Below are 72,089 nucleotides of genomic sequence, written 5' to 3' on the forward strand. Positions count from 1 at the left end.
GCACATTCAACATAAAAAACTAAACAATAGTAAACTAGATGAGGTAGTGTAATATAGGACAATTGTAAACTAATATGGAATGAGTATAATCTACTATGAGATGAGTTCAAACTACATGATTACATTGATAGATCTTTAACTAATTTATGAGTGAACGATAATAAACATGAAAATACTATATACAAATATGATAAAAGAGCTCGACAAAGGCGAGATGATTTAAACTTTTGTTAACCACCCTAGATATTTAATTTCTATGAAAACTTTGGATGAATTGACCTGTGATGGATAAAACATAATCAGTCGTAAAGTATGGATAAGTTGAGGTCAACCACTATGAATAATCCATCATTGCAAGGATTTCCTTGTTTCCTTAGAAGTTCTTCTCTAAGAGTTGTAAACTCAAACACTCAAATATTCTTCCATTTAGGAGTGAAAAACACAAGAAGAGTAGAAAACTTAAAAAGCAGCTCTTAATTCAATAATCAACTTATCGTACAAGATACTTCATATTTATAAGGATAAATAGGAGAGACTAAAAGTCATAAACATACCACAAAATTCAAATCTACCACCAAACATTTACCTGCAACCACTAGCATACCTACCATCAAGCCCCATAACTTAAAGACCCATCATGACCATTCCCATTAAATGAGAAATGACCCAACACATATAGACCCAAATAATAACAAGACTCAAAAGTCCTAGAAAACTACAACAACATGTCTTAAGTATATGAAACTACACAAACGGATGGTGATGACACCCGTAGAATGAAATTCCAAGTGCTTTTGTAGCCATTGTAGACTCATCTAGTGCAACTCATCAAAAATACTCCACGAATCCTCACGTGATAAAAGAAGCTGAACCAAAAACTTCTAAATGCCTCCATCATATGCGGTGAAAATCTAGTCCTCTGAAAGTTTATATGGATGATAGACCCTAAGCAAAGATATGACTAAGTGGTGAGTAGCCCTTAGATGGTGGCAATCTAAGGTTAGAATTGCCTTGTTAAATGATATGTTAATATAATGATTTGAAATAACAAAAAAAAAATTCTAGATGAGGTTTTCCCAAAATTAGGTCCAAGGAGCTAAGGGGTGGCCGATAGCTAGCTATCCATGGGATTTTTACTGCAACAGTATGAGGGGTTATAAATAACGGAAAAATCTTTCGGGGAATGAGATGAGGTGGTAAACAGTGGATCTAAAGTTGTTGATGAGGAGATAAGGTCTGTGAGATGAATTAAAGGTTGAGAGGTTGGATTATGTCTTAACTAATGGAGTGGAGAGGTTGATCAGTGGTTTGATGGTGTGGGTTTATAAAGGGAGGTTGGAGGATTGGAGGATGATTATGTTAGGCCGGCCCATGAGGGACCAGCTGAACCGGTACATCCTGGACCTGCTCTCTTCTACAGCCGGCGGCCCAAGCATGGGGGCGGAACTAGGGGGGGGCAGATGTCCTAGTGGGGCCAAATTACTTAATTAAATTGTTGTTTATGAGGGAAAATTTGAATTAAGAGCTGTTTAGGGATTTTGTAAGATTCCTTTGACTTTAATTAGTCCTTTTGGCTAGGGTTTGTTTTTCATCTTGAATTGGAGAAGAGATTTGAGTTCTAGGGTTTGTTCTTTTGGGCTCTAGGCTTTGCTAGAGATTTGAAGAGTTGTTTCTTCCTCTCGAATTGAACAAACTTTTATCTTGTTTTTTTCTTGTTCGTGGATTGAATAGAAAAAGTTTCCTTGTGTTTTCTCTCCAATTTTCTGAAATTTCTGCATCGTATTGCTGATTTCTCCTTGTTTTCATCAATTATTGTTAGGTTGCTTGCGATAATTTGAAAGCAAAGATTCAGGAAACAAGATTTACCAAGATGGATATTAGGCACATAGTACAAAGATTTATAATGCTAAAATTATCATACTTAAGACTTTCTAGGGTCAGGATGCAGCCTTGGGTTGGTACTACAAGTTTCATTCTGCATTTAGAACAACTGAGCTACTTCATAGCAAACTCAAATAACCATCTTTAGCTCATGTCAAGCCAAACAAGACACAAAGTCTAGTTCAGTCACTTCAAAGCCTTTGTTACTTGAAGTAGTTGACCTTGTGACATTCCAATACAAATTTTATTTAATACCAGACATAATCAAAATCCACAAAAACGTAAAGTTTAATATCAAGGGTGCACTTAGCAGACCAGTCACCTCACCTTTCCCGACCTGTATGCTTTTGTTCCAGCAATTTGAATATGCGATGGGATGAAAAAGAAGCCCGGTAGCCAATCTACTGCCTCAAGCTTGCAATCTAGCTCAGTTTCAATCTCTGTGAGCTGCCATTCATAACCAGGTTTTAATCTTGCAAAGAAAAAATTTAGATTATAACAGGTTTTAAATATGGTTTTGCAGGAGAAACATGGGAAAAAAATTAGAAAAACAAGAAAAGACTCCAAATAATAACAGTTGGCATCATAGTTTTTCATTAACATAAGGCATTCTTGAGTGAAACAAACTATTTTCTCCAATGTTGTAAGATGATAAAATGCTTATCTGGACAGTGTTTGACAGAATCATGGTGATCGCTTCTAGCCTATAAAGGAGAACAAAGCGACCAAAAACTCACCTTATATAACGCGGAATGGTATCCAGACCAACATATATCGATGAATCCAGACCATTCTCCTCCAGAAATTCAAGAAAAGCATCAGGCAAGGGTAATACAGATGTGCTATTATCCTTGATAAGAATACAAGCCTCGCTTAAGTCCATTCCAAGAGATGCCTACAATTTTAGTAAGATCGGATGTTACTGGAGTAATATGCCAACGAGTTCTTCACTCTTTCCACTCTATATTTCAACAAATGCTAAAACGGAAAACTTATATAATGTGAATTGGAAAGAACACAATAGTACAGGAACATAAATCGAACATATTCCCAAGAAACCATAATAATCAGAAGAAGTTCGAAGCCTACGTGCACCATCTACAAGTAGAAGTAGAAGAACGGTCGTATATACAAGGGCATGCACTGGTTCAGGGGAGAGAAACCAATGTCGAGAAAAAAAAACTAGAACAGGCACTTGGGAAATCTAGTCAGCGTTTTCTAGGTTAAATAGATTGGTAACAAATCGATGAACCTGCGCGATTTGTGATTAATTTGTTCAGTAAATTTAAGAAGTATGGGCGATCATTCCAAACGGGTCGTAAAAGACTGATTACTAAACCCTCGAAGACGAAGGCGCGAGCTCCCGCATGACCTCCTTTGCTTCTTTGTCCGTGGGCAAATTATTAGGTCCGGTCCGCAGATTTATTTCTACGTGGGTTTTAACTGTGCGTTTAACTGTGATTTGAATGTATTTTGAGTGTGCTCTATGTGCGTTTTGACTGTATTGTTTTTACTGTGCTTTACCTGCAGTTTACCTATGTTTTTTACTGCGCTTTTTTGACTCAAAGCATAATCCACGTGGCAAATTTTTAGTTGATATCCGAACCTAGAAATAGGATCGGTGACCGGACCTAATAATTTGCCCACCGACAAAGGAGTTGAGGGTTTGGAAAATTTGGCTGTGAACTATGGCAAATTATTAGGTCCGGTCATCGGACCTATTTCTAGGTCCGGACATCCAATAAAAACTTGCCACGTGGACTACACTTTGACTGTGCTTTATGTACGCTTTGACTGCGCTTTACCAGCACTTTACCTGTGCTTTTTTTACTCAAAGCGCAATCCACGTGACCGGACCTAATCATTTGCCGTACTGTATGATATCCTTATTTGTATAATATGATCGATTAGCTCCTGAGATAATGTTTCACTAACAGCAATCAGACGAGACAAAAATCATATTCGATTAAACTAATCGTATTGTATGACCCTTGATATCATAATGTACAATCAATTCAAAATTTTGAATTAATCGTATAGACCCTTATTTATTGTATAGTACTAACATGATATATTGAAAAATCACATTGTATGATCCTATTTCTTATTATACGTTCATAAATGACTAACTTGAAATTTTAGATTTTTTTTTGGAAGTCTTGTATTTAAACTTTCTCAAGAGACTCTAGAAGAGTCTTTTGACTATTGAAAGAATTTTTTGTGAGAGCTTTATCTTCTTGAGAGATCATAGAGTTTTGAGAGGAAGAGGGGGAGAACATGTGTGTGAGGGAGTAGTGTGAGGGAATTTCACGTGGTTGCTTCAAGCAAGCTTCTGTCTAAGTTCCTCCATGTTTTCATTGATCTTGCCTGAGGGGGGAAAGCCTTTAAGGCCAAAGATTGTAGGTTCTCTACATCACCAGAAGGGTGAAATGGTTCCAAGTTCTCTATCGCACCATAAGGGTGAAAAGGATCCTAGTTCTTAGCTTCACCGTGAAAGAATAAAAGTGATTTTATAAGGGCTTCTTTGCCTTGAAGTGAGGCTAAAGGAGACTCACTAAAGATTTAATGCAATACCTGAAGAAAAGGACTCTGAAAAGTGAATGTAGGTCAAGGCTAATTTAACTACTATAAAATTTTCGGTGTGCCCGTTTCTTTTCATTAACACTTTTAGTTTTCGCATTTTAATTTTTATAATATTATCTTCTTGCAAATATGTGATTATCATATTGTGATTATTTTGGATGGTTTTACGTGAGCAAGGAAAAATACAAATAAAAATTTGAAAAGAAAAATAAAAAATAAAAATATTTTTTATTAATTTTTATAAGATAAAAAAATATAAATTTTATTTGGTTCATTGATATTTGCTTTCACTTGTGTTTTTGTTTTAACATTGTTCACAAAAAAAAGGTTTTGAAAAAAAAATTAAAATAATATATTCACCTTCTTCTTTTAATAAGGTTTAACAACCTTGAACTTTTAATTGGTATCGAAGCAGGTCTCTGAACTAGTTATTTAAAAATCCTTGAGAAAAAGATCCTTAACATAACTATGGAATAGAAACACTATAGAGGGTTATTCAATAACCCAACCTCCATTGTTTGATAATATTCAAGCTAGTTTTTGAAAATATTATATGTCATTATTTCTACAATCAATTAACTATCACATGTGGTATATTATACAAGAAGGATATTTTGTACCCTATAGAATTATAAATGGTGTTAAAATTGAAATATCTTTTAATGAATAGAGTAATGATGATAGAGACTATGCACAACTTAATGCAAAATATTTAAAGTTTTTTTGTGCACTTAAATCAAGAGACTATATGAGAATCTTTAACTGTACAACTGGCAAGGAAATCTGGGATAGACAATGCATTACTCTTGAGAGTATAAACAAGGGCAAACAATTATGTTTAAATTGATTATTAAATTATTATGAATATTTTCACATGAAACCAAATAAGACTATCTAAAACATGTACATAAGATTTATTAAGACAGTGACACCCATGCATGCTCTATGTAGAGAACTATCAAATTCTAAAAAAATAAACAAAATACTTCATTATCTGCCTAATAATTTTGATGCAAAGGTCACTAATTTTTGTGAATTGAAAGACTTAAATGCTTACTAATTTGATAATCTACTTGGGTATCTTATTTCCTATGAGAAAAATGTAAGCCAAATATTACATGATGATGGAGAGAAAAGGAGATTACCATGGAATTGAAGGTTGGTGACTCAGGCATAGATAGCTTAAATCATATGACAATGATGATATATCCCTTTTGAAGAAGAAATTCAAATGCTTCTTAAAGAACAAATAGAAGCACCATTTTGAAAAGGGCAAAGGAAAGGGAGGTAAATTCAATAAAAGCTTATCAGATGTAATTTGCTTTGAATTTTGGAAGCTAGAGGATTTAAGGTCAAATTTTCCTAAACTAAAAACTTACCCTTCCTAGGAGAGCGAATAAAAAAAGACTAATTAAAAAAAAAATGAAGCATAGGATATAGAAGGATTTCTGGGAAGAATTTGCCTCTAACTCTTTAGAATAAGAATCAAAGGAGGAGGTAACAAACTAATATTTAATGGTTGATAACGCCATGATTGAATATGATCAAGAAGATGTATGGGAGCTTACTTACAATGATTTACTTAAAATTTTAGAGAAAATTCATGAATCATATAGAGAGTTAAAGAAAGAGTATGCTAATTTGAAACCTAATTTTTTAGTACTAGAAAAAGACCATAATAGTCTTAAATTTGAACACATTGCATTAAAAATGGAGAATGCTTCTCTAGTTCATGAATTTGATGAATTAAACAAGAAATATATTGAACTAGAAGTAGAATTCAAGGAAATAGAGTCATTTGGAATAAAATTAGATAGTGAGAAGCTTGAAATTTTATTAGAACTAGCTGATGAGAAAACTACATCTAATTGTTTATTGATGAAACTTAATGCATCTCAATAGAACCCTCAAGGGCCTATGAATTCACAACCACTACATAAGATACAACATGGATCTCATATCTCTAGAAAAATGTACTATCACCCACATAGGTTAGTAAAACCATTCTCAAGTGTTAGATGACATACTTATGGCATGGTATAATATATAGCCTGCACTTGCATTGTACACCGTATAACACATCTTGTATGGATACCCAAATTATTTTCATCACAACATAGAATGCTTTTCACTTACTCATTAAGGCATAAAGTGGAACACAAACTCGCTTAGGTTCCCAAATCTAATTATTCATTGTGTTTGTATGGGTGAGCTCATAAAAGGTTTAGTTAGAGTATGTGGTACTTATATAATGGGTGTTCAATATATATAACAAGAGATTTGAAGAAATTCATTATACTGAACATTAGGGCAGGAGGCAACATAACACTGTATGATAACACCACTTGGAAAGTGGTGGGATCAGGTATGATTTGAATTTCAAAAAGGTTTATTATTGAAAATATTCTTTTTGTATATTTGTAAAGTCTGTAAAGGTTGTTAAACCTATGCTAATGTCTCAAGGCTAACTAAGAGGGTGAGGGGGGTGAATTGGTATTTTAAAAATTCTCTTGGTAATTAATGAAAATCTGATTTTTTTTTTGTAAAATTAAAATTTTAACCACAAACACTAAAATGCTTAAAAATAAACATACAGAAATAAAATAAACACAAGAATTTATAGTGGTTCGGTCCAACAGGACCTACGTCCACTCCCTGAAGACTCCCTCTTCAGGTATTGTACTATTACCAAAGTGATTCTCCTTTTACCCCCATAGCAACGTGGAGAAGCCTTTATAATTTTTCTCTCTTCCACCAAACCCTAGTGAGATAGAGAACCATTATCCTTTCAGACCCTCCAAGTGTCGACAAAGAACCATCATCCTTTCATACCCTCCAAGTGTCGGTATAGAATCGGTGTCATTTCACACTCTCCAAATGTTGGTAGAGAACCAACATCCTTTCTCACCCTTTAAGTGTCGGTAGAGAACCACTGCCCTTTCACACCCTCTAAGTGTCGGCAAAGAACTGGATCTTCTTCCATGATCTTCTCTTGAGCAACTAGAAAGAACAAAGGAAGAGTAGTAACCAAAAACTAAAAGAGATTCTTACCTTTGAGTAACCTTGTGATCCCTTCACACTCTACTTGCAAGAACTCTCTCTCAAACACTTTACCACAAACACTCTTTAAATGTAAATAAAATGAAAAAGCAAAAAAGGCATTTTAAATATATCATATTAATGATATTAGATATTTATGATTTAAATAATAATATAATTATAAAATTTAATTAATTTTTATTATAAAATTTATTAAAATTCTTTTGAGATTTCAAAATTTTAAAAATTCCTTAAAATAAATATTTTATTTAGAAAATATTAGTTAAATTGTTTTGTAAAACGAATACCTAATGATCCTAAAATCCCAACTTGTATAGACATGTGACAATTTCTTTAGAATTTTCACTGGCCCCCAAAAATTATAAAATAATATTGGTAGTTAAAACACTATAATAAAAATGTTATGGTAAAGACTAATTTTAATTTTAACTTATATTGACTGCAGAAAAAAATATATTTATCTGGGTCAAAGTATGAGTTAATTATTATATGATTCAAGTAGGATATACACCTCAATCTCGTATTATTAATGATATCAAGGATTTTTTTTAATGAATGGAGCTTGATGTATAGAGACTAGTGCAATTTAATGCAAAATATTTAAACTATTTTTTCTATGCACTTAAATCAAAAAACTATATAAGAGTCTCTACCAGTACAACGGGCAAGGAAATTTGGGATATACTATACATTGCTTACGAAGGTGCAACTAAGATAAAAAAAATATTCTTTAAACTTGCTACTGCATGATTATATACTATTTTTCATAAATCCAAATGAGACTATCTCTAACATGTACATAAGATTTATTAAGATAATGATATCCCTACATACCTTAGGTAGAGAACTATCAAATTCTTAAAATGTTAACAAAATACTTCGTTGTCTTCTTAATAATTTTGATGTGAAGGTCACTATTATATATGAATTAAAAGACTTAAATATTTACTCAATTTATAACTTACTTAGCTCTCTTATAGCCATTGAGCAAAATGTAAGCCAAAGATTGGAGGATGCAGGAGAGAAAAAGGAAGGAGAATATTGTGGCACTGAAGGCTGGTGACTCAAACAACGACAGCTCATAATCAAATGGAAATGATGATATAGACCTTATAATGAGGCAATTCAAAAGCTTCTTGAAGTAAAAACAAAAGCATCATTTTGAAAAGGGCAAAGATAAGGGAGGTAAATTCAATAAAAATTCATCTGATGTAATTTGTTTAAATGCAGAAAGCTGGGACATTTAAGTCCTGAGTGTCCCAACCTAAAAAACTCACCCTACTAAGGAGAAGGGTGAAAAAATATGAATTTCAAAAAGGGGAAGCAAAGGATACATAAAGTTTTCTAGGCTAAGATTCGTCATAATAAGAATTGGTGGAGGAGGTAGCAAATCTATGCCTTATGGTAAATAATAATCTTAAAATTTTTTATCAAGATGAGGTATGTCAATTATTCTATGATGAGCTATTTATTTTTTCTAAAAAGATTCATGACTCATATAGGAAGATTAAAAAATTTTATGCAAGTTTAAAAGTTGAATTTTCTGTTTTAAAAAGTAAGCATGAAATTATAGCTAGGGAGCATGAAAATCTTAAAGTTGAATATCCTACTTTAGATAAGGAGCATGATTCTCAACTTCATAAATTTGATAAATTAAACATCAAGCATATTGAATTAAATAAGTCACATGAATCTTTGAAATTTGAGAATCTTGAGTTTGAAAAAATATATGAAGAATTAGAGACAATGTGAATGGAACTGTACTCTAATGAGCATGCATTGTTATTTGAAATTGAGAGTTATAGGAGTTAAATGAAAATTTGAAAAAGAAAGTGAATGCACTTCTAAATAATATACCACTGCCTGTTTTAACACAAAAGCCTCAACCTATACTAGCACAACATGCACCCCTTAGGAAGATACACAATACCCTGCATTGATTAGTGAATCCATTCTTTGGGGTTAGGTGTTACTCATGTGATAAGGTAGGACACATAGCCTTTACACTATACACCATATAACACATCTTGTGTGGAGGCCCAAATCATTTACATCACAACATATCATGTATTTCAATCATTCATAAAAGCATAAGGTGGAACCTAAACTCATTCGAGTTCCCAAATCTAACTAATGATTGATCTTCTAGGGATCCTCTCATAAAAGACCTAGCAAAACCATGTGATACCTGGACAGTGGTGTTCAAGACATATAATGGGAGACATGAAGATGTTCATCACATTGGAGGTTAGAGGAAGAGGCAAGGTAACACTGGGTGATAACACCACTAAAAAAGTGGTAGGCATATGTATGATTGGAAATTCAAAAAGTTTTATTATTAAAAATATTCTCTTAGTACATGGATTGAAGCACAGCTTTTTTAGTATTAGTCAACTTTGTGATAAGGGTTTTTATATTAAATTTTTGTCTACTAAACACATGATTAGTTTAAATAGAAAGTTAATTTTATAAGGAATAAGGATAAATAATGTTTATATTCTGAACCTATCTTATATTGATAATTCAAATACTCTCTGTTTTGAAATAGTTATTGATGAATCATGGCTATGGCATAGGTGACTATGTCATTCAAGCATGAACACCCTTAAGAAGATCACTCAAAATGACCTAGTCATATGCATACCTAAGTTAAACTTTTTCAAGGACCATGTGTTCCTATCAAATATAAAAATAAATTAAATCATTTTTTTATTATATTAAGGACATCACCACCAGTAGACTACTAGAAATCTTGCATATGGATTTGTTTGGTCCCGTTAGCACAACCAACTTAGGTGGGAAGACTTTTGGATATATGATTGTTGATGGTTATTCAAGATTCATCTGGGTTAGATTCTTATCTCATAAAAGTGAGTAATTTAAAGAATTTAGAGTATTCTATACTTAGATATATATGAATCTAGGACTTATGTTTTTAACAATCTAAAGTGATTATGATACAAAAATTGAAAATAAAAAATTTGAATATTTGTATAAGGAGTTTGGAATATAACATAATTTCTCTGCCATTAGAACCCTTAGTAGAATGGAATAGCTGAAAGAAAAAATAGAATATTAATGGAAGCTATTAGGGCTATGTTAGTTGTATATTCTCTCCCTAGATATTTTTAGGAAGAAGCTCTAAATATTGCTAGTTATATTTTGAATAGGGTGAATATTAGATCAAAATTAACTAAAACATCTTATGAGTTGCTTAAGGGTAGGACACCCAATCTATCACATTTTCATGTTTTTGGGTGTGAATTATTTGTCATTATCAATGAAAAATAACCTCTAGGAAAGTATAATCTTAAGTCTAATGAATGAGTCTTCTTATCATATTCCTTTGTAGGTAAAGCATATAGGATCTTTAATAAGAGGACCTTACTTATAGAGGAGTCAACCAATATAGTATTTGATGAATCTGATAAATCTGGTGAGTCTATGTTAGAAGAAGATGGAGATGTAGAGATTACCCAAGGAGTATAGTATATTGACCTAGGAGATAGAGAAGAACCTCATGAGCCATTATCTAGAGAATGGGGATACTTATCTAGTCATCCTAAGGAACTCATCCTAAGAGATCCTTCTATAGGAGTGAGAACTAGGTATAGAATTAGGAAGGAGGTTAGTCATTCTACTTTTATCTCCATGGTAAAACCCACGAATATAAATCAGGCCTTATCTTATGAATTCTAGATTCTAGCTATACAAGAAGAGTTAAACTAATTTGTTAAGAATAATGTGTGGGAGTTGGTTAGGAGGCCTAAGGACCATAGTGTAGTAGGTACCAAGTGGACATTCAAGATACCGCCGGTAAGCGGTGTTTTTCCTGTAGTGAGAATAAGATGAATGATTATGGAAAATAATTACAAATAAGGCTAGGTTAGTGACTAATAGATACAATAAAATTGAAGGTATTGATTTGAGAGACATTTTTCCTTTATAGCTAGATTAGAAGCTATTAGAGTAATATTAGCTTTTGCATGCTTTAGATGCTTTAGGTTGTATCAGATGGATATTCAAAGTGCCTTTATAAATGTAGACCACAATGATTTTTTTTTTGAAACTATGAGTAGAGAGTTTAAAATGAGTATGATGGAATAGTTAATATTTTTTCTTGGATTTAGTGTGAAAAAACTTTTAACGGGCACAATGGCGAAAAAGGATTCATGTAGCCGACCCCACGTAATGGGACAAAGGCTTGATGTTGTTGTTGTTGTTGTTATTGTTGTTGATGTTGTTGTAGTGTGAAACAAAGGGAAGATTGTACCATTCTTAGTTAGAGTAATTGTGTTAAGGAAATTCTAAAGAAATATGATATGGAATGTGCTAAAGCAATAAATACACCAATGAGATCTACCATTCAATTAGACAATGATGTGGATGAAAAATCAGTAGATCAGAAAAAGTATAGGTAATCATAAGAATGCTATAACCAATAAGGATAATAAACAAGGAAATGACATAGATTGTGGGGCTTGGATTCATGTCAATTTTTCTAAAAATAGAAGAAGATCACATAGGAACGCATTAGTTAGTGACGTGTTGAATTATAAATTCAAAGTGAAGTCAAATGTTGCTGAAGTTAACAATAAGGTTGTTTAAAAAAATATTTGTGATGAGGAAAGCATAAAAAGTATTGCTAATTTTGTTCAGAATGGAATCTCCAATCTTATTGATGGAAAAATCATGGATGGAAAAACTACTGAAGATGATAGAAATATCAAGTTTGCCAAAATTCAGAAAATCTGCTAGTGACATATGTAAATGAAAATGTTAAATCTTTGGAGCTGAATTCCAAAGATGGTTCACCAATATCTATATTACATTCTAATAAATTTGATTCTTTATTATAATTCAATGAGGATGCTTATGCGAAGATAGGTGAAGAACCAATATTTGTCAACAATAACGTATAAGTGGAGGAGCATATTGATGTTGTTGTTTGTATTAATAAACCATTAGCTGATAACAATTTTGGAAGGAATGATTTTGTTAATGAGGATAATTCTTTTAACATAAAGGAATAAAATGTTAAGGATAGGTCTTTATTGATTAAACAAAAGCTTAGTAATAAATTCAAAGCTATGGGCTCTAATGAATATTTATCCAAGGAATATAAGAGGTTATGGTGTTGTGACATTGTTTGGGAGGGGGGGGGAACAACCTAATTACTGGACTCAACAGGGGGGGGGGGGTCTGCTCACCATCTATATCTTAATGCAATCTTTTGGTTCTTGTGGTTTCATATGGCATTAGAATTAGATTTTGAATGTGGAATCTCGTTGTTCAGAATGTTGACATTGATGATGAGATTTATAAGGTTTGGTTTAAAAATTGAATAGGTGGGTTTATGGATGCTTGGAATTGGTGTTATATGTAATGCTTTTTATTTGCATTATGATTAATAGAATTTAAGATTCTTCATTTTTTTTCATTTTTTATCTAATTGGGAACTCTAGGATACTAACCAACCTATTTGGTTATCCAATATTTGGTGTCATCATCATCCCATTTGGTTCAAAATAAGGAAAAGTGGATCTTATTTTTATTATGATATTTTAATATTGCATTTTTTTTCTTTTTCTTTGATTGCTTTTCAATAATGGTTAATTTCCCAATGTTAGGAAAGGAAACTTTTTTTAGTTTTATTTTTCCATTTATAGCTTGTAATAGTTTCTTTTTTATCTTAATGCAATTTACAATTTCTAAAAAAAATTCATATTTTCCTTTCCTGGATAACTCATGCACTTCTAACCATCTGGGACACATAATAAACATTTAGAGATAAGCTCGAATCAATCTTAGCCCATGGATTTATCCCCAAGGTTTTAATTGGTCACTATGTCTTATTTCACTCATAGCATCACATCTTCCTATCCAAAAATCTCTTTAAAGCCTCCATTGCTTCCATTTCATTCCTGGAGCATTCTCCCTTACTTCCCAACTTTTTCTAGCCATTAAAAGCTTATTGAAGAGAAGATCCAAAATCACCTAAAGGCTATTGTTCTTCAAGGCATCTCAACTTTCAATCCAAGTATCCTCTAGGTGTGGGTCCTTATTAGAAGTTGTTCTTCAATCTCCAAGGAAGAGAACATGACCAAGAATAGCCCATGAGATCCACTGGATAGAGTTCTTTTTTAAATCCTAACTCTAAACCTAGGGTTTCTAATAACTTTCAAAATAGGCCATATGAAGCCCCAGAGCTTCATCTAAACATAAATAAACCCTAAAAATTTTTATTAAGTTTAGTTCAGTAAATAACATATATCAAGAAAATGAATATTTCTTCTAAAATTTGTACTAAAGGAAGAAGATGAAAATTGGATTGTCCAAATTGCGTGGATGGTCTAGATCCCATTGGCTGGATCGTTTGATTTGATTAGTTTCACCTGTGTGTGGCTCAAATTACTGACCTACTCAATATGAGCCATCGATCTAAACCGTGTGGATCAGACGACTCATATCATTGCTTACATGGTTAAGTAACCCCGTCACACACCAACACATATTTGACCACCATTGCCATGCTAATGATTGCCAATCTTTGCACAGAATAACATGACCAATCCGCATGCACCACGTGTGGCCATTGCCATCGTTTTTTAATTACAATTTATTTTAAATTTTAAAAAAGCTAGAACTTCAACAATTCATAAAAAATCATTTCTAAGCTAAATTTCATGATCTTGGGCTCTATGGAACCAATGTGATGAGCTCTACATTTTTTTTTTAATTGACAATATTTAGAGAGTAATTTATATTTCAACATCTACTAATTTTCTTTTATTACTCTACAACCATGTGTCATTTAGGACTCAAATTTGGATAGGGTAAACTAGGGGATGTTCCCTATATCTCCTATTTTTTCTTGGGTTTAATGTTGGTTTTGCAGATTTAACTAAAGAAACATTAAAGAGAATTAGTGGCACATTTATTTGTCCACAATAATCTACATTCATAAGTAAATTTTGGAATATCTCTCGTAATACAATTTTGTTTTATTTCTTAGATGAATCAAACACTTTATAAAGAGTCTCTTCAATGACTTATTAATTTTGTTTATTAATTGGGAGATACCCCATCTTGATTCTAGATATTTCCTAATTTTTAGGTACTCATTTTCACTTCAATCCAAAGTTTTTACTATGAGATTCTAAATCATTTACCCTCAACAGTTGTGTCGTGTGTGTAGGGCATCACCACATAAATCCAAGTTTTCATCACTATGATCCAAATCATCTATATTAATTTTGCTATGATACTTTTATATCTTCCCCCTTAATATTATATATAAGACTATGAATATTCTCAAAACACTCCCCTTGAAAATCAGACATAAAATAAATACATAATATCTTTATGGAGTATAATACCCATAGTAATAAACATACATTTAGTAAGAGGATGACACCATTTATATCCTTTCTAATGATTATCATGCAAAAAATGCTGACTTCATTGCTTAAGGCATTAACTTACTTATTGGTGTTAGGTGGATGAATATGAGGAACACATACAAATACATTAGGAGGTATGCTTGGGTCTGCAAGAGCAACATTAGCTCTTACAAGTGTTTGGAAGTGTGTTTTAAAGTTTATAGAATGAGATGAACATAATTGATGAGATATGCGATGGAGAGAAGAGATTTGCCCTAATGGTATAAGATCATGTGAGCCTCGATGTTAGAAATGATAATAAGTTTCAATAATTATCTATTTTTAAATTTGGTCACAATATTCAATTAAGGTACATCCAGACAACTAGTATGTTGGATTAAAGCTACGAGAGTTAAAAAGTTAAAGAAGTTTGTAGCTATGGTATTCCTAGCCATTATCACTTTGTAATAGTTGTATTGTAGCATTATATTTTGTACAAATGGTGCTATAAAACTAATGAAATATCAAGTTAACTTTCGATTTGTGTCTCAACAAACAAGCCATATTATCCAAGTACAATCATAAACAAACGTAACAAATAAAATAAGACGTCCAACATGAAAATTTTACATGAACCTAAACATAAAAAGAATAGGACTTTTTTTTATAAACCAAAGGAAATGTGGCATGATGGCTTTTACAAGTTCACACACATCTTATTTTAAAAAAAAGAAGAAATATCCAAATTCATAAACTTATTGGTGAACAACATTTTTTAAATAACTAATTAAGGCATGTCCCAAAATTCAATGCTTGAGCTAGATCTCAACTATCTTCTTGGATAAACTAGTGCTACCTATTGTCAAATGTTGTCATAATTTGCTAGATTTGAGTCCAACTAATATAGCTTTTCTCTCTTAACATAATAACCAATCATTTATTGAATTTGAATATATTAAACATTTAAAAATCGGGATAAAAAATAGCAACACAATATAAGATAGTTGTGATTTGAGAGACCAACAAAAATATTATAATCTAACAACAACTACTACTATAATATCAATCCTTTATCCCACTATGTGGGGTCGGCTACATGAATTCTTTTCTCCATTGTGTCATGTTAAGAGTCAAATTTTTATTTAAATCTAATAAAGTAATGTCATTTCTAATATTTTCTAACCCCACATAGGGTATAAAAAAATTATAATCTAATGAGGGAATAAAAAACAAAGAATAAAGATGTAAAATGTTGGTAAGATATGATGATCCACTCACAATTACATGGATGGTATTTCCATTATCACAAAAATACAAGGAATTGAGAGTTGTCTAACATCAAATGCCATATGGTCAATCTCACTTGAATAAATTGTCCATGCACTATTTGAAATAATATAGTAAGTGGTGAAGAACTCACCTCTAATATTTATAGTAGTGACCAATGTTTTTTATTTTTTTAGTGGTGACCAATGTTGATCATGTAGGAGAGGCATCATCTTTCTATGTTTGAGCAACTATAGTAGTAGAAGGTGGTTTACATTTTTAATGTTGTGTTTGATCCTATCAATTTAGATATCTAACAAGTTCAAAGTAACATTTTTTTTAAATAAATTGTTTGATTGCAACTAGTGCATTTATATGTAGATTTGTATGAAATGTTAAAATTTATTAGATTTGATGTTTTGGCCTTGGGACAACTGAGCCCATCGATAGTAAGAAATCAAAGCTAAAGCTTCATATGTCATTGCAGGGGATTTGGGCTGGGTTAAGATTTGTTGCATGCTAAGGTTTAATCATAGTTTCCCAATTTTGGGAACTTTTAGAAATGAAAAATTTGAACTGGGAAAATTGGATTTGTGAAATTTGAAAATTTTATAGGGACATGAATTGGGGATCCAATAACAAATATATAGAATATAGGGATTTGGGAATTTGGATTCAAGAAATTTGAAGATAATGAAGAGTATTGGGAACATGATTTGAGGATAACAAAGAGCAGTTTTAAATCCACTCAAGTCTTATGATATTTTGTAAATAACGATTTCAAAATCTGAGAGGAGAGGGTGTACGTGTGGTAATGTGTGGTGATTTCAGGATTTGAGAGAAGGTGGTTTTGAGCTTTAGGAGGATAATAATTGGCAATAATGGTTCACAAAAATTTTTTTGGCTATGATATCACGTTAAAACAAGGGACAAATGATAAAATAAAAACATTGTATCTTATTTCTCACTGTAAACTATAAAAGAGGTTTATAATTTATAGGTGCTAAACAACCAATTATTAGTATTATAATTAAGAAATAAATTATCACATAATTAATGATAATTAGTAATTAAGGAATAAGTCTTGATGGATTCTTGAGATGGATGATCACCTTGTTGTTTATATAGTTAAATCAAATGATTTGTTGAGTTGGGGAATCACCTTGGAGTTGATATAATCATAGCACACTTTTTATTGAAGTGGACATTCTTCTTGCAAGTGATATCTTAATAGAAAAGGGGATCAGGGCATCCGATTGAGAACTAGAGGGAGCAAATTTATGATTTTTTTAAATTAAATGAGGGCCATGGAGGGATTATGTCATCAATCTCAATCTAATTTGTAAATAATAAAATTTAGATGTTAAATATATAAATAAACAAATTATTTTCTTCAGCAAAATTTGAGGGCCTAAGTCTATTGCATTCACTATGAAAGATAATTACAAGCATGCTGAAAGCAAAGCTATACCTCAAAAGATAGAAAAAATTACAAGAGCATAAGAAACAATTATGTAGTGCTAAAAAACATATCAGAGAGAAGAAAAGAAGCATAACTTCCAAAACCTCTCAATGACATGCACAAAACACGATAATATAACATATGCTAAATGATACGAATTTTGTCGTATGAGCATTTGAACTCAAATTTTAGAATAAATTTGATATCAACAAGAAGTAGAGGTCCATGGCAAAATTTTATAAAATATTAAAGGTGTAATTATATTGAAAGAGAACATAATTAGTAGATTCAGGAAGATCATTACAAAAATTACAACATCTTAGAACTTGAATATTAAGTTGAAGTAATATATATGTTATTTAAGGCTTCATTTAAGATGATTTTTTTACTGCTCTTTAAAGTAGCTTTTTAATAATTTTTTTTTTTTTACTTTGAGAAGCAGTAAGAAACCCCTCACAAATAAAGCCCATTTCTCATAACTAAAATCAATTAAGCAAAAAATTGAGAATCACATAGCATAACTCTTATGCAAGATGTAATAAAACCATGAATTATATTGCTCATTTTCACGGCAAATTATTTTGTGCGGACCCTGGATGCAAGCTTGCGTCCGGATTGGTACGCTTTTATTGTACTTTTGCAAAAGGGCGGATAATACATAATTTTAATTGTATATTAGCTGCAATTTTACTACCTTTTTACTGAGTATTTGAAAAGTACAATAAAAGAGCATCAAATAATTAATGAGTAAGATATTTGCTATGCTTTTGATGTATTTTTACAAATATCAACAAAAGAATATCTAATATGAAATTAAAATTATGTACTGGCTGCCCTTTTATAAAAATACATAAAAAATATAATAAAAATGCAGCACTCTGGAGCCGCACATAATAATTTGCCCATTTGCACACTAGGAATTAATGAAGATCTTAAATGAGGATTTAACCATACCGTTCCAGCTAATATAGTCCGGACCATCAGCGCAAATAAAACAACTTCAAGTGCTTTATACGTAAGTCGTGAAGAAAGCATCGGAAATACAATATTTTTTTTCTTAATATATATTGTACTAGTTTGGCAGTGAGGCCAAGCATGTTCACCGTGACCAAAAGTCTTCCCTTGGACTGCAGGCTTCGCATCTCTCTGGCTTCACTCCGGCGGTAGAAGACAGTGGCGACGATGGATCAGTGGATGAAGAAGTTCAAGGACAGCGGCGTCACTTACGCCTATCTCATCCTCTACATTGCCATATCAAGTGGTCAAATCTTCTTCAACAAGGTATATTTTTCTATCTCCTTTCTGAACCCCTCGCAGGTTTGCAAATTACTTTGGTTTGTATCTCTGATTGCCATTCTGCTGCTATTTATGCGAATCTGCTGAGTCCCGTGAAGCAAGGGTCGTTAGAGGATATAGAAGAGCAGCTGCCTTGTCAAGTGCTCAGATGTGTTCGGTTAATCAATATGAATTGGAGTTGCGTGGGTTATCGAATTTCAGTTTCATTGCATGGCTAGGGCCTTATAGGAGTTATAATTTTCGTGTACTTCTATTAGTGGTTTAGTTAGGTAAAGTTGGTTTTTATCTATTCAGCGAAGCTTAAATTGGGGAATCCTAAAACGAAACTTCTTTAAATTGGTTTAGGGTTCTGATAACATTAGCCTAGATCGCCAAAACTGAACCCCTGAGATTTCCTTGATTATTATAATATCTTTAAAATGTCGTTCTTGTTGTCATTAAAGCAAAGGACTCAATGGTGACTAAGAACAAATAACTTAAGGGGCTATTCGGTTACAAGCATGATTTAAACTCAAATTTAGCAAATCCTACAAATCCAAATTTAGCAAATCCTACAAATCCAAATTTAGTAAATCTTGATAGGACTAAAACCTAAAAATCGTTTGGCATGCCCACCATTAAATATTGCTACTTCTTGCTAAAATGTTTAACTATTTGCTTCAGGATTTGAGATTTTAAAGAGAAAAAGTCTTTAAATCCATTAAATCATGTCAAAGATTTAATAAATTTGATATAACCATTAATGCAGCTGAATATGATTTAAAAAAATGCTAGGATATTCTATTTGGCAAGATTTAAGCAAAATCTTGCTCAATGATGCCTAAAATAGGATACCAAATAGCCCCATAATTTTTTTTGTTTGATTATATGTCATTGCCTATGAAGCATCATGTAAGAGATTTAGGTTGTCAAATTAAAATTCAAATTTCTTTAGGGTTTAATTTATATGAAATGCATAAGCCTCCTTTTCTTGTAGGTTGCATAGGGGATTTATTTATAGTGGAAACAACTAAATCTAGGATGTTTTTGCACAATAGTGCCCTCTCTTCATCTTTGAAAATAAAACTTGAAATTGTTTTAAGCTGACCTACAAACCTATTACTGCAGTGGGTTTTGTCTTCGAAGGAAATCAACTTCCCTTATCCAGTGGCATTGACGTTGTTGCACATGATTTTTTCTTCTGTGCTGTGCTTTATCCTAACTAAAGTTCTAAAGGTACTTTTTTTAGCAATCTTCTTGTGCATGTTTTTTTTTCCTCTATTATTTGCTAGTGGTATAATTGGACGTGATTAATTTGATTATAAGAATCGTTTCTTAGCCTATTCCTCATTTCACAGTACTTTATACTGGTCTTCATTGTTTCTTTTTTTTTTTTCCTTCAGATTATAAAGATTGAGGAAGGAGTGACACCAGAAATGTGAGTATGGAGCAATGTTGATTATGTCATTATTAACGCATATGCTATAGCTCATTTAATTTTGAATGTTTTTGTCAATGGAATAAATATTTGTTGTGACACAACTTTTATTATTTTAAACTTCAATTGATCTATCATAATGGAAAAAAGTTTCTGATGCCTTTTGTTTGAATTGAAGCTTCCAGTAAAAATATGGCCATATGGGTAATATAATGACGTGCATAATGGAACACACAAAATGATATGTGAAGTTAATCTTCGAAATCTTTAGATTATAACCGGTTTGCTTGTTTCAAAAGGTTTTGTTCGAGAGATTTTTATTTTCTTACTTTTCAGTTTTCACAAGTCTAAAGTAAACCCTTACCAAAAGAGGAGGGCCAGTTCTTCATAGTCTAGCTAAGAGCATTTAGCACTTCACATTCTATTTGAGAACTAATGAAGGATTACAAAACTTATGCATGCAAGTATAAATTCCATCAGCATTGAAGCTTCTCATTCTGAGAATTTATTCATATTTTTAATGGAAAAAAATGATTACCAAAAATGTAAAGTTGAATTCAAGAGAAAAATTGGCTGCACATCATTATATAAAAGTTATGAACGTGCATTTTAGAAGTGTAAATAAAGCAATCAAAATAGTTAATTGTCCTTGGATGAGATGAGGGAATTTGAAAGATGGCTTGTTAATGTTCCAGGATAAGTTGGCAATGGAGTTTCATTAAACTTTAAAGTTGAATGTTTCTTACAACAACAATATCAAACCTTTATCCCGTTGCAAGGGGTTGGCTATATGAATAGGTTTTCTCTATTATGTCCTATTAAGAGTCAAATTCTCATTTAAATCCAATAAAAAAAGGTCATTTCTAATACTTTATGACCAAACCTTTTTAGGCCTACCTCTCTCTATCTTAACATAGGCTAGATCTAATACATCTACTCTCATAACCGGGCATCGGAAATCCGACGCTTAATGTGACCAAATCATCTAAGACGATTCTCTCTAATCTTATCTGTCACTAGAGTTAGTCCAATCTTATCACTTATTCGTATTCTCTCTAAGTGTAAAGCCACTCATCCACCTAAGCATCCTCATATCTGCAACACTTAATTTAATTTTATGCTTCTCTTTTAAGGGCCAACATTTTGCGTCATAAAGGATTGCAAGTCTCACCACCATCTTATAAAATATTCACTTAAGTTTGAGGGATACTTTTCTATCACACAATAGGTACGATGCATTCCTCCACTTCAACCATCCAACTTGAATTCTACTAATACTTTTATCATTTATTTCACCATCACTTTGAACAATAGACCCGAGATATCTAAAATATGAACTCTTTTTAATGATTAGATCACCCAATGTCACAAACCCACCACTAGATCAATTTCTACTAAAATTACACTGTATGTATTCAATTTTATATCTACTCAAACGAAAGCCTTTAGACTTTAAGGTTGACCTCCATAGTTCAAGTTTTTCCTTCTACTCACTCTCTAGTCTTATCAATAAGAAAAATATCATTAGCAAAGAGCATACACTAGGTATTGTCATAGACATTTTACAAGATTTCAAAAGTAGATTGTATATAAGAGACTTGGTTGTGAGGACTGTTATGAAAAATCAATGCACTTCTAAAGAGATAAAAAAAAATCCTGAAATTTATTGATGGATGCATGAAATGAAAGGAATCTGTTAGTGGAGAAAAGCTTGGTGAAGTAGGACCACTTGATGTGACTAGCTCCTCTAAAAGTGAATTGATGGAGAAGAAAAATAATATTTATGATGCAGCTAAAAAGAGGGAAGGGGAATGTGTATTCAATAAAGGCGTTTTAGAGGGAGGAGAAGAGGAAGAACCTGAATCTCTTGGACATAATCAAGAGAGGAAAGGAGGAGTAAGAGGGGATGATTAGCGGCTAAGGTTTATAGGAATCAAATAATGCAAAAATAAATTTAAATTATTTTATTTTCTTAGATCAGTTTCTCTGAGATTGTAAAGAACTCATCTCCCAAAAAGTTGGCTGTTGCACTTTGTGGTAGAGGAAGTTGTGAAATTGGTTCTTGTACATCCTTCGAGGCACCTTCGAGGCACCTTCTGGGATAATGCAAACATACTTGAATAAAACTGTAGGCAACATGTTATTATAAATGCAGTTAACTGAGAATTGTCTTTGATTTTGAATGAAGAATATAATCTCATGACAATGCATTCGTGGTAGAAGTGGAAGCTTAAAATCAAAATTTTGCATGTATACAGAAGAAGAAATTTGTACTACCAATTGTAGATCATCTTGTAGTATTATATGAATTGTCTCACAGACATTGATAATTTATGGAAGTGATGTGAACTGAGGGTGAATCTCAGTTGCATCATCAATTGCTATAGGATGCTTTGGCTTAAGCTTAGATACAATCTCAGTCACTTGCTCAACTTGTGAGGTCATTAGTATTTTTCTAGATTTTCGGATGATCTTGTGGGCATTGTGTTGCTAATTGGACTAGTGATTATAGGAAAATTTGCTGTGTTGCTAACTTTAGAGGACCTCGGCGCAGCCTCAGGTGCATCTACAATCATTGTAGAAGGCTTTGGCTCAAGCTTATGTACAATCTCAATCACTTGCTCAATTTGTGCTTATCATTATCATTTGTCTAATTTTCCAAATGATCCTAATAGGCATTGTGCTGCTCTTTGGACTTATAATTACAGGAGAATTTATTGCATTGCATGCTTAACCTATATAGTGTGGCATATATGTATCTATTTCTATTTAACAAATGACTGGTGAAATGATGAAACATAAGTAGTGGAGGAATGCTGGTCATAATACTGATTATGCTGACATCAAACTTGATATGATGTTGATGTGGGAGATAGATGATTAATTCATTATATTAAGCTTGGCATTGTGGTGAATATGAAGATTGTGTTGATACACCATCATAATGTTAATAAGATCTAACATCAGCATTAAATCCGTAAAGATACTTGTATGTTTCTTCATCCTCCTTATATAAAACTTGCAGACAATAATTTATCCAATCATCTTTAGGAATGTTTAAATTACATCTCATATAAATATCCTAACGGAGATGTTTAATGAACTATATTAATAAAATAATGACAGATGATTCCATAATGAATATTGATAATTTTGCAACTCCATAAGTGATTTGGAGTGTTTATCATTTATTCTCATTGTAAAAGCTATCCTGTGATGATGATCCGCTTTTGACTTGTTTATCAATCAAGATTGAATGACTTAGTTGTTTATTGTGGACCGCAAGAGATAATAGCTGTTATATTATCCTCTGATGTTTGTTTATTTTTATTATGGTATGAAGATAATTCTCTTACATCATGCAACTATCAAGAACTCATGAAAATTGCAAAGTCTTTTCTTCTCTTATTGAGAATTTTTATTTATTTATTATCAATTATAAACTGATAGGGTCAACTAGTTTTCCAAAAATTGCTATTTCTTTGTAGAGGTTATGGGCAGTCTTAATTTGCTTATTAAACACCAGATATGCTACCTCCATTATTCCCATTGGTGCAATGTTTGCAATGACCCTCTGGTTGGGAAACAGTGCATACCTCTACATCTCTGTTGCATTTGCGCAGATGTTGAAAGCTGTTAGTAAGTAACGTCTCTTCACCCCCTTTCTCTTTTTGAACACATTGATAGTTTATTCCCTCTCTTCATCTCTTGATGTGGAAATGTGCTATTTTTTGTGTTGCATTTGTAGTGCCTGTAGCTGTCTTCATTCTTGGAGCTGCAGCTGGTCTTGAAGTGCTGTCTTGCAGAATGTTCCTGATAATGTCCGTCATCAGTTTTGGGGTTATTGTTGCCTCCTATGGGGAAGTCACTGTTAGTTGGGTTGGAGTGGTATATCAGATGGGCGGGGTTGTAGGGGAAGCTCTTAGGCTTATCTTCATGGAAATTTTTGTGAAAAGAAAAGGGATACGCCTGAACTCAATATCAGTGATGTACTATGTCAGTCCATGCAGGTATATTAATTCTCACACCTTTTTTAAGATGATAAATTAGAAAAGTATAATTTGTCTTCATTCGTTAAAAAAATTTTATTCATTCTTTGCAGTGCATTCTGTCTCTTTATCCCATGGTTATTCCTAGACAAACCAAAAATGGATTCAGCTGGGCCCTGGAACTTTCCACCGCTTATATTGTTTCTTAATTGCATCTGCACCTTTGTGCTCAATCTCTCGGTTTTTCTTGTTATCTCAAGGACAAGTGCACTGACTATTCGTGTTGCTGGGGTTGTCAGGGACTGGGTGGTAGTTTTATTATCTGCTGCCCTATTTTCTGATACGAAGTTAACATTTATTAACCTAGTTGGTTATGGAATAGGTATGGTACAGCAAAATCTGACTAAGTTATTATTTTACTATGAGACTGGCCAAATTCATGTATTTGCAAAAGTTTATGGCATGCCTAACTTAACATGATTAACGTTAATTACATATAATGCTATACTTTTTTTTTTTCTTCTGATATTTGTTGGAAGATCATTTTGTCTCAGAAATAATCTCTCTTTCAATGCACCATAAAGGTTATTTTTCAATTCCTCTTTAAATCCTGTATTAGAGCTCATTGGTTGTTTAAGGTAGAAACCATGTTTCACAAATTATTAATTTACTAGATTTTATCATTTGTTTAGATGAAGTTAGGGACAATTTTGTAAAACACATTATGGACTTGTAAGGAGTCATGTTTGTCCAATGTTCAAAGCTCTAGGCACGACTTTAGATGTTTTTCCAGTAAAATGAGACGCTAAAGAAGAAATAGTTAATATCGCTTAATAAATAAATTTTAAATGTGATGATCATTTTTAAGAGCATGAAGTGATAATCATTACATTATAGTAAGATTGGGAAATTATGAATTTTCAGGTTCCTTTATATTCCAAATTCAAACTTCTTAGTAATATATTATCTTAAGCAAGTATGATAAACTGCTAAAGCTGTTGGCATGCATGGACTAGGGGTAATCAAATCTTCCCTGCTATGTACTTTATCCTCACTATCATTCATATATATTTTTTCCATTAATGGAATTCTTGTCTCCCATCTTTTTCTTTTCTCATTACACACATCTTCATCCTCAAGGTTTACTACTCTAAAACTTGACGCCCTTCTTCCCACAGCTTGTGTAACTTATTTCTAAGCGCATATTTATATTTCTTAAACTTGAAGCTGTTGTACCCAAAATTTGTGTAAATTGTTTCCAAGCGCATATGCGTGTTTCTAATACTCCTGATTTCTTGTTTCTCTTCACCTCATGTCAAATTATTATCATTGAAAACTAATCTATAAGCACTTTCCAGACAGCTGGAGCCTAAAGGCAAGACACTCGCTTAGACGTGCCTTAGTGATAGGCTGATAGCATAGTCTTGAAAAGTATTGAGGCACCATAGACTTGTTTTACCTTGCTTCAGCACTTAGGCGAGTGATCAACACACCTTTAACATTACTGGTTAAAGATCAATATTTTTTTTTAAACTCTACAAACACCTTCAAAATCCCTTAAATATGAATATTTCATTTTTACACATTAGTGAAAATGATATCACCGCTTTGCAACTACTTTTGGTAAAGCACAAATAGGTCCCAGTTATATAGGAAATAGGTCTCAATTATATAGGAGTCATATTGGTCCACATTTAAAAAGCAAATCAACATAATTAGATCCCTAACATTGAATGATGATGTCTTAAGATCCTACCGTGGCAAGTTCATCATGTTTGAATTTGATACTTAAAATGCCTAATGTAGAAGCTCATGTGGGGCCTTGAGTCCAAGCAAACAAAAGGAACAACTGAGTTCTTAAATTTCTATGACCTATTTTGACAATCACCTTTGATCTTAAGGGATGAAAGTTGAGAAGATACTGCAAAGAATTGGGGCTCTATTAAGTGAACAATAACTCTCATCTTTACCATGCTGGATTTAGGGCTTTGTGTTGCATTTTTCTAGGGCTTTGATCTTTCATTCTTCTTTTTTTAACTTTTTAATGTTTTTTTTATTGCACCTTCAGTGTGCCATATCATTTAAAAGACTGTTGTAAATATTTTTTGGAGATACCACGTATGAATTATAGCATTTTTTTAAAAAATTATAGAAGCATTTTTGGAGTTTAATTTTTCACTCTAGCATGTCAATTTTCAATGAGCATTTTCTGGGCCCTATGTTTGTAACATAGCATGCAGATCTTGATGCTACTTTGTGAATACATTTATTAAGGTTTTATCGTAAGTTAAGGATTCAACTATATCTTTATAGGGTATTAGTTGAGTTTTTCTCATGTTTCATAAGTTATAAATGGGTTGTGGAAGAAATAAAAAATATGAAGGTTGAAGTACTTAATACTCAATTTTGAGGATGATTTTTTTGGTTTATTGTAAATATATTTGATAGTGAAATTTCCACAACTATCGGAGTTGCTAAACTGATGAATGATATCAACATAATGAAGATGTTGAATGATCATTTTTCAAATGGGCGATATGACATTGATATCTATGTTGAATGTGAAGTAGAGTTGAGCATGCGAAGAGTAAGGGGATTGGTGAATGTGTTTAGAAGCATTCATATTATTTTGAAGGAATTGTCTTAGTAATTATTGATTGTGATCCCGAAGCCATTCTAAGACCTAGTTTAGCATGGATGAAAGGCAGAAAAGCAGAGGAATTACATCATATATCAAGAACAAGGGTTGTTGGGAATGTAAAAAATTCTATCAAGAATGTGATAGGAAGGGGACAGTACTAATAATGCAAATAATGTTATTGAGCTAGAGACAACAACCAGTGGGTCTAACAGCGCAGACTCATCCAAAAATGAAGGTTATGTACCCTAATGAATACTTGAATGAAGAGACTGGTAATCTTGGTGATGATTAGTTTATATAAGAGAGAGTGTTTAAGAAATTGAAGAATCTTCAAGCAAAAGTGATCTCTCTGATAGAAAAAGAAAAAATGTTGGAAAAGAGCCATGAAAGGAATCCCATTTGAGAATAGTAATGATGGCCAAGTTGTTTAGAAGGTTTATCATTTATTTGAAGAAATATGATATGTAAGTGAGATCATCAAGAGAAACAGCTTGGAAGATGGAATTATGTTGAAGAAGATAATGTTGGATGACTCAAAGAGGAATGATAAAAAAATTTCTTATAGAGGTTGTCAATGGTGGATTCATGCATAAATCTTAAATGGAATGCCTTGACCAAAATTGAAATCAACGCTTGTTTCACACAATGGATCACATCGACGTGTCTAGAGCATAAAAATAAGTAGGATAGACACAAATATTGATCAGGTCACGCATAATGGAAAGTTGAGAAATTCATTCAGTGTGAACATAAATGTCAATGGCACAAAATAGCTCTCGCCATGGCGCACGGTGCGGCGCGACGCACCTACGGCCCCATGTGTACGGCGCGGCGCAGGTGTTCAAAATGGCATGCGCTGTTTGCGCCACATCCACGGCATGACACCACATCCACGCCATGGCGTATGGGCGCACGACGCAAAATAGTGCAAGTCATTTTTTTATAATAATTAATATAATTCTAAATATTTTTTTATATTTATTTTTTTTCCAAAGCTTTTATTAAATGATTCGGCCCTAACTCTCTCCCTCTCTCGATTCATCCTCCCCGTCTTTGTCTCTTTTGCTAGCCCACGCCTCCGACCCCCCTCTCCTTCACCTCCTCACACACGACAAGCAAGCCGTCGACAGCTGGAAGAGTCGAAGCCCTCCTGGTAATTAATTGAACTGATTTCTTTATTTTGATTTGATTGATTTTTTTAATAATTAAAATAATAATAATATTATTATAATAATAGTATTATGTTATTAAAATTATATAAATGAATTAGAAGCTCACACGTTGATCCTTTGACTTGCGTGCGTTTTCTCAAAATATGTGCATTTTTTGCCTCGGGCTGCGTGCTGATTTTCTTGCGTGAATTTCATTAGCCAAAATTACAGTCCGTTTAGATATCGTCGAGATGCCAAACGCAACGGTGAAGTTCGTTTTGCGATGGGACATCGTTTTGGCAATGTCAGGCGTCCATTTCAGGTGTCGGTCGTTGACTTCAGTTGCTTTCGCCCAATTTGAATGCGATGAACTCCCTCTCAGGAGAGTTTGATGCTCTGATCGCAATGACGCAGTCCGTTTGGTGATCAGAGGTCGGTTGACCTTTCAAGTGACGCGTCGAGCCCGTCAACCGTCACTTGAGTCGCCAATTTTCGCTCCTTTCGCATGTTTTGAGTGTATTGTTCAACAAATCTCTTAGCCACCACTAGTCCTTTCTTGTTAAAATATTATTATACAAGTTGAACCAAGTATGCTATATATATATATATGTAGAAGGATCCTTTCTTTGAAGGGTCTTAGAAAACTTGAGGAATTTGTCTTTTTTAGAGTTCACTTGGTAAGATGGCCTTCTTAACAAAGGAAGATACTTATGTATGCTTGATGAGACTGATAATATAATACATGCAGTAGGCACATTCATCAAGAACAGTTGTGCACTTTGGAGTGGACGAGAATTTTAAAAAACTTGTAGTGCTGCATATATTAGCCAAAGATACAAGAGGACATGTACAAGTTCATGAAGGAATGCATGGTGCAACAGCTTCAAGCCTGCAAATCGAAAGCTCGAGATGTAGACACTATACCCTTGTGAAGCCATCAATTAATAAGTATTTCCATGCAGTTCTTGGGAAAAGTTTTGAAGAAAAACCAGGCAAAAAATATCTGTGTTATAGGATCACTTCTCCAAGATGACCATTTTGATTGCACGCTGAATAACCATCATCGACGAGGAGGTTGCTTTATTATAATTCCAAATTGTTTAAGCACATTTTGATCCCAATTCCATTGACCAACGGAGATGGATACAAAGTTGAGAAGGAGCATTGCCTTCCGTCCATATAGGTGGATGACCAAATGGAGTTGGTGAACAGTTGATGGTTTGTGGCGACAATAACAACCATTCCAAGACTTGGGATGATAAACTACCTTACCTGCAGTTTGATTTCAATCGTGTTATACATAATGTTGAAGATTTTTTTTGTGGTTTGTTTGAGTTACTTGCCTCAATATATTTGACTTCTACTTCTTCATCACTCTTCATCATCCCCACTACTGATGGTGGAGTTGACGTTAAAAATTTCTTGAAGTCAATCATAAAGTACATATGATGGCGGAAAAACACATGTGAAAGACATAAAAGATGTTCAGAGAAAGATCTGATTATCATCATGTCAAAGCCAACTACCAAGTGTGATATTTCATGGCTTGAATTAAGCAATGGTTAAATCATGGGACAAGGAAAAAAAAAAAAAACAGTAACCAATCTGATATAAGCCATTTCCAATTACCAAGAAAACTAGGGATAATGCTTGCTAACTATAGATTCTACCATACATGAAAATGTATTTGGTGGTCAATGTGGAGAAACTTAAGCCATTCATGGTTTTTTTGCTAGATGTGTATCATGGAGAAGTCTTACCTGCTATGACTGATTTATTGATGGAGCAAAAGGTACCCTTGGAGTAGAACATCCTATCGGAGGAGACAACAAAAAGGTATGGGCTAAAGGAGACTCATCAAATTGGAAATAAGAGTTATTTTTTTAGTGCAACTAAGTCGTAGAAAAAGGAGATTGTGAAACCAGGCTTCCCTCATTTGGAGCTATAATCTAATTAAGAGTGAAAGCCTTAAAGAGGGGGAGCCCATGAATTGGGATTTAGATAATGAGGATGATTGAACATATCATCCATGATCGTGATTTGGGCTCCAAATTTTGAAGGAATTCAAGTGTTCATGATCATTGAAGTTTTGATGGTTTGATTTATTGATGAGGACTATCAATGACAAGTATACTCGAATCATATTTCTGAGATTAAAAATCAATTCAGTGGGAGTTTATGAGTGAAGATGATTTGTCGATTGGAATCATCGTGATTAAGATTAGGAGGTAGGAAATCTTAATCATAGGATGAAGATTGATAGGATACCTGAGATGGCTTGACTAGCCAATCCATGGATCTTTATTTGGTAGGTTGGCTCTATATAGGGATTAATTTAAAATTTCTTTTGATTAGTTTGTTTTATATCCAAAATTTGGGTTTTCTTATTTTTAATCTTATCCCTAATGTAATTGCCTCTTCACAGCATTACCCATCTTTCAAGTACTAGTAGTTTTGAAACTATCCAACCTTGATCTAATACTTTGATGCAAATAATGACTTTGCTTTTCTCATCATAAACTACTTCTATTTGCAGCCATTGCTGGTGTTGTAGCATATAACAATCACAAGCTCAAGAAGGAAGCATCTGGGATTAACACGTCTGGAAACACCAATTCTAGAATTGAAGTGACATCCAATGATTCTCATGTACAGTTGGTTCCTCCAAATGAAGCAAGATAAGAGTTTTTTTGTCTGATTTCTGTATGTATTTCCATTTTCCACACCCTTCAATCAACTTCTTCACTTGTTCAAGTTATATTATTACCCACCGCAGCTTAGCTCAGGTGGGGGGAGCTCGGCTGGGCAAAGCCCAGGTCCCGAGCTCGAATCCCTTGGGCGGCCGTGACAACCTTATGTGTTGGCCTGGGTAAATGGTGTGGGTTGCCTGCTAGGTCGACCGGGGTTTACTCGCCGCGAAGCGGAGGTCCTCGTCACAAAAATAAAAAAGGGTTATATTATTATTGTTGTTTCTAATGTTTGCTTCTTTCCTGCAAAACTCCAGATTACTGGTTTGGAGAAGCCAGCTGCTTAAGCCAAGGAAAGCTGAACAACTTATAGCTGCTTAAAGTGTCCTTACAGATGCCTACTTATCATTTTACTTGTTAAGGTAGATAATTGTGCATCTAACAGTTATTTTAATTTGGTGGAACCTGCTTTGTTTAAGTAGCCCTTCTCAGCCTATTTTGATTTAAGAGTTGAGGAGGAATAGCAGCCCAGAAGCCGAGAGAGCAAGGGGAAAATAAGTCGTTATTTCTTTTTTTTTAACGAAATATTGATTCATTCTAGGGCATCTTATTATTCATAATTTATTTTAAACGTTGTTCTGATGAATGGGTGGGTGGCTTCTGTTGCTATATTCTATAGAATTATCGTTCAAATCCACCTTTTTTATCATTATTTTTCACAATTTATTTATAATTTATTAAAAGCATTGTGTGATTAATTTATTAAAAACATTAAGATATTTATTTATTCAAAATTTAATTGCAAACCTTTGTTTTCATATTTGATAATTTTAGATGGAAAATTTGACTTTAGATCATCTAATTAGAATTGGAGAAATTCTTATTCGTTTTATTAAAAAAGTCTAAAAGTTCATTCAAAATAAAATTATCCCCAATAAACCTTAATATTTTGCCTTATTTGTGTCGATTTTTGCTTTTTTTTTGCCATTTTTATACTAGAAAATTACTATATTAATTATTTATTCTTCTTACAAATTTTACAAAATTAATTCAAAATAACCCTACAAAATTTATATTAATTGTTTATTTGTTATATATATATATAGCTTAAAAAAGAAATTTCCTTAATTTTACAAAATAGCCCTACAAAATTTGCAATTCCTACCTACAGATGTGGCATAGTGAGCCAACAAAAAACCACTAGTTATAACCAGCTACAACTGACGGTTAACCGAAGAATTCTAATCTCAAAATGAAGCTCATGAAATCACTATAAAAACACAATATTGTTAAATAACTGTACTAAAAAAGCTCTAAAATAGAATATAAACGATTCAGTTTGATTACTTTAATCTCAAAATATTTCATTATTTCAATTTTGTCTATCAACCCTACAAAATTGATCTAAAATAACCTCATATTATAATTATAATATAAAATTAATCTAAATTTAATCCTTTAACAATATAAAACTAATTTCAATTTAACACCAAAAGAACTATTTTGAATTAATTTTCCATAGTTGAAAGAGTAAATTAAATCAATATAGTATTATGAGACTACGGTTTTGTATGGAGCAATTTTTTTACTGCTTCATAAAACAGTTTTTTAGCATAAAAAATTTAATATTTATACAAGAAAACTACTTTAAAAACAGAACAAACCCTAAATTAATCATTTAGGAATGATCAAAAGACTATTTTGAAATGATCATGAAGCGAGCACACAGATTGGAACAAAAGAATTAGAATAATAAATGATGATTGAAATTACTCATACTTTCTTTAATCAACCCAAATCTATCAAGATGCAAATATTTGAAGGCCATTGGTTTGGCAAAGCATGGCATGTTTCAACTTCCAGAAACATTGCAGCCATGTCCACCACATAGCTTATAGCAGTTAATCGAAAAACATCTATTAATGCCAAAGATCAAAGATGTGATAGTTTTGAAAAAAGGATAACTAAAATTCAAAAAGATTACATCATTTCACACAGCAAGCAATACCAAGAATAAGAGACATTTGGCTAACATAGTCAATAAAAGTTCGTTAAAAGAGTCAAGAAGTTGATGGCATCAAAGGTCTAATCAGAAAGATGATTGCCCCAATTCCAGCTGATTGTCTTCGGCTCCTGTATTGGGCAATTTCACAAAGTGTCAGTGCTGAAACTAACAGACTGTAAGCAACTGATGCTCATAAAAATAGTTACATACAAAAAGTGACCGTTTCGTTTGGGACAACTTTCTTATTATTTTTTAAAACAGTTTTCTAGTACAAAATTTATAGTTCAAAAATTTTCTATGCTAAAAAAATGCTTTAGAAAGCAATTAGAAAACCGTCCCAAACGAAACTTAGACAAACTTCCTCTTGAAGAATTCATTTTATGCTAAAATATCTCATGTAGATGTTCTCACTAATGGCAATAGGATGTAGTCATCAATTGAATTTATTTTATTTTATTTGGGTACTTGGCCACACGCAGAAACTATTCGCTCAGGTTAAGAAGCTACTTGCCAGCATTCATTCAGACAAGTCAACAACTTCAATCAATCAAGTCATCAACTTCACAAGTGACTTGGAGACTTCAATTTTTTTACTGCTTATTGAAGCAACTTTTTAGTATAAAAATTAAAATTTTTGTATTAAAAAGCTACTTAAAAAAGCAGAAAAAGGTTGTCCCAAATGAAATACTAATCGACTTCACCCAATAAGTTGGTGAGACTTTAACTAATGATAGCCCCAATCAATCATCCACGTGTACTCTTATGTATTTAGGTTTCATGTTTCATGTACTTGTATGACAAAACTTTTCATGTATTTTCCAATGATCGTATAGCTTAAGCTTAACTTCTTCTTTAGTGGAAAGCCCTGTTCTGAACCTATAAATAAGGGGTAAAGTCTATACTTCCAGCAATCTAGTGAAATCCTCTTCACTCTTGCTTCTCTTTTTCTCTATCTATTTTTTGTTCAGTATGCCTAGTGAGTTTTGTGCGTAAGATTTTGGTGTTGCTTACAAACAAATTTGAATTCAACACCAACTATTTTGAGGAATCATAGCCCTACATGACTTGCCTAATTAATGACCTATATTCTGCAAGTAATATTACACGTAGCACGTCACTTTTATTTCAATATTTCAGAGGAAACAAGACGGAAGAAAAGCAGGCAAAAAGCCTGACTCCAGCTAACCCATAGACCTGGTAAATGACCAGTGAAAATGCATTACTTGTTGAGAACTAAGGCTTCGTTCGGAACGGCTTTCTTACTGCTTCTTAAAGTAACTTTTTAGTCCAAAAACTAATTTTTTTAACTACAAAGCTACTTTAAAAAGTAGTAAAAAAGCCGTCCCAAATAAAGTCGTGTCTTCAATTGCCATGAGAATGGATGTGTTACAGTATGAGATCATACTGAAAAGTGATTTCAAACAACTAAAATAGTGAAAGGAATCCAAGTGGTGTCATTGTCATATCATAATTATTAATCTCGTTCGAACTTAGTGACAGACAAACTCCATTTTGAAATGATAATTTTCTATACACCGTACAAGATTCCCTATTAAACACATTAACGTTATGAAGATAACTCCATTTTGAATATTTGGTATACTTTATTCCTATAGGCTGAAGCTTTAAAAAGCTTCCATACAATCACAAACGAAATGGAACCTGCAATATTCTTCCATTTGTTCATGAACCTTAGTGCTAGCATGTTAAAGACCAAGCAGCACATTTTACAATGCATTACCTCAGTCCTCAATTCAAATGGTTATAAGGCCAGTAGTTTACATGGATCCAATGTTGCGAAATCTCTGGGTAGTGTCTTATCTAAAACCCAATCTGCCTTCTGAAAATTCCCTCGGGATCACACATCCCAAAATTGGAATTTTTCGGAGCCCACAGTTGAGTACATATTCTATAGAAGAAAGTAGAGTGGTAAAAACTGTGGGTTTAGAAGAAAACTTAGGCTTCGTTTGGAACAGCTTTTTTGCTGCTTCTTAAATCAGCTTTCTAGTATAAAAACAAATTGTACTAAAAAATTGCTTTGAGAAGTAATAAGAAAGCCATCCCAAATAAAGCCTTAAGCACAATATTAGCTTTGACCTCTGTAAGTGGTACTGCCTCTGCCCATAGACAGTAATCTATCACTGAAAGAATAATACTACTTTGTTATCTTTTAAAACTATTCTAGGCTCCTAATATCATATTAAAATTGCTATTTCAAATACATGCATCACCAAAATGCTTGGCAAAGCTTTCTCTTGACATCTATTCAATTCCATTATGTCACATTAAAGTAATCTTAGGTTCGAGATGATATATGAAGCATGAATATCAGTATCAAGACATGGAGAAGACAAGACAAACATATTATGGATAAAATATTATCTTTTATAAATTATCATTACAAAATATATAAATAAAACACATGAGCAAATATTATTCTATAACAAACATCAAGTATAGCATCATACATTATACATACAAAGATTAGAAAGCAAATAAAAAGAAGTCATTCTCCTAATATTGACCGTAAAAAGAAACGAAAATTACTAGATTGGAAATGGAAAAACTCTAAACCTTTATTATTAAAAAATGAAATCAAATTAGTTCTTTGAGAAAACCTAAACTATAAAGATTTGATGCAAAGTAAAATTTTAAAGATAAAGAAAATAACCAAAAAAATGAGTACCATTTATACCAATTTAGGATTAGAGCCAGCAAAAAGAAGAGAAAGAGCAAGCCAATGAGTTCAAAATGTCCTAAAGCATCACAAGGAATATGGAGAGTGTCATTGGAATGAGAACTAGTGAAGTAGAACATTATGGCGTAGCAGCAAGCTTGGTGGAGAAGCTCAATTCTGAAGGCTCAATAAAGGAGCAGTCTCGACACTCAACATAGGAGCAAAACTTAAGGGTTTGATAGAAGATCACAAGAGAATTAGAGATTGTAAAAAGGAAAGAGCAAGAAGAAGAACCTGAACCCAGAGGAAATTGGTTGGTCATGGGAGTTGAAATGGGGTTTTAATAACATTGAATTGAACCAACATAATTCTTAACTGAACTAGAAGGCATTGAATTGAAAAATGCTTAAAATATATTTTATATCTTGTGCATGCTTGTTTCATGTTGTGGTCTCTGGCTCATACTTGACTCTAATTTTGAAAAGTACTCAAACATTATTTTAGGCATCTACTTGTGTTCGATCTTCATTAAGAATGATCGACCCAATATGTAGATACAAAAGCGAGTTCATGCCATCGAACCCATGGGTGATTGTGTGGTGACAAATTTCTAAAAATGTTAAAAAGCTCTCTATTTTACTATAAGGGCAAGAAATGCCCCTAAAAAACATTCCCTAAGCCTATGGTGCTACAGACATCAGGTCGCATAAAATGCCATCCATCTCACTAGAAGGGTAAGAAATGACCTTAAAAGCAGTCCCCAAGCTTATAGATCCATAGATTTGTGTAAGGATGCATGCGATCCTACATCTTAACATAGTTTGATGCGAGAAGAGAGACGCGCATCCACATCAAGATGCGCCTCTTGTCCGAAAAAAATGTACAAGAGGTTACATTGTATTGTTCTATTGTGTAACAAATTAACATCTTATTCAGAAAACATTGCAATCACTAATACACCTGATACATGTTATTCTTAGTACAATGGGGAGGGCCCCAATTTATCTATATTGTTACTTTTTTGCAAGTATTATCTTTAAAACTCATACATGCTTTACGGTGGGGAGGTTCTGCTTTCACTTAGGTGCTTTGGATATCACCCATATATGCCATTCTTATTGTGATGGGAGGGTCATTTTGTGTATGTCACATCACCCACAACCCTAATTCAAGCCTAACAACATAGGTTAGAGCGTTGCCAAATTTCTTTTCTAAGAAAATCTAAATATCCCCACACTATATATGCATTGAAGAACATTAGTCAATATGGAAATGAAGAAAATGAACAAATATTATAAATAGCACAAGTAGGAAACATTAGTACGCATTAAAAAGGCAATATAAACAATATAAATCAAGAAACATAACTTAATCTATAGGGTAATGTCATAAGTCCTATTTTTCTAAGTTTAATCATCCACAACACAAGAATTGGAGTTGACAAGACTTCATTGTTGACAAATATTTTAGCAATAAATTCAATTGCGATCAAAAGAATGACTAATAATGTTTGCTTTCAATCTTAAAAAAAAAACTAGTATTATTGTAAATTAGGAATCAAATATTCGACCATGAAATTTGTTAAATTATGTTCTTTCATTTGTATATGATATTCAAAATCTCTTGTAAAGAAAGTTCGTTTAAAAAATGAGAAGTATAGGGCTACCTTGCCTATATGGCAGTCTATAAATTCAATGTTCAAACACAATTCTTTGCAAACAAGCCGAGTATAGTTGATAAGGTTTAAAGCAGCAAAATTCAATCAACAACCCTTATGATTTGCATGCTTATTGCACATAACAATTTGAGGAGTCTATTCTCACAGTCATATCCCCAACCATAACAACATTATTCAAACGTTATACACTGATAATGGCTATGTTGACAATAAATCTCAACCAGTGGAACTTCTATTATCAAAATATTTGTAAAATTCAAAGCAAACTACTTCGGGCTCAAGCTCTTATAATTAAAAAAATAAAAATGCTAAAAATACTTTATAAAACCCAAAATGTACACAAAATATTTTGCTTCAAATTTAAAGCAAATATATTTACATCCTCCACATCAGATAGTTGAAGATAAAAAAATTACGTATGAACAAAGCTCATGAAGAGCAAATGCCATAATAAATGTATAAAGGGTATATTGATGCAAACTTTGCATGATCACTAGTGAATAAGAAATCTACAATTAGATAATCTATATGTTTTAGAAGAAATCTCATAACATTGAGTAGCAACAAATGACCCTTTATTTTAAGATCTAGCACTTAGTCTAAATTTAGAAACATTGTAAAAAGAATCTGTGAGCTTGTGCGATCAAAATTATTTTGTAAGAATTAAAAATCACATGAGAAGAAATAATAAAAATATACTGTGACAATAAATTTGTCATGAACATTGCAAATAATCTAATCCAACATGATTGCACTAAGGATATGAAGGTGGATAAACATTTCCTAAAGGGAAAAAAAAAACTAAAAAATGGGTTGATCTGCACTTCATATGTGCCAACAGGAGACATTTTCACCATAGGACTTTACAATCCCACGTTCAAAAATATTGCAAGCAAATTTGGAAAAATAGATTTATACCATTCAATTTGAGGGGGACTGTTGAAAGATCAAAAGATTCATAAGTTAACCAATCTTTGTATAAATCCTTGAGCACATGAATTAAGGGTTTTAACCATCAAACCAATGATCTTATGGCCCTTAAATTGCAATTCAAAAATATTGTAAGCAAACTTGGAATAATAAATTTATACCATTCAATTTGAGGGGTGATGTTGAAGACTCAAGAGATTCATAAGTTAACCAATCTTTGTATAAATCCTTGAGCATATGAATTAAGGGTTCTAACCATTAAACCAATTATCTTATGACCCTTAAATTGCAATTCATATGCCTACTCTTTCTAATCTAGCCATTGGCCCCTTTTGGAGACTTTTTTTTCTTTTTATACAATTAGCTTTGATTTATTCGAATGGTAAGTTTTTTAGAAGTCCATAAATACTTCCACATTTTATACATAATTCAACAATAAAATTCAAAATAATTTTTTAAACTTTTCTACATAGTAATAAAATCTAAAGTAGTTTTTTCCACTTTTCTACAGTAGTCTCCTTAGAAAATAACTCCAACAAAATACTTCCAAATGAACCAAAATGATATACTCAGGAAGAAAGAAAAAGAGTTCAACATTAAATCAAAATATGCTCAACCATCCTAATCCGTGCAAGATCATGATGTCTACCCTTGAAATTCAAACCCATCATGGTATTACACTTCCTATTGTATTAGGAAAAAAAAAAAACTAAACATGCACTCAACATCTAATTACATACTTCATTTAATATTTCTAATTGAGACGAGCAATATTAAGACGCCAAAAACTATCTAAGAAGCACCTAAAAATAAATAAAAAAATCATGCTTAGAGAAATGAGAGTCCTAAAGCAGAATCATATATAAGAGAAAGTGGAGTTTCCAAATGGAAAAATAAATGTTAAATATAATGTAAATGGGACACTTGAAAGATATAAAGCTAAACTCATGGCAAAGACTAAACTTGGACCTATGAAGTGGATCATGGAGAAACATTTGCACCAATCACAAAGCTAAATATTATTCAAATACTTCTATCCTTGGCCGTCAACCTCAACTAGTCCTTACAAACTAGAAGAAGAAGAAGCCTTTATGGAACCTACACTAAAATTTAATGCTAATCATGCATGCGGGATGAAGAAAACACTATACAGGCTAAACAATCCTTAAGGTATGATTTGGGAGATTTACTAAAAGCCATGGAAAGGATGAAATTCAAATAAAGCATTGGAGATCACATTCTATTCATAAAGAAAGCAAATCAAGGCAAAATTATGATTCTCATAATGTATGTGGTAGACATGATCTTAATAAGAGATGATTTCAAAGAAATAAGAAGTTAAAGATCAATTAACCAAAAAATTGAAGTAAAAGATTTAGGAAAGATTAAATATTTACTTGGAATTGAATGGCCCACTCAAAGCCTGGGATAGTCATCTCTAAACAAAAATATATCCTCGATTAGAAGATAGGTATAATGAGATGCATGAATGGTCTAGCATGTCCAAGAGAGGGTGAATTTTTGTGAAAATAAAAAAAGTGTTGAAAAATTAATAATTCTACTCGTTTAAATAATAAAAACTGAAATTAATTATCTTTCATGGAAAATGATGAACAAAAGGTTTTTGTATTAAAGAAATGTTTTTTAAATGATTTAAAAACTCTTCTCAAATATCACAACACAAGATTTCTGTTTTTAAAAAAATAATTTTCAGATCATTCAAAACTTTTGTCAAATCTCAAAACAAAAGCAAACAATTTAACATATTTCCAGATATTATCGCAGAACATTGCAGGAAGTAAAAGTACTAAAAAGCAAAAGTGCAAAAAATAAAAAATAAGCAAAGTGATGTATAGTGGTTTAGCCACCAACAGCCTACATTCACTTCCCGAGTCCTCTCAGGATTTTTTACTACTCTCTCCTTCTAGTACCACAAGGTGGAAAAGCTCTCTCTTTTGTAAATAATGCAGAAACTTTACAATTACTTCTACTCTAAGCAAGAAGGCATCTATTCATAGCCTCATGACTAGGTAAACATAATCTTTATAATTTTTTTTGAGATCTCAGACCTCCCACAATTAATAAACAAAGGCTCTCAATCAATTGAATTTACAAACACGAGGATTAGGAGTTCAAAAGAAGAAACTGACCATGATATATTTTCACAATTTCTAATACTAGAAACTCTCTCAATGATTACAAAAGGTGGCTAATAAGTTTCATGTAGTTCTATCTCTTTTCCGTCTAGGATTTAGTATAAATATTTATATTAAGTGCATCAATTATTAATTCAAACCCGAAGGATGCTTAAACAGAATAGAAGTTATTTACTGGTTGATCATACAGTGCTATCAATTAAATTTAAAACATACTTAGCCATTTGAATTAGCATGTGATCAAATACTTAAAGAAGCGTATCATCAAGTATGATATATATTGTATAATTGTTCGAAAACTGAAATACGCAATTAATGCTTAATTGATTATGTGGATTTGATAAAGACAAATATGTTGATTGTACAATATGATGTTAATTGTATAGTTCGGTTAGTTTAAAATTTTAAATTAGACTACTTGATATGAACAAATCTTATCAATATTTTTTTCAAAATAATATAGATGGTAAAATACAATTCATATTGTAGACACAAGATAAGGTTGCATTTATTAACATATCTTCTAGTCTTAAAAAATGAACTATCTATAGTTTTGAAAACGAACCTGATTGCACAGTACGATTTATAATTGCATAGTCTAATCAGATTTAGATAATTCTTAAGTTCTAATTGATGGTATAATATGCTATATGATCCTACATTACCATAAATTAAGATTAATTTCACAATATTTTTTGGTGAGATTTTATTTGTAATTTTGTACTCAATTCCCTTGTGCATGTACTGGTCAACTAAGCAACCTCAACACCTAAAAATATAATACTACAAAGACTAAAAAATTTTTTGCACCCGGAAGCACATCTTGAAATCAATCGAGCTAGCTTAAGTTGCTCATACCAGATTGAGTCAATTGGACAACATGCTTCCTTTGAGTCATGTATGTGCTTATGTGTATACTTTTTTCATGAATTTTCTCCTCTAACTTTCACTTGAAATGTTAACACTTATACCAGCACAAACATTTTTAAACAATGTTGGCTCAAATTAGATTTTTCTTGTAAACACCAAAATATTTAATACGATTCTTAAGTTCATGGAATTAACTATGTACGCCCTCAGAAGTTCCAATTGACTACTTTCACAAACGTAGAGAGGCAAACAATAGCCTAGAAGTTGTTGGAAGGAGGCATCCGCGATGTAATAGTATCATAGTGAAATCAAAATGAAGATACAAATATAATTGGAATAAGCTATAATTGATTCTATAGTGACATGTTACCTTATGATTATAATAATAAACACATTTTAAGAAATAAGTAGAAGAACTATAGCAAAAACATATAAAAAAAACATTTTAAGGAGCGCCAAAAAGAAAATACTACTAAGATTTATAACAATCATAAGAAAGTTAGAAGTTTTGCGAAGAATTAAATTAGCTAAGAAAGAGATACGAGAACTGGAGACTATAATAATACGACACCAACTAAAAATCAAGACATTATAAAGCTAGGTAAGTTATTTTGAGAAATTAATAAATTTAAAATTTTGGAGAATAATTATTTTATGGAAAAGACAAAATAATGGATTATATTATAAATTGTTTAAAAAATTACGTTAGCTTACAAGAAGATGCATAGAGATATTTTTTTTCTTATCTTTTGTCCTAAAATGATAGTTATTAAAATATGAAATCATAGGTAATATTAGAGAAGTTTGGAGCCAAAATCTTGCCAATTAAATTTTTTGAAGACTTATAAGAAGCTTATTGATTATAAAAGTATCTTGGTGCTAATAGACAAGACAATAGATGTGTCGAGGATTATCTTAATTATAGTAAAAATAAATTTATGTTAATAAAATTATGAGTAGAAAATGAAATATAAACATAGAAAAATAACATCAATATTAGAAAATCAACTTGATTTTACACTACATATATTCGGTTTTATATCTACTCAAACGAAAACCTTTAGACTCTAAAGTTGACCTCCATGATTCAGGTTTACCTTCAACTCCATGTCTAATCTTATCAACAAGAAGAATATCATCAACAAAAATCATACATCAGGGTAGGGGTATCAATTATTAACCCGACCTGATAACTTGAATAAAAAAATCCGGGTTTGGGTCGACGTGTTTAACAACCGAGTCAGGTTTAGGTTCCAATTTATGACCCGTTTGAAAAATTGGGTTGAGTCCGGGTCAACTAGCTAACTCGAATATGACCAGAGTTCTGGCTGCCCACCTGCAATCCTGCACCCACACAAGCTTTGATGCTCCGCTGCGTTGCCTGTGCATATGCACTGCACCAACATCCTGAGTACCAGCACATGCGTTCAAATTTGATACTCGCGCTCATGCCTTGCCCTTGCCCGTTCACATCGCGCACCTCGCATCCGCACTCACCCGCTAGCCCGCACCCTCGATTGCCTACTGCCCTGCTCGCAACCCGGGTTAGTGAGTCGGGTCGGGCAACCCATAACCCGACAGGTTGGGTCTAGGTCTGAATTCCTGACCAATTTGCCTAATCGGGTTGAGCTTGGGTTGGATTAGTTGAAGGTTGGTCAATTTCGGATTGGACTTGAATCCAACCCTAAAATCCATTTTGACACCCTTATACTAGGGTACCAACCTCTTGCAAATGTCTAGTGTATGGGGTATTAATACTTGGCCCGACCCAAAACTTGACTTGAAAAATTTTAGATTTTGGTCAACCCGTTTGCTAGATGGAACAAATTCGAGTTCAAGATTTTGATCCGTTTTTAAAATCGTATAACTTTTTATATTTTTATAGAGATTGAGATTATGAACGTTTTGAGTATTTATTTTTAAATTTTTTTCAACTAAATGTAAAAATAATAGCGATTTTTGTCAATTCAAAAATTTATTTTGACATACTTAAAACTTAAAAATTGTTACTACATATAATATTTGGTAATTTTGTTAATTACTAAAAATACGATTTTTTTTTCGGTAGAATTTTTTATTTCTTACTATTAAGATATTTTGTTAAAAAATTTATTGCTTACTCTTAAGATATTTTTTATTGCTTACTATTCAAAAATTTATTTTGACATACTTAAAACTTAAAAAATGTTACTACATAATATTTGGTAATTTTGTTAATTTCTAAAAATAAGATTTTTTTTTCAGTAGAATTTTTTATTGCCTAATATTAAGATATTTTGACACTTTATGAATTAAGCCCAATTATACTTTATTTATTACAATGCATTGAAAATGAATGTATGTGGTTGAATAATAGCTCGTCGTTATTACTATTATAGTATTGTGATAATAATGTGTGAAAAAAAATAAATAAAAACTGGTTATTCACTGACGTTGACATTGGAGACTAATTAACCTGTATAGAATACTAGGCTAAAGAGCTTTCCTTCAAATATTGTGGTTGATGTTATCCTCTACTGATTCATGTGATACTAATTGAAAATTATAAGGAGAAGATTATTGTGTCAATGGACAAAGGGTGACGACTCTATTTACTGAGCCAATGATTTATTGATGCTGATAAAATATTGAAAAAATATCTATTAAACTAGACTTTTTACTTATTTAATATGATAACTGAAATGTATGTTGTTGATTCATTTTTCCTATACGGCTTTCCTGTTCACTCTACGGATGTACTATTACTCATTTAATGGAAATTAATACGGACACCACTACTGTTACTGATACCATTACTGACTGACCCTATTAATGATATGGTTACTGATGTTACTACTGATATATTATTACTGCATCACCACAGTTATTGATTCATTGCATTATTTATTAATTGACTCATAATGAACATGTGATTATGATATTACATTAATATTGATATAGAATGGTTGAATAGCATATGTTTACTCTTATATGATTATAATTATGACAGTCTTATAGATGCTTTGGTTTTACTGCTTCATACAATTGTTTTACTGATTGATAGTATAGATACGATGACTGCATTATTGATCCAACATTCGTACCAGTTTATTGGATTCCTTACTATACAACTTTATTGACTTTTGTATTGTATTGTTTTACTGCTTTACAACTGATGCATGTGAGTTTTATTATTTCTGCATTGATTCAATGATCATATGAATGCTCTACTACGATTTAATCGATGACATGCATATTGCTCATTTACCGTGCTTTGAGTTCAATTGTACGTTTTGATGATCTGTTGGGCTATTTAGCTTATTAATATAAATTAAATATTTTCAGGTTATGGTAGAAGATCAGAAGTATGAGGTTAGTCAGAATTCTTAAAGTTTATTATTAGCTTGTTTCTTTCTATCAGTAGCTATTCTTTTGTACTTAGGGCATAATAAATATGTTATGATTGCTCTTGTTTCTTATTAGCTCTTGTTTCTTTCTGCTAGAGGTTAGTCAGAATTCTTAAAGTTTATTATAGCTAAATCATCCCAATAAAAATTGCTAAAAAGAGCATAATTAGCACACAAATTTGCTAACTTATTACATCCTCTATTTACCCAATTGAAAACAACAAAATTAAATTCCTTTATGAAAGAAAGATCTTCCTTCCAATTATCACTCAACTCTTGTAAAAATTTGATTATGTTGTGGTTATCTCCTTCAATAATTATCCCTTTGTAACCTTCCATCCAATCTTTTTTTATATCTTTTAGAACTGAACCATCAAAAGCTCTAGATATGAAATATCCCAATGAATACAAGTATGCCCATAAGCTAGAAGGAATCTTCCTCGGCAGTCTCGGATTACACCTACTCCTGCTTTATATGATTTTAACAAGGATGCATCCACATTAATTTTGATCTACTCGGGAGAAGGGGGGTACCAACGATTCAACAGTTTATTCGACTGATTAGTACACCAGTTGCCCGATTTGATGCTATCGCCCATAAAAGATAAGAAGCATAGCTTACCGAATTTAATGCAATCACCATAGCACTATCATCTTTCCCTCCATGAAGTAACTTGTTCCTAGCATGCCAAGTGAGGTAGACCGAATTACACTACGTATTAATAATGAATCCTTGATTATCAACACATTTTCCCATCCAATTCCAGCACTCATGAAATGAATCAAAAATAGGAAATCCAAATCCCTAATTGTTGAGATAATTCAAGACCTCTACCAGCTTTACACATTTGACCGTGACATGATCTCTGTCTTCTCTAACATTGCAGCCTCTTGGACATCCAAACTCCTCCTGGATTCTTCTTTAATAAAGGAAATTGAATGTAGGAATAGCATTATTAAAAATGCGCCACCAGAAAACTTCATCCGAGGCCTCAACTTAACTTTTTTAAAACATTCCCAGTATAAGCATGAAGCCTCTTCCTTAACCGTAGCCTTGTAAGCAATAGCAGAAATAGAATGTTCAGATTTAAATTGAATGAGTTCCAAATCATCTTCTACCTGTATCGGAATTTTACATATTAAGCATACTAGCTCATCTCCAAAGAAAACTTTTAACTCCTCTACATTCCATCTTCCATCAATAATTATTTTATCCACCGTCATATCAACTTGTTCAGGATTAGCCATAAACGTCGGCCATTTGTTTAGACTTTAAGTTTGTTTTAAGTTCTACTCATTTTGTCAGTTTTCTTCTTGTGTGTCTTTTGTGTTCAAGAAATATAGGGTCCCCTATATTCCTTGTCTACATCAAAAATCCATATATCATTGTAAACCTCAATATTGCAACCAGTTCCAACCTTCCACCTAAAATCCATACCATTAGCAATAATTTTGTAAGAGGTCCCTTTCCTTCCACCGAGCTCTCCACAATGAACACCATATTTAACCCCTAGCATTTTGAACAGCAATGATTCTTTATTTTGAATTAATTTCCAAGCCAACTTTGCTCTCAATGGTCCTACCATATCCAAGCATTATCAAAGACCTCGCCCTCCCCAACTTGGAGGTTTGCAAAGATTACTCCAACTCACATAATGAAGGCCGAGTTTTCCATCCTTCTTGTTCCAAATGAAATTTCTACAAATCTTATCCAATTCCTTCAACACACTTTTTGGAACACGAGCAAGTGTGCAATAGAAAATCGGAATAGATAAGAATATATATTTGATTAGAGTGAATTTTCCTACCATAGACAAGAATTTGGATCCCCAAATATGAAGTAACCTCAAAGCCTTTTCAATAATGAAATGAAAGTCTTCCGCCACTAATCTCCTCAACGCCACCTTTATCCAAAGATATTTGAACTCCTTAACCACCTTGAAGCCCATAATTATTTCAATAGATCTTCTCTTCTTCTTCTTCACTTGTTTCCCAAAAAGAATAGCAGATTTCCCCGCATTAATCTTTTGCCCAGTCCAACCACAAAAATCAGATAAAATATTTTTAATTTGCTTCACTTCTTTAATCTTTAGCTTCAAAGAAGATTAGAATATCATCTGCATATAGAAGATGAGAAATTATGGGTCCATTTGACATAATCTGAATCCCCATAGAACTTTCCTTTTGTTTGAGAACATTAGATAGAAGTTGAGAGCAAAGAATGAATAGATACGGAGATAATGGACAACCTTGTCGGAATCCATTCCTTGCATTAATCCATCTTGAAAGTCTTCCATTAATCATTAATGAAAAATTTGGATCATTAACACACTCCATAATCCAACCAAAAAATATCTGAGGAAATCCATGAAGCTCCAAAACTTGCGTTAAGGTTTTCCAGCACATGCTATCATATGCTTGTTCCATGTCGATTTTAAAAGATACCAGCCCTTTTGATGCTTTTGAAAACCTGAATTTATAAAACACCTCTTGAGCAACAAGAATGTGATCTTCTAGTCGTTAAGGAAGGCAGCTTGCTCTATTGAAATTAATTTATGAATAGCTGGTTTCATCCTATTTAACAGTATCTTCACTACCACCTTATAGATAGTCCTACAAAGACTAATTGGTCTGAAGTGGCTCGGAGTGGATGGATTTTCAACTTTAGGAATTAGCACTATTAAAGTTTCTTTCCATCCATCATTCATCAATCCAGAATCGAAAAATAGATTGATTGCATTCCATAAATCATCTTTAATACTGCACAAATAAGTTTTCAAAAGTGAATAAGATATACCATCATTTCCTGGTGAGCTGTTTCCACCGGCTTGATGAACCACTGCTTCCACTTCCTCCATTGCTAGCTCCTTGTTTAAACACCACTTATCATTGTCATCAAGAGAACAAATAGGATACGGCCATCCATCCAAATTACAGGTTCTATCCTTCCATTTCTCCCTAAATGAATGCAAAAAAATCTCAGCAATTTAATCTTTATCTTCCACCTCTATCCCATTGTCATCCTTGATTTTATAAATCCAATTTGAATTCCTTCTAGTTGTTGCAAATTAGTGGAAAAATTTTGAATTAGTGTCAACATCAGACAATCATTTTACCTTGGCTCTTTGCTTCCACTAGGTGTTCAACTGTGCCAAGATTGAATTCAGTTCGTTCACTTTAGCTTTAAGACTCCAACTATCCTACTCCGAGAGCCAACCAACCTCTGCTTCCTTTAATTGTAACTCCAAGATACTTTTCTTCAGATCTTCCTTTTGAACCACATAGTTCCTATGCTTTGCTTTACTCCAGACTCCAGTAAAATAAAGTTTTTAAGGTTCTCTTAAATTTTTTGTTCAGCAATTCAGAACAATCACCCCCTGTTTTTATACTCCAAGCCGACTTCACAATAGCTTCAGACGCTGGATAAGATACCCAAATATCTTCGATCCTGAAGATCCTCTCCGATTTGAATTTATGCGAAATTTAATAAAATAGGACAATGGTCCGATGTCACTCTAGCAAGATGCCTCACCACCATCTGATTAGAAGAATTCAGGGCAGCAACATTTAAAAAGCATCTATCTAATCTTTCCAGGATCCGAGCTCCAACCTTATTGTTGCACCACGTAAATTTAGGCCCAATAAAACTAATCTCATGAAAATCATTATTCACTAATTTTCTTTAGAAGCTTGAGAGAACTGAAATCTCTTCCCACCCCTTTTATCCTCCTTAGACAACAAACAATTGAAATCCCCTCCTACTACCATAGGGATACTATTTGTATAAAACTCTTCCAATTTCTCCCAAATGATTCACCTGTGAACAATAAACCGTAGCAATCCTCCATACCCCTTTATTAACAACCATTAGATCCCCTATCACAACTTGTTGTGAAGATTCCACCATAGAAAAGGATGCAAACTTACCTTTCCAAAGAATAAGAATTCCTCCAGACATTCCCTCTGAAGGTACCTGAAAAAAATCCCAACCCTCTCCAATTAGATTATTAACATCCACCCTACTAATTGTGAAATTTTTTGTCTCAAGTAATCCCACAAAAAACACTTCATTATCTTTTACTACTTCTTTGAGATATAGAAAAGCTTGCTTCTTTCTAGCTCCTCTAAAATTCCAAAACATAATTGAAGTCATTGAAGAATCAGATGGGAATGGTTCCCCACCCTTTCATTACCATCTCCATCTTTCTTTCTGCTTCTTGACAACAACTTGATTGGACCAAGACTTTTCAGCTCTTTAGCTAATTTGACTTTAGCATTGGCTGAACTTTTTTCCAATTTTCCTTCTACATTTTTAACTTCAGGATCCCAGTCTATTAGAGAGCCAACTCCTTCAGCTTTTTTAGTCTTGCCAATAATAACTTCTTCTACCTCCCCCGATGCCACAGGTTCTTCACTTCTATCTTCATTAGCTAGGATTAACTCTCCTTCCTCCAACAATTCAGATAGCACCGCAAATTTATTCACCCCTTTTTGGGAAGACGTTGTATCCACAGCACCAACGATATCCTTCTCTAAGATATTATCAATTTGATTAGAACCTGCAAAATTATCCTCCTTGGATGTAATTCCAACTCGGATAGGTTCAAGATTAACACTTTGAATAGTTCCCTTATTCTTATCATCAACAGGCTTGGCCACGTTCCTTCAAACTAGATTTCCTTCTTTGAATGACGAAATTTCTTTGGTTGAAAAACTTCTTCCTCCCATAATAAACATGTATCCAAGGCCCATAAGTAGAATCAATCTCCTTAGAAGTTTCTCCCACCTTCCCCTTAGAGATTATATAAGAGATACTACCATCATGGAATGTCATCTTCTCGCCATTTTTAGTAGTTTTGGATCCACCATGACTTACTCCTAGATTTACCTCTGAACATTTGCTTTTGGAATGACCAATCCTACCACATTTAAAACAAAGATTAGGAATTCTCTCATACTAAATTCTCAGGTAGAATCTGCTCGAACTCCCTTCCACCCAGACACCCAGAGGCAATTTGTTTCCAAGTTGAATATGGACACAAATCCTTGCAAACTCTCTCCTCCCCCATTGGAACATATTGTCATCTATTAAATAAGGCTTGCCAACTTTAGATGCAATCCTACAAATATTAATAGCATCCTAGCATTGCAACGGCAAACTAGGCATTCTAATCTATATTGGTGCAGTTAAACCCTTAGTGAATCTGGAGAAAACAAAGGAGACCACTTCTCCACTCCAATTATCTGTCCCTTAACATACCATGGTACATTTGATAGAACCAAATCCACCAATTCCTCATCATCAAAAGCACAAAGCATCCATCCCTTACCGAGCCAAGTAAGGTTAAATTTACCTAGTTGCGACCATTGCCTCTTAATTTCTGAATTAATAACATAAGGAGGAATGTTATCTCCAAAAACTTTGACAACCAGAGCACTTTAAAGTTTTTTTGTGTTCTCCAATTCATTCTTCTCATACAGCTTAATAGCTTCGCCATCTTCCGTCAAGTAGCTTCCAATTTCCAGATCAACAACTCTTCTATTAGATTTCTTGTTCCAAACATTAACCAGGCCATTACCTTCAGGTCCTTTATCCTTAGAACCCTCAGTTTTATCTTCCAGTTGTTTGCATGAATCACGATCACTAAATACGCATTGTCGAACCACCTCCAGATCTTCAATTAAGTTATTTTTACTACCTCTGTCATATACAATTGGAGCAATAACTTCCAAATCTTTAGCAATAACATCTTTTTTATTTGATACTTCCAGTGACTTATGACCTTGGAAGGCTTTATCAGTAATCATTCCAGTCCCCATAACTGCTTCTTTTTGTATAGACAACGAAGCAGATTGTCGAGACCTCCTTATTTGGAAATTTGAATTCATCTCCAAAGACGTTCTTGCTTTTCCCAATATCTTGAATAACCTTCTTTGTTTTTAACAATCCTCCTTTGATCGTTAGAGATTTACCTTTGTTAGCTTTCAAGCGAACACCATTTGTTACAGAATCTCCACCCAAGGACGAAATTCCCACAAATGCTGGAGGAGAAGATTTGAAAAATCCTTGAGGATGAATTACAGAGCCTCCAGATGTTAATTTATGATCAATCCTTGAAGCTAACTCAGACGATGACCGGCGATTAGTCGCCATCATCAGAAAATCCAGCCGTTGCGCCAATTTGAAATTTGAAAAAAAAAATTCTCTAGAAAATCCGCCCTAAGCATAGCTCATACTGCTAGTTGCCCATCGAATTTTTGGCACCATTTCACATATTAAGGACAATCTAGAGCCTAGTTTTGTTATCTTCCCATTTAAATGTATATTTGGATCTTTTTTAATGCCAAAAAGGGGAGTTTCTATAGTTGTTTATAGTATGTTTTTAGTCTCACTTATCTTAAGATAATGTTAGGACATATTTGTGCGCTTATTAGTATGCTTGTGAGAGCTTAGTATGGTACCCCATTGCTGATAATTTATTAATGCTTTAATTATTTATTGTATAATTCATCTACCTACTTGTGAATACATGTTACTAATCAGCAATTTTAACTTGATTATGTTGACTACATGTACTTACCTTAAATTGCTCTTAAATGTTAAAATATATACATAAATCAAGGGAGTATAACTTTGCCATGAAATTATTGTAAGAACTGGAATATCTTAAACATACAAAAATGCGAGATTGTTAAACCCATGAGCTTTAAGTTTCAATCATTATTTTAATGATCACAAATATAATTTAGTTAGTGCTAATAATTCTATTTAAGATTAGTGTAGGTGGAAGTTAAGTCTATTCAACAAAAGCTTCATTAAAATATAAATCAAGAATGTTGAAAATTGTTTCTCATTGAAATTGAAACTCGGGGACAAATCAACTTGAGTGCACCAAAATTCAAAATTCCAAAACCCATACTTAAATTTTTTTTTTAAACTTTTTATTACTTATTTATTAATTCATGAATTATTATATTAAAAAGTCTTGATGAAGTTTAGAATGATTTGCAAACACAAATTTTTAGCAGGAACTTCATGAAAATATATAACAAGCACAATAAAAATTGCACAATAGAAGTTAAGTCTTATAACAAACATAATTCGAAATTAAGTCTGTTTAGCAGGATCTAAGAGCTTCATGAAAAAATATATATAAAGCATGCTAAAATTGCATATGATTCAAATAGAAACTAATGACATAATAAGCTTGAGAGCATTAAATTTGTCATTCACAAAAACAAGCCTCTATAACAATAATTTATTTTAAACTTTATTTTTTGAGATATGAATTATTGCACTAAAAATTGTTGAAGTTTGGAATGAATTGGAAATACAAATAAAAATAAAAATTAATTTAAAGATTAATCCATATGCAAGTCAATAATTCAAAATTTTAACCAATCATATAATCCAATATATGATTGTATAGTATGATATGTATTAAATTCAAATCAAGCTAGTTGAATCAATCAAAGATTTATTTTAGTTAGATTCATCTGTGGATTGTACCAATCGTGCTATATGATCTTCAATTAGTGTTATGAATCAAATTGAATGAACTATAGAATCCCTGGTAGAATAGTACAATATTGCAATAATTTGAATTTTTAGTTAATATCTTTTTTAATTATTGATTGATTTTTTTTTTATGGTTGGCTATGATGCACCGACACTTCTCCTCAAAGAGGCGTGCAGTGTCCAACACCGTGTCCGACACGACATACACTATATAAAAAAATATTTTGCCGTGTCCGCGCCGTACCCGTGTCCTATATTTTCAAAAAAAGCCGTGTCCCGTGTCAGTGTCGTGTCGTGTCCGTGTCCGTGCATCATAGATGGTTGGTTAATGTTATGATCTGTTAATGAACATAAAAACATAGAATAAAAAATAATATAATATTAGAAACCCCTTTGAGGAGATATAGAGGAAAAAAAGAAAAGGTTAAGGTTCTCCTTTCTATGCACCCCAAGTCACTCTTTTTCTTCTAACTTCTCTACTTGAAAAGTCAATTTTGTGAGCTTTGTTTATTGCTTTTGATAAAGAGATACTTGATTTTAACATGTTCATCTCTGCTAAGAGGAAATTGCCAAGCCAATTGTGTTAGGAATGATCGATTCCACAACTTGAAGTTAGAATATTGGGGCGTACTAGATTATGCTAGTAGTAGCATGCTTCTTGATTTGAGTAGAAGCATTGGGTGATTCATCATCCGTTAAATAGATATTGTTCATGAGGCTTATCCACCTGCGGTTACAAAGAGTCAGTGATAAATCTCAAGAGGACTTCGGGAGTTGATGTAACCTTGAGATGGCCAAACCACTTTAGATCAATTTGAATTATAGGTTTTACCTTTCCACGTTTCATTTACTATCATTTACATAATTGTAATTATTATCATCTTATTTTGAAAAAAAAAAGTAAGATCTATATTATAGCACATAATTACTATCTTCATAAGAAAGAAAGAAAGAAAATAGATCTATATCATTACTAATCGTCTTTATCTTGTGAAAAGAAAAGAATTTTATCATAAAATGATTTTTTAAAATGATCCCATTCATCCCCCTCGAGGTTTGCACCATCACCTTCACTTAATGTTGATCATACAAACCTGACATACTTAGGAGCTCCTTGGTCACTCCATAACTATAGCTAATAGTCCATGTTATCATACAAATCTTTAATTACTATAACAAATATTTGACATGCATCTTTTTTTAATGTATGCCAAATCAATTCTAATGATACTTAGTCATGCTCATTCTTAAGATGAAAAAAAATCTTAAATCACATGAAGAACTTTTTTTTTGTTCTCTAAGAAGTTATTTATTTGTAAGCATTTAGAATCATAGGTATTTTAAATATATTGTAAAGTAAATGCAGTGTATTTAAGATACTCAGAGCTATTTGATTGGTGATAAAATGAATTAAGATATCATTTTCTTTTGCTTAGTAGAAAATAAAATGAATAAAAAAAGAACCTAGGGCATGATAGCAGTGCAGTGCCAATGATATCTGAGGTGTTGAGAAGTTGGCTGGGATGGCTTTGCGGGTTAAGCAATGCTGGAGGTTGCACAATGTCGTGAAGAGAGATAGAGGTCAAGCATTAATGATGATGTTGAAGATAGATGTCACAGGGATGAATGATGTTGTGTTTGAGTTGTAGAGGCAAAGGTTGAAGGGACAAAGGCCTCTTGAGGTTAGCATGATCACAGAGATGGCTGGTATCTTATGCGGGCCTTGAGTGATCAATGAGTGATAAGTGGTTGGTTATCAAGTGAGTGATTAAGAGATAACGTGTGATGGTCTTGCAATATGATGAATTTTGAATTCACCTATTTGGACAAATTAAAAAAAAAAAAAAGGAGAAACCAAATCCATCAACAATTTACTTTGTATTTATTTTTCTTCTAACCAACACCTGAAATTTTAAAGCCAATGCATTTGATTTACTCTACAGTTCTAACACATCCGAATATATAGCCTCTAAAATATTTCAATAATTACCTTAGCACAAAAATTACATCCATATTAGATCTTCATGGTACATATTCAAATATATTATCTGACAGCAACGCAACTTTCCTGATCTTAAGTTTTGTTACCCTCTCTCATGCTAATTCATTGGGCAACTCGGATAGCTTGATTCCTCCATAACTATCATAATCTTAAACACCCCCATTTTTCTTGAATAATATAAAGTAGCAAAATATTTCTATGATAATTCAACATCATCTAACTCAAAATTTAATTAAAAATATATGCTTAACGAACTACTTCAATATCTCGCCCCATAATTCTCCAAATTTCAAGTCATCTCATATGGATCCAAAGTTTTACATGTATGCATCTTCTTTATACCAAAATACTTTTCCAATCATTTTCAAACTATTGCATCCTGCAAGTAACAAAAATCTACTCAAGCCCACAACATACATAGTGCTATAACCTAAGGCATCTTTACATGTAAATAGTGAATTATCAAGTAAAATGGAGATAAAAGCAAGGAAAGGAGATGACTTGAAGAAAGCTTACAGCAAACAGAACATTATTGGATAATTGCAAACTTCAACCCTTCCTCTCACCCTTCAGTTCCGGGTGCCTGTGTGCCTCGTTACAGCTAAGTTGCAGACGACCATTAAAACTACCAGGAAATTGGTTCTCCAAGGAACAACCCGCTGATGCTGAAATTGGAAGAGTAGCACTAAGAAAAAAGGGCAAGTTTGCACCGTGGACAAGTTGGTGGTGATGCGGTGAATTGGACTGAAGGGTCCCCCTACTAAATCCAGCAACGCCAGAAGAAATGGAGACATTGAGGTTATAATCTCCCCCAGGCGCCAACGCTGCCACAGGAATTGCATGATCCTGCATGAGAGAAAACTGCTGCATGTCCTGATGCTCTCCTGTATTGTATGACATCATCCCAATTCCCATATGAGGGTTGTTTCCAAAATGCAGAAGTGAAGAGTAACCGGGTTCAAATTGCGGAATTTTGGGTGTCTGCCCAAAGATGCCAGCTTGCTTGAAATAGTCGGCAGTGGAATTGGTCAGTGGCGGCCTCATTTGCTTCTGGTTTAAACCACTACTGAAATCCACTACTTCTGCAGCGATCCCGGTGCTGCTCCCACCGACCGTGAGAAGCTCAGTGAAGGAGCTCTGTTTGTTCAGGTTTTGATGCTGATATGCCACTTCCTGGTCCTTCTCCTTCTCCTTTCCAAATCCTTCGCACCTAGAGAAAGACAGTACCGAGCCCTTGCTCGTCTCCGATGCGCTGCTGCACGTGGACTTGGACTGCGAGAGGTGCTTCTCGCCGGCTGTGCCTCTCTGCATGGAACGAGCGGGAAGCTCCATGGACGGCGGCACGGGAAATGGGCCCACGAGTTCGGGGAGGTCGACAATAGCGTCGGCGGCGGCCTTGATGAGCCAGTCAACAGCCTTGCTGGGCTGGTCATAGCCAAGACGGTCTTGGAGGTCGTAGAACTGGATGGCGGTGGAGACCGAGAGCCGCACGCGGCGATCTCGAAGCCCCTTCACCGTCCAAACTTTGCTGTGACGGTCCTTACCTCCGGAGACGCGTGAAACCCTAATAATTCTCGAAGAGGCGTTTTGCCATGGACGGAGGTCACCAACGCCCTCGTCGTTCTTGTCCCTCCCGAGCCGCTTGCTCGAGTGGATCCCCTCCGCTTTCATCTTGCTGTCATGCCCTCTAAGCGGACCAGATAATTTTTACTTGGTTCCCTCTGCCCTTGCCCTTATCCTCCTCTCCTCTTCTCCTCGAAAGACAAATTTCCTTTGGCTTTTCACTTTTCCTGCTGCTTTGTCTGGAAAAGAAGTGGGGTTAGGGTTTTACCGTGGCCTTTTCCACTATCTGTAGCCCGCAGAGAGGGTAAGAAAAAGAAGGGCTTGTTTTATGCTCGATAAAGAGGTGTCAGCTAGCAGTTCCTTGCTTTTGACAGCGGCATCATTATCAGCCTAACTGCTCAGCTTGTGCGCAGCGACGCAGCAGCAACTCTTATCTCCACAGCGAACAGCTGCTCTATATACTGCGCAACAAATAAAGTTTTTTTTTTATACTTTTGAGCAAGTTTAATCTATAATACACACCTGACATGACAAAAAAATATTTTTAACATTACGGCTTTCCGTTCATCGCCGTTCCGTTGCCTAAAAGTTCAAACAAGCGGACAGAAATTCGAAATAAAAAGAGACATACAATTTTCGATTTTCGATCAGAAGGACAAAGGACATCTCGACTTCGCCGCTTAACGAAGATACTGCTTTATAGAATAGACCTACTTTCTTCAAAATGCCGACCATATGGGTTGCACGGCGCGAGATCGAACTGAGATAAATCTGCCATGAACGGAGCTCGACTACTCCAGTGAGATCGGTGCTGCAGCTGCCTTGTCTTTAACATCGCGAAAATGTTTTTGTGATAAAAATATAAAATGAAGGCACAAAGCGATAGATACCAGGATTCCTTCTGCCGATAACAACAAGATATCGCTTTATATCAGTCAGATCCATGCTTTGCGGTTTCAGAGCTCGATCGGCATCACTCCAGCGAGATAGGTGCTGTAGATAGCCTCCTCTTCGACATCGCGATTTCGGCGGGAAATCCTAACGTGAAGGAATTTCTTTATTTATTATTGTTTGAATTAAACTAGCAGGAGGGTCGGGATTCGAGCATCAAAGCCCATGTTTCCGGCGAAGCGACCGCCGGGAATTTCTTGGAAACGGAGAGGAGCGCGCCGTCCACCACCGTGAGTACAGTGCCGAGAAGTGTAATGGAACGTGGATGAATAAACCCCCCGAGTTCGTACAAATATCGGAGCTGCCACTCGTCACGTGGCGCGACAAAGCAATGAATGGCGTCAGGGCCGGTGCCAGCCGGTTGGACCCCACCGACGTTAAAACCTTGATCGGTTGTCAGCCGGAGAACAATTTGAGGTACCATAGTAGATAGATAAAGCCACACTTTGAGTTTCTATGTCCCATAATATTGGAGGTTGGAAAATAAATTCATTATTTTATTTAAAAAATATAAATATTTTTTTTTTTGTGAGAATTTGGGGTCTTAGCCCATTTCATTCAAAAATGAAAGAATTACATAAAGAAAATTGTCTACTAGGACAACAAACATGTAGCGGACAACAAATTCATATCAGCAAAAAGCTGCTTAACAAAAGAAACCTATAACAAAATGAAAGAAGTCAAAATCGGAAGGACTCAGAATAGCAATGGTCGTGTAGAGCTCCCAGGCAGCAAAATTCATCCAAAAGGATGTTGGGGTCCCCTGGCTACCGTAAGGCCATCCAAGATGATGAATAAAATGATTGTGTTCATCATCGTCCTTCAAAAAGGCAATTCCTGGTTGCCAATGGAGACCATTCAGGAACTGCAAAGGCTCGGTAAGTAGCACATGCATCGTCCAGATAATTTTCCTCAGCTGAAGAACAAAAATATGAAATTCTATAATATATGTGAGCGTTTCTACTTAGATGTTTTGAGATACATAGCACGTTTGATCTTGGCAACAGTGTGGAGTGACAATCAATAGAATTGCCAAATAACCTATCATTTCTAGCTCTCCAGATGTAGTAGACAATAGCACAAAGTAAGAGATAGCACATGTTCTTCCTACTTTTATCAATATCCCATTCATCAATATAGTGAAAAGCTTGCCATATATTAGGACGTAAAAGAATGTTGTTCATACGAGCAAAGACCTTCTTAAGGATATCAAAAGAATAATCACACTCAAAGAAAAGATGATTGTGGCTTTCCTCAATGATCTGGCAGAAGGCACATAAGGGGTTAACTGATAAACCCCTTAGAATCAAATTATCAGAAGTTTTGAGACCATGCCTAAAAGCCATCCAAGTGTAAATAGAAAAACGCAATGCGTAATGTTTATGCCAGACGAGCTTATACCAAGGCACAGTTTGACAATCCAAAAAGAAGCACTTGTGAAAAGTTTTAAAATAGGGTTTAGCATTGTTAGTCCAGTAACAGTTATTTAAAGAGTTGGAGATAGAAATAGAGGTGATAATGTCTACCAAATGAGTCGATATAGCAAGGGGTAAAGTCCATCTCCCATTAGAAAAAAGAGAGCTAACAGTTAAGTTGTGAGGGCGAATCAGGTGTTCTAGATGTTCATGTTTCAACCTCTCAGCCACAGAAGAACCAAAGCACCAAGGTTCCCAAAAGAATGAGAGGGAAGGGCTGTCAGTGAGTCTAAATTGTATAGAATCTGACAACTTAGTGGCCACCTCACACAAAAATTTCCAGTGAACAGCAGCTCTCTTACTACCAGTGTTCCAAAAAGACACATATTTGGCTTTCCACCAAAGAAAAATATAGCTATTAATGTTATAAAACCTCCATATAATAGAGCAACCAAAAGCATTATACAGAGAGTCAATAGAAGGAATGCCCAAACCCCCACAGTATTTAGGCATACAGGTATTCTTCCATGAGATAATATGAAGCTTTTTCTCGTGAATGTCCCCATAATACAAAAACTTGGAGCAAATGCTATTAATCACCTTCCTACAACCTTTGAGAATAATGGTGCTTCTAACCCAATAAGCCAGAATATTGTAGATAGTGTGTTTGAGGAATTGAAATCTTCCAGCAAAGGAAAGATTTTTAGCTTTCCAACCATCTAAAGAGCATTGAATTTTTTTCAAAAGAGGCTGAAAATCAGATTTTTAAGTCTCTTGTAGTAAATTGGGATGCCCAAATATTTGATAGTATAGTGAGCTAAAGAGATGTTCAAAGTATTTGAGATGGCCTCCTCATCAAGCACATTGTTAGAGAAAATAATAGTGCTTTTAGTGCTATTAACATAAAGACTCGAGATGCCAGCAAAACCATGTAATATACTATTGAGAGTATGAGCATTCTCAACCGTGGCCCTGCCAAAAACTAGCAAATCATCAGCGTATAGAAGGTGAGAAATATAAACATTACCAGTCCCAATGCCATGGAAGGAGTTGTTGAGAATGGCCTCCTCAAAAAAATCATAGAGACTATCCATGACCATGCATAAAAGATAGGGAGAGAGAGGTCATCCTTGTCTAAGACCAGAGGATGAGTTGAAATAGCCTTCAAGCGCCCCATTAATGGAAATCGAGAAATGTACATCAGTGATGCAACCTTTGATCCAAGAAATTAAGGTTGCAGGGGACCCTTTAGCAATCATACAATTAAGCAGAAATTCCCTAGAAACAGTATCGAAGCTTTATGGATATCATATTTTGCACAAAAATATTTATGTTTAGCATTAGAATTAAAATCCATAAGAAGATCAGAGGCTAAAAGAATGTTATCTGAGATGATCCTGTCTTGAATGAAACCCGCTTGGCTAGGGTGAATAAGGGAGGGCATAACCTCTCTCATCCTATTAGCCAAAATTTTAGCAATTATCTTATAAAATGTGTTGCAAAGAGAGATTGGCCTGTAGTAAGAAATGTTGCTGGCATGTGGCCTTTTAGGAATTAAGGCTATGGCAGTGGCCTTAACATGCTTTGGGAGAGAGCCAATAGAGAAAAATGACAGGATAGCCTCACATAACATTTGCCAATGATGTTCCAAGAGGTTTTGTAAAATTCAAATGTATACCCATCTGGGCCAGGGGCCGAAGAATTTTCGGAGGAGAAAACCACATTCTTAATCTCATCCATAGTAATGGGGGTGACTAATTGAGAAACAAGGTTATCAGGCAACCTATGATGTATAGGAGCTTCCCGACCATAGTTGTTAGGAGGAGAGGGGATGTTAAACAATTTTTGGAAATGGTGAATGATGGCTTTATATATCTTCGAATGAGTGTTGAAAGTCCCATCGACCATGAAGACAACTTTGATCAAATTGGTGTTGTGTCTAACATTAACTCGAGAATAGAGAAATTTGAGATTGTCTTCCCCATAAGACATCCATTTAGCTTTTGCTCTTTGGATAATCCAATCTCACCAATCAAAATTTCTCTCAGAAAGCTTTTGATTGGTAGTTTTTAAGGCCAAGTTGAGTTCAGGACCAAGGGGAGAAACCTGAAGGTGGGAAAGAATGGAATTTTGGCTGAGGCTTAACTCAGTGATTTCTCTGTGGAGGGAGTTTGAGGAAGACTAGTTCTTGGTCTTAATGTTAAGCTTGAGAGTCTTGAGCTTTTGGTAGAAGGAATGAATTGGGCTGCTATGAAATTTTTGTGAGAAAACAGAAATAAGTTCATCCCAAAACTTAGGTAAAGAGACCCAGTAATTCTTGAATTGAAACCTGTGTTTCTGATGGGGATTGTTATCATACTGCAAAATGATGGGTGAGTGGTCAGAAATATGTGGATCGTACACAATATAAAATGAATTGGGGTTGGTTTCAAGCCAGGCATCATTGACTAACATCCTGTCCAGTTTGATATGTATGGGATTTTCAGTTCTCTGATTGAACCAAGTAAAATAATGTCCCACCGTAGAAAGCTCATGAGCCCCAATATTAAAAATAAGATTTTGGAATTCAAAAAGTTTGTTATTGTGTAGCAGGGTGCCACCTGCTTTATCATGAGGAAATCTACAGCAATTGAAATCTCCTAAAATAATCCAAGGATAAGAGATATAAGTGGAAAGTTCAGAAATATTATTCCAGAGCATTCTCTATTCCTCCATAGAATTTGAGGCATAAACCACAGAAATACAAAAATTCTTGTTGAGGCCCGAAGTCACAATACCGTGAATCATCTGACTAGAGGTAAAAAAGAGGCATGAAACTCTCCTTAAGTGAGTTCCATTTAATCCAGATCCTGTCAGGAGAGGAGCAGGCAAAATTATCGTAAGAACTTTCTTAGGGAAAAATGGAGTGAGTGAAATGAGCAAAATTTTTACAGCACAAAGCTTTATCCGGGCTATTGAATCCACGGGTATTCCAGTCTGCCATAAGAGGGGGGCTGATCTTTGGGATTTAGAGGTTGGGGTGGTAGCCTTTTTGGCTGTTTTTGATCTTGTGGGTTTAGTACAAGTAGTACTAGCAGGTGTCTGTTTTTCACTTCCAAGGCTTGAGCTACCAGCATTACCCCCACCACCTACCTTTAATTGCTCAGAGGTAGGGAGGAGGAATAAAATGGCTAGAGGTCTGGCTAGTGTTAGGATCACTTTGATCTGTTAATATGGCAAATTTGTTAGTGGTTGGGATAGTAGGGGATTTTGGAGGAGCTACAACATTGTTGACCATGGGGTTGTGTTAGGATGAAGTTGGGGATTGAGAGGGAGATTATGTGGAAGGGGAATTAAGGTTAGGAACCACAATTTGGGTGTGTGTGTGTGTGTTGGGGAGGGGGGGGGGGGAGAAGGTTATCCAGAGTTGGCATGGGTGGCTGGGAGAGAGGAGGTTATGGAGGTTTGGGTATGTTAAGTCTTGGTGGAAGCTTACGCGGCTTACGGCTAGAACTTCTGCCACGGGTTCTGGGAGGTTCAGCTTGTGTAGGTTGCGGGTTTGAGTTTTTAGGGCAGGTAGTGGGGGCATGCATTATTGAGTTATAGAACGAACAGTGAGAAGGTTTCTAATCGTAAAGCACTGTTAGGGGAAAAGCTTTCACGTCAACAGTGTAGTAAATCTCATCAGGAAGGGGAGAGGTGCTGCTAACCTGGACACAAACCCTAGCAAAGGTAAGTCTGGTTTTTGCAGTAGTAAGAGCGTCCACAGCCAGTGGTATCCCAAAACAGCTCGTGATTTTGGATCAGGTTTTTTTTATTGTGGAGAGGAGTGTTTCATAGTAAGGTCTTCGGTCGATGGAGTATCCGACCAGCGAAAGCGCCCATTCGGGAGATTCGACATTGAACTGTGTAGAAGTGAAATGAGCAGTAGCATTTTCGTTCGGAAAGTGGGAAATTGAAGATGTGAACTCATTCGACAGAAGAGGCTGAGTGGCAATGAGACTCTTCCAATCTCGAGGAAGATGTGAGAGCTCGTTCCTTTGTTTTTCTCTTTTCTGGATCTGATTTTTCCTCCCAGGATCATCCAAGCCGATTTTGGATCGTCCTGGGACGATCAGTGCATGGCAAAAACCCGAGAGCAAGGGTTTTTGGCAAATTAATTATCGGCCTGAAATATCGTCCTGGACGATTGGATTTTGTTCACATCATCCTGGACGATGTGGCGATCGGCCGGGCCGATCAGACTGATGTTATAAGGAAATCAGCTCGATTCGAGGAGAGAGAAAACACTTTTTATAAAATCAAAATATCCGAGGAGAGAGAAAGAGAAGAAAAGCAAAGGAAAAGCTTGGTTTCGGAGGCCGCGGAGCGCTTTTCGTCCGTCGCCGCTGTTGAGCAATTTGTTTATCTTACTAGTTACTAATGGGTCTAAATCATGCTTATGATTGTTAACACTTTTTAAATAATAAAAGTTATTACATGGTAGCTCTAGGATGCATAATATCTTTCTAAGGTGACATTTTTCTTAACCAATATAGTAAGAAAATATGATTATAAATAAATATATTAACTTTATAAGCACTTCTAGCAAGATCTACAACATGTGTCATGCTATCAATGTCTTTAAAAATGAGATTAAAATAATATGGAGCACATGGAGACAAATATATATTTCCATACTTTTCATGTAGTAATTCTTGTGCTTTTTTATAGTTTGTAGCATGTAAATAAGTAATTAATCAAATTTCTGCACCAATCCATTTAACAACTTTAGTAAAGAAATAATATAAAGTGATTATATTTAATATATTACCAAAAATTTGTCTTGATCGGACACGAATCTTGAAGCAAAATTGAGTTGAAAGCTTCCTAAATTAAACCGGGGACCATCCAACTTCGATTTCAGCAAACTTATAATCGAAATGAACGTCTCGAAAGACGAACCCAAACAACACCAAAATAAGTTCAATCTGAGCCCAAATCAAGGGTTCAAAGCACTTTTAGGAGGTTCAAACTATAATTTAGATTACCAAACGAGTTCTAAACATGACATGCTTATATTCAAATCGAGCGGCTTGACAAGATGAATCCAACGAGCCTAAGATCACTGAATTCTAATATCATTAAGGCATTCAAATTACCATTAAATGGTCCGTAATTAAAGGGATCAATATCGGCCGTCTGTTCAAACCACTCCCATTTTGACCTTGATCTTCCACATATTTACATCATGCCACTCTAAAAAAATTATAAATAGACCCCACGCTTCTCATGAGAGGGAGGGGGGAGAAGGAGAAAATGAAAGGAAGAATTTGGGAGCTCTCTTGCCACTGACCACCTCCAGAATCCTTCCCAACCACCACCGCAGTTCTTGTCAACCACCGCCGGAGTTCTTGCTGACCACCGCCGGAATTCATCCCGAACACCACCGAAGTTCTTGCCTACCACCGCTGAAGTTCTTGTCGACTACCACCGGAGTTATTGCCGACCATCGCCGGAGTTATTGCCGACCAATGCCAGAATTCTTCCTGAACAACGCCAGAATTCTTCCCGACCACCACCGGAGTTCTTGCTAGAGTTCTTCCTTACCACCGGCAGAATTCTTCCCAACCACCGTCGGAGTTCTTCCTGATCACCACCAGAGTTCCTCCCGATCTCCGTTGGAGTTCTTGCTATCCATTACCGGAGTTTTCTTCTAGACCACCACTAAAGCTCTTCCCAACCACTGCCTTATTTCAGCCGGCTCATCAATCATTACCAAATCTCTATCTGATTATTAACCTGTTGTAATTCCAATGGCTCTAAGTAAAAGAGCGAATCAAACTTTGTAACCAACTCAGACATAGTGGAAATTTCTCATCTGGGCCATGCCCCGTGGTTTTTCCCTTTTTAGGTTTTCCACGTAAAAAAGTTTCTGGTGTTTCTCTCCCTTAATTATATATTGGTGTGCTGGATATACATATATTGCTAAGATATTATATTTTTCACTCTACCACCACGTATATTCTAGTCCGCAACAATTTGGCGTCGTATGTGAGAAAGCATTCACATTATTTCTTCAATGGCTGATCGAAGTAATACCAACAATATATTCTCTCACTCTAACACACATCTAACTAGATTCCATATGACAATCATGGACATCATAATTATCCAAGGGAAGGGCCTTATTCCTTTGAAAATTGAATTTGTAGGATGGAGGAGCAACATGTAAGATCGTAGAAATATTGGAGGAGGTGGGCCAGCAAAAGGATGCTGTCTCAAAATGATGAAGCTCCTCTCCCTTATCCCCAACAACATAATATGGGTGAGCAATTTGAAAATGTTCATCATCAAGCTAATTCTCCTCCTCCACAATATAATCCAGAAATAGATAATATTGCTGGTTCAACACATCCTCCACTTAGAGCCCATCAAATGAAAAATTTTCAACCAGCTCTAGATACTCGTCGTGATGTCATGCGAGATGAATTATGACGTCTCGTCTAAGAATAATTTCTAATAAGGGATATACATCATTTTAATATCCAATGAAGTTTTCAAGAATCTTCTCCACTAACATATGAAATTTTCCTACACCCTATTCCAATAGGGTTCAAGCTACTAAACATTGATCCATACGATGGGTCATCTGATCCATATGAACATGTTGATCATTATCAAACGATTATGCATATATAACAAGCTTTCGATGTGCTTCTTTGTCAAGTTTTTCCTACCACCCTAAAGGGCCAAGCTCGCACCTGGTTCTACGCTCTCCCTAGAAATACAATCCATAGTTTTTCTTATCTTGGAAGACTCTTTATCGAACAGTTTGTTGCTAATCGAAGAATTATTAAAGATCCATAACATCTCTCTGAAATCCTTCAGAATGAAGGAGAATCTTTAAAAGACTATTTCCAAATATTTTCTTATGAAGCTCGACAAATCCCAGGAGTGGATCTTGAATTACTACGAGGTGTTTTTCTTGGAGGCGTGAGAAAATATTTTATTTTAAATTTTTAAAAATGCTTTTTTTATTATTTTAAATAAATAGATTCCCACATGATTCGCTTTATTAAATTTTAATATTTTCATTCAATCAAATCCATATAGTCGGATATTATACCACCCCGAGGGGTAGACTAATATCCTTCTATTGATCTGAAAGAATGAATTTATTTAATGTATTATTAATGAATTAATATTTAAAAATTATTTAAAACTTTATTTTTAAATCACATGATTATTCTCTATTTTTTTATTTAGTTTTATTTAAATTTTATGATTTTTAGGATTTATTTAGTACATTTAATAAATTATTAAAGGAATTACTCCCTTAAGGAATTATTAATGGATTTATTATTAGAAAATTATTTAAAATTAAAATTATTATGTTTCTGGTTTTATTTGATTTTAAAATGAGTTTATTTTATACTTTTGGATTTTTATTAGATTTTATATGAATTTTAGGGCATTTATTTAATTAATGCTTAATTAAGAGTGATTAAGGTTTGGTTAAGGGTTAATCATTTTTTTTAATGAAGTTTAGATTTAAAATTTTTGATTTCATATGATTGTAGACTTGATTTAGAGTTGATTGAAGTTAAATGGAGTTTATTTTAGATTTTTAGTAATTTTATTTGATTTATTTGGATTTATAGAAAATTAAGACCCTTAATGAAGGGTCATCTAAATCTACTAGTTGTTTGAGATCAATTAATGTCAAATCAAAATATATTTGATTAAGGGGTTATGACACTAGTTTTGTATGTTTGAGTTTCATCCCAAAATGGATGTGTGTAGTTCTTCCTAGATTTGGCTAAGTTGACTAAAACCACAAGCCCTAATTATTGTTCCTAAATGTTGCTAAGTTGTATGATAGCAATCAAAGTTTATCTAACCCTTTGAACACTAATTGTAAACTCACCAAAACAATCATAAGCAAAGAAAAAGAAGTGATCCTAATGTTCTATGGAATGATTATAGTAAATTATTTAAGGCATAGGTCACATGGTAACCTATATATGAACTCCAATGATTAACTATAAAAGACTAGATGTATCAATGTGAATTGAAAGGATTTGAGGACATAGAAAACATCCTCAAATCAAATTCATTTCAACTTGATATTACAATCATGTATAGTATAGCAACTGTGTATATAAACTCATATAACATTGAAAGCAAATTTGCCTCAAGCTATACATGATCATAATCTAGAATTATTTTCAGTGGAATAAGGTTTTTCACTGAATCCATAGAGCTCTAACATGCAATGATTGGATTTGATTTGGATTATATTTGAATTTACAAAAGTTTAGGTCAAATCATGACCAAGACTTTTGTAAATTCAAATATCACAAATCTATGCATCAAATGGACTGGAGAAAATTAAGGGAAATCAAATACAGACCCTATTATAACTCAGCCAAAATTTAGCTCAAGATAATATGTATATTTTTATTTAAAAATAAAATAAATATTTCAGTATTATTGAGATTATTCATAAAATGTTGATCAAAATAATTTTTAACTATTTTAAAAATATAATACTTAAAAATACGAACAAAACAAGCCTAAGAACTCCAAAAATGGATTAGAATTGAAATTCCTATGATTTTTTTTAAAGTTCTTGTGATTTTCTGGATTTATTTTAAATTTTAAAAGACCGGTCAAACGACGGCGCTGACCGAGACACGCGGCGCACGCGGGTATTTCCACGCGGACGGCGGCAGTCAAGCGGGACCCGCCACTAATCCAGCGCGGCGGTGATATTAGCCGTCAAATCGATCATAGAGGAGATCCAACGGTAGAGATTATACCCCCGGTACCGAACTTGATCTAGATGATCGAACGGTCATCGTTGATCCCATGGTTTTAGTGGACGTACCAGATCTGTATGGATGTAAATCTGGGCATCCTTCTACCTGTCCTGAAAGAACAGATCAATGATCTAATGGCATCACAGCCGTTGATCTGGAATAAACAGATCCGACGACTGTGGTATCGTCTTCTTCGTTCGTTTAAATCGTAAACCCTAGAAATATTTTTCATTTCATTTTTGCAAAATACCTAATAAAATTATTTTAAACTTTGAACAGAGATAAAATAGGGTCTAAGTAAGAATGGGGAATATTTCTTACGGCCATTGATGCAATATGTAAAGGTTTATTTAAGAACCTATATAAATGCCTAGGGTTAGAGATATACCTTGCTATAGTGGATGGATTTGAGTGATTTAAATTTATCTGAATTCGTGGATTGTCCCGCTCAACTTCCTTGGAGAACTCGAGCTTGGAGGATCACAAGAACTGGAGTTTGAAAGATTGAGGCGGACTAAGGCTTGGATCACAGTCGGTTTCATCTCCAGCACGCTCCAAACACCAGGAAAAGGCTAGGAAGATGGATCATGAGCTCTGGGATTTCAAAATGAAAAGCAAGGAAGCTCTGAGGATGAGTAGAATGAGAGGTCAGTTCAAACCAAGCCTCCCGTCCTTCTTTGCCCTATTCATCTGTTGGAGCCAAAACCAAGGGCTGGGATCGTTTAGGGAAGATGCTGGGATGATTGACACCGGGTCTAGTTGGTTAGAGAGGCAGAGGTGGAGCTGCTTTAGGTGAAAATGACTTGGAGTCATTTTCATGTATAGGGGGGCCACTAGGGTTTTAGGGTCGGGCTAGGGAGCATCTAGCTGCTGGGGAGGTTGGGCTAGGTTCAGGGAAGCTTATGGAGTGAACTCTATTGGCTGGTGTGGCCTGGGTTGGAGAGAGGGTTTGATTTGAGTTGGTTTGACCATGAGAGCCCTTTTTCAAGCTCCCATTGATTGTTTGACCAGTCAATGGGTCATTGAATGCTGAGGTGGCAGTGAAGGAGTATAGTGAGCTGTTTCGATACATTGGACCCAATGCCAACGCAAAGAAGATGAGAATTTAATAGGGTTTGACCATTTAAAACCCCATTCAAAGCATTTGTTGACTATTTGACTGGTCAAACAGTCAACCTATGCTTAGGTGGACATGGGGAAAGGATTGTTTACTGGTTGGGTTGGTTCAAAGGAGATTGGATAGCTTGATTTTGGAATTTGAATATTTGGGAAGAGTTTTGACTAAGTGATATAGAGGTGGCTTGGTCAAATGATCATGATGTGACTCATGATAAATTTATGGGTGATCAAGGCATCAAATGGAACATGTTTAAGAGTTTTATGACATTGATTTGATTATATAGGGCGATTTGAGCCAAATAGGTCAAGTTTGACTACACTTGGGTTCAGTTGACCATGTCAACTATTGATTGGGTTGAGATGATTAGTCAGGTCCTTATCACTATAAAGAGTGTTTGAAGAAGTTTGGTGGAGTTTAGAAGTGATTTAAAATTGATTTGAAGGAAAATTGCTGTTTGATAATCGATTGAGCTTGCTTGAGTTAGCTCAATTGACCATCTTGATCAATCATTGATTGAAGAAGTTAATGATATGGGATTTGATGTATGAGTAGGATAGGGGTTTCACTATTCATGGTGGACTTGGCTAAATCGACTATGAGTTGACTCAAGATATGGTTTGAGGGTTTAAAAGATATGCTTGGACTAGATTTGATTGTTTATAGAGAGTGATTTAGATTTGATCTTGTGACGGGATGATTTATTTGTAGACTATATAGTCGAATATCAGATGATTGAAGTGTTGATTGAATGAAGATTTGATATAGGTTTGAATTGGAGTTTGAATCAGGCAGAGTTTAAGGTCTGGGTTTGATTTGACTTTGAAGTGATCAAGAATTTAGATTGATTTGAATTTGGATTGATCACAAGCCTGGATTGATTTGAATCTGAATTGATTTTAGGATCTTCTATAGACCTCATACAAAAATGAGGTCAACAAATGGACCCCCAACATGTGTGATGAACTCGAAGAGGAATCAATTGCTTTTCAAATTGATAAGTGACTATATTGCTATAAGGTCATGCCTTTTGGACTCAAGAATGCTAGGGCGGCTTATCAATACCGCATGAATAAGGTTTTAAAGACCTCATAGGTTGTTTAATGGAGGTATATATAGATGATATGTTGGTTAAAACTCTTGAAAGAACACAACATATTTTTGATCTAGAGTAATGCTTTAACTTCCTTTGATATTATAACATACGACTCAACCCTGTAAAATGTGCTTTTGGAGCCAGATCAGAAAAATTATTGGGATTCGTGGTTACTTATAGAGGTATAGAAGCTAACCCTGAAAAAATAAAAGCTTTGAGAGATATGATGCCCCGAGGAATATAAAAGAAGTTCAATGTTTGAATGGAAGAATAGCCGCCTTATCTCATTTTATGGCCCATTCAGGAGATAAATATTTACCTTTCTTCAAAATACTAAGAAATGCCCAAAATAAGGGATTTCAATAGATAGATGAATGTCAAGCAGCTTTTGAATAGCTTCAAACTTATTTAGCTCCCCCACCTCTTCTGTCAAAACCAATCCAAGGAGAAAAGTTATATTTAGATATGGCTATCTCTTTATATTCCATAAGTTCAGTGCTAGTTCGAGAATAAAATGTTATTCAACGAACAATATATTATGTCATTAAAATCCTTTCTGAGATTGAGGGACGCTACCCATTGGCTTAAAAGATAGCTTTGGCATTAATATTTTCTAATAGAAATTTAAGGCCGTATTTTCAAGCTCATACAATTTGGGTTTACACAAATCTTTCGTTGCGAAGTATCATTCAAAAACCTGAAGCTTCAGAAAGGTTAATTAAATGGTCAATAGATCTGGGAGAGTTCGACATCCGCTTCTTACCCAAACCAAATATCAAATCACAAGTATTGGCAAATTTTATGACCGAGTACACTGTTCCTATTTTTGATGAACCACCAATTCATCCTTCCTCTTCTTCTTGTTGGATGTTATATGTTGATGGAGCTTATAGGAGTTATGGTGCTGGTGTTGGAGTTTTATTAATCCCTCTTAATCATGATACTATTGAATATGGACTACGGATAAAATATCTTGCAATTAATAATGTCGCTGAGTATGAAGCTCTTATTACCGGGCTGAGGCTAGCTATAGAATGTAAGTGCAAAATTTAATAGTCCATACTGACTCATAGCTCGTAGTCTCTCAAGTAGAAGGGGAATTTGAGGCTTAAAATCCACAATTAGCAAAATATTGTGATGTGGTGAAGTCACTTCTCACCCGTATAAAGAAATTTGAAATTATGCATATACCTCGGGAATAAAATACTAGTGCATATACTCTTTCAAAACTTGCTACATCGCTAATCGATGACCTTTTAAAGAGAAAATATATTGAAGAAGTACACTTTTCCAGCATCGAAGGACCATGAGTTATACAATCAATCGACAACAAAACAGCTTTCTTGGATTGATCCTATATTATCTTTCTTATAAGAAAGAGTGCTGCCTGAAGATCTAACAATTGTAATACGACTTCAAAGGCAAGCAGCTAACTTTACTATCATTAGTGGAGAATTATGTAAATGAGATTTCAATGGGCCATACCTTAAGTGTCTTCCACCTTCAGAGACTGATTATGCATTGTGAGAAGTTCATTCAGGCATATGTGGGAAACATCTTGGAGGAAAAGCGTTAACCATCAAAATCGTAAGACAAGGATTCTACTGCCCGACAATAAAGAAGGATGCACTAGAGTTCACTCGGAAGTGTAATAATTGTCAATTGCACTCCAATCTTACTCATTTATCATCCATTGAACTTTCGTCATTTCAAAGCCCATTTTCTTTCGCTCAATAGGGGATCGATATAATGGGACCTTTTCTAATAACTACCGGATAATGAAAATTTATCATCTTGGTAGTGAACTACTTCACCAAGTGGGTGGAGGCCGAAGCACTGGCAAAAACTACCGAAGAAAATTCAAAATAATTTGTATGGAAAAATATTATTTGTCATTTTGGCATTCCTGCAAAAATCATCACTAATAATGAAACCAAATTCACTGGAAAAATCTTCACACAATTTTGCAAAACCTCTATATATAACAGGTCCATACAGATGTGGCTCATTATCAAGCAAATGGACAGACGGAGGTTACAAACTGGACTATACTTAAAGGATAAAAAACATGTCTTGAAAAGGCTGGGGGGCAGTGCGATGATGAGCTCCCAAATGTTTTTTTGGGGTTACCGCACTACTACTAGAACTCCAATAGGAGAAACTCCATACAACCTCTGCTTTGGCACATAAGCAATCATCCTGGTCGATATCAGAGTCCCAAGCCTCAAAGTTCAAACTTTTGACATCAGCAATAATGTGGAAAAACTTTGAAACTCTTTAGATCTTTTTCCCGAAATAAGAGACATGGCGTCACTTAAAAACTTGTTGCATACCATCAAAGAATAGCTCGCCACTACAAACCAAAGGTGAAGCCTCGATGTATCTCAGTTGGAGATTTAATTTTGCGTAGTCTTGAAGCAGCTAGAAAAGACCCCAAACGTAATAAACTTTCACCCTTGTGGGAAGGCCCTTATATGGTGGCGGCTATAGTCAAACCAGGAACATTCAAGCTAAAAGATATTGATGAAAAAATGCTGCCACGGACCTAAAATATTGGGAATCTTCGCAAATATTAGTTGTCATTAAAACTATTTTCTAATTTACTATTATATAGCCCTCTTATTTAACATCATAAAATTATTGTACAACTTTCCAAAATAGTAAAATTTGGATTGAACATTATCATAATTTTTCTATTTTCTGAACAGGATCATAGTAGTGGTCCTAAATAAAATACAAAACATAATGTTGATTCGAGAAATACATAATATTCATTGTATCTCAATCAACATATAATCAATTCCCGGGGAATTCGATCCAACATCATCCAAATAGGTTAATATCATCAAGCAATGCTTTGACAACATAACTTTGGATGGGTTTAACATCCTAAAAGGATATCTATCATTTTTTTTATTAATCCTATAGGGATTTGATCCAACATCTTCCACACAGGTTAATATTCTCAAATAATCATTTGACAACACAACATTGGATAGGTTAAACATCCTGAAAGGATGCCTATCAATTCTTTCAAATTAATAAATAAAAGTTTTTCACCATTAAACTAAATAAATCATAAATTCTTAAAAAAGTTTTCTTTTGCAAAGTTATAAAAAACTTTAA

General features: G+C 34.1%; 4 protein-coding genes across 12 annotated transcripts in view; 1 reads left to right on the forward strand and 3 right to left on the reverse strand.

Annotated features, from left to right (window-relative positions):
• Window positions 1-3,280, reverse strand: part of LOC110114712 — a 46,967-nt gene extending 43,687 nt beyond the window's left edge. The window contains exons 1-3 of one of the 9 annotated variants that reach the window (XM_020847676.2): window positions 3,221-3,280; window positions 2,619-2,776; window positions 2,209-2,353 (exon numbers count right to left, since the gene is read on the reverse strand). In XM_020847676.2, the coding sequence (XP_020703335.1) occupies window positions 2,209-2,353; window positions 2,619-2,776; window positions 3,221-3,250 (333 nt within the window). In that variant the 5' untranslated portion in view covers window positions 3,251-3,280. The other 8 variants (XM_020847678.2, XM_020847679.2, XM_020847677.2 and 5 more) reach the window with 8 other exon arrangements.
• A 15,395-nt stretch (window positions 3,281-18,675) lies between these two features.
• LOC110114703 (probable sugar phosphate/phosphate translocator At3g14410) lies at window positions 18,676-31,461 on the forward strand. Its single transcript, XM_020847656.1, has 8 exons — window positions 18,676-18,915; window positions 20,038-20,145; window positions 20,313-20,347; window positions 23,874-23,986; window positions 24,096-24,357; window positions 24,450-24,718; window positions 30,665-30,831; window positions 31,133-31,461. Exons 1-7 carry the CDS (start codon window positions 18,817-18,819, stop codon window positions 30,808-30,810), a joined length of 1,032 nt encoding a protein of 343 aa, XP_020703315.1. The 5' UTR covers window positions 18,676-18,816; the 3' UTR covers window positions 30,811-30,831; window positions 31,133-31,461.
• Window positions 31,462-32,629: 1,168 nt separating this feature from the next.
• On the reverse strand, window positions 32,630-56,774 carry LOC110114709 (transcription factor TCP24-like). Its single transcript, XM_020847668.2, has 4 exons — window positions 56,492-56,774; window positions 56,233-56,412; window positions 54,555-56,062; window positions 32,630-32,948 (listed from the first exon to the last, which is right to left on the reverse strand). Exon 3 carries the CDS (start codon window positions 55,707-55,709, stop codon window positions 54,588-54,590), a length of 1,122 nt encoding a protein of 373 aa, XP_020703327.1. The 5' UTR covers window positions 55,710-56,062; window positions 56,233-56,412; window positions 56,492-56,774; the 3' UTR covers window positions 32,630-32,948; window positions 54,555-54,587.
• Window positions 56,775-57,364: 590 nt separating this feature from the next.
• On the reverse strand, window positions 57,365-58,480 carry LOC114579651. The gene has a single exon (XM_028694958.1). The coding sequence runs from the start codon at window positions 58,478-58,480 to the stop codon at window positions 57,365-57,367; it is 1,116 nt and encodes a 371-aa protein (XP_028550791.1).
• Window positions 58,481-72,089: the final 13,609 nt, after the last annotated feature.

Source organism: Dendrobium catenatum, unplaced genomic scaffold, assembly GCF_001605985.2.
Source record: "Dendrobium catenatum unplaced genomic scaffold, ASM160598v2 fragScaff_scaffold_54, whole genome shotgun sequence".
NCBI lineage: Eukaryota > Viridiplantae > Streptophyta > Magnoliopsida > Asparagales > Orchidaceae > Dendrobium > Dendrobium catenatum.

Coding starts and splice junctions, on each gene's coding strand:
- LOC110114703 (XM_020847656.1), top strand. CDS start 18,817: ATGGATCAGTGGATGAAGAAGTTCAAGGACAGCGGCGTCACTTACGCC. Junction 20,146..20,312: donor TCCTAACTAAAGTTCTAAAG/GTACTTTTTTTA, acceptor TTTTTCCTTCAG/ATTATAAAGATTGAGGAAGG. Junction 23,987..24,095: donor GCAGATGTTGAAAGCTGTTA/GTAAGTAACGTC, acceptor TTGCATTTGTAG/TGCCTGTAGCTGTCTTCATT.
- LOC110114709 (XM_020847668.2), bottom strand. CDS start 55,709: ATGAAAGCGGAGGGGATCCACTCGAGCAAGCGGCTCGGGAGGGACAAG.
- LOC114579651 (XM_028694958.1), bottom strand. CDS start 58,480: ATGCCTAAATACTGTGGGGGTTTGGGCATTCCTTCTATTGACTCTCTG.